Source organism: Coregonus lavaretus (assembly GCF_964263955.1).
Source record: "Coregonus lavaretus genome assembly, chromosome: 2".
Lineage (NCBI taxonomy): Eukaryota > Metazoa > Chordata > Actinopteri > Salmoniformes > Salmonidae > Coregonus > Coregonus lavaretus.
In genome coordinates, this window is record NC_139989.1 from 46,336,240 (window position 1) to 46,396,828 (window position 60,589).

The window sequence follows — 60,589 nt, forward strand, 5'->3', positions numbered from 1 at the left end:
CCTGAAGTGATGCTGAATTTTTCATAAATAAATACGGAGTATACCAACCATTAAGAAAACCTTCCTAATATTGAGTTGCACCCCCCTCCCTCCTTTAGGTGGTGGACCATTCTTGATTCACACAGGAAACTGTTGAGCGTGAAAAACCCAGCAGTGTTCCAGTTCTTGACACAAACTGGTGCACCTGGCACCCCGTTCAAAGGCACTTAAATATTTTGTCTTGCCCATTCACCCTCTGAATGGCACACGTACACAGTCAATGTCTCAGTGTGGATTTAACAAGCGACATCAATAAGGGATCATAGCTTTCACCTGGATTCCCCTGGTCAGTCTATGTCATGGAAAGAGTTATTCATGTTTTGTACACTCGGTGTATAAAACAGATTTATGACTAAGGTGCGGAGTTAAGTATAGAGTAATCTGTCTGACAGATACAGTGACTTCATGTAGTCTATGGATGTCGGCCAGATTGGTTGATTGGTCAGGTTGGTACTGCATCTTCCACAATTCAAAGGAAGGCCCCTGACCTTAGTGTCATCATCTGTTTTCGCGGGTGGCTGGATAGTCCTGTTGTTTACCCATCCTGTATCCACAGTACGTAGAACAATATTCCTGATTGTTGTTACACCCCCTCGCTGTTTTGGCTTCCTCTTTGTTTGGTTCAACCCATTCTATTCATTGCAGGGTTAGTGACCCTTTTATTTTCCTCTGAAACATCTCCAGTCCACATCCCATGGGTTCCATCTGTCAGAGTTTCACACTAACATCTGGTGGGAAACGCATCCCTCAACACAGGAATTTGAAAGGAAAGTTGACACGAGTGTCACCAAAAAATGGGAGCCTGAAGTAACAAAGCAATATTTAATGTAAACAAAAACCCAGTATGTATAAAAATGCTTTCCATCCGTCCCTATGTTTAGTTTTTCATGACTGAATTAATCTTGTCAAAATAATGACTCTATTAAGATGTTGGTATTATAAACACGGAAAACAATATGCCAACAATCTATCTAAGAGGCTGGGAGGGAAACCAGAGGGTTGAGATTTAAGTACTTGTTCACACACCCCAAAACATGGCCAATAGTAACCAACCATGGACAGTAGCTACAAGTTTGTGATCTCCACCACTTTCAGCACCTCTCTCCACTGTAACCCCAGCAGTTGATAGACATCTACTGTGTGATAATAATATAATATTATGCCATTTAGCAGACGCTTTTATCCAAAGCGATTTACAGTCATGTGTGCATACATTTTTCCATATGGGTGGTCCCGGGGATCGAACCCACTACCCTGGCGTTACAAGCGCCATGCTCTACCAATTGAGCTACAGAGGACCACAAAGTTATTCACCATATGAGGATCCACCTCTGCTAGGATTCCAGAAGGAGAAGTCAGAAACCAATAGAACCTACAGCAGGGTGTCAAACTCGTTCCATGGAGGGCCGAGTGTCTGCTGGTTTTTGGTTTCTACTTTTAATGTGTCCAATTAAGACGGATTTGCAGTCAAAGAAAATGTCAGTGCTTTCAACAATTGTACAGCCATTATGTAGCTAGCATTGACTAGCTAGCTACATTAACTCATTGACTTGAAGACATTGGGTCACAATGTAGGTTAATTGGAATTGATCTAGGAAGTGGCTCCCTGGGATTCAGGAAGCAAGAATGTTGTCTTTAAATACCTAATTCAACATTATTTTTTCCCCGATTGATTATGACAGTTGTGCAGAATCTCAGCATAATAAATTGGGTAGTCAAGCCTGATAAATGTGTCACAAATCATACATAACATTTTCTTTCTTGACCTATTTTATAATTTTTCCTATTTTCTATATTGGATGTGCCTTCTGTTCTCAGGAATACTTGTTGATCATGTATTGTAAAAGCAGCTTCTTGACATTCAACATAGAGAGCCTCTTCAGGATGACTATGGAGTCCATAACCTGTCATCTAGCTCCTCCTGCTGGCCCAATACATGTTAGTAAAGTGTACTCCAACATTCTTTCCCTCTGAAGCCTTTTTGTCGGAAAGACATTACATTAACATGATCAAGCATTTAAGAACACTAACTTCAAAAGTGGCTGAGTTTGAAATCACATTTAATGTTTGTTCAGGAGCTGATTCACATGAACCTCAACCCTTTGTGTACAGTACAATTCTTTAATCTTTTCATTATCATCATCAGATAATGGTCTTTGCTCTCCACAGACATTCATTCACACACACACACACCAACCCTCTGCAGCCAGTCATACCAGCTGAGGGGTATACACAGGCAATCTTAAAGGGGACTTAGTTGTAACACCAGCGGCAACTCATCTTACACGGTAACAGTCACAAACCTGCCAGAGGCTAACCCTATCACGATGTGAACACTCACTGGTGGAGAAAAATCTGAACGTGCAAAAGTGGTCCCCTTTAAAGACTGAAGTATTTAGAGTCCTGTGATCTTAGGACATGACAATCACTAATTTTCTCCTGTCTTCAGTCACTCCCCATCCTCACCATCCCATTCTCAAGAGCACCAATGTTCAGCTTAGAGAAACTAGCTAACAAAGAAACTAAAAAATACTAATCTAAGTTTCACCTTCCTGGACTGCAAATACAGAAATGCACAGAGCAATAAAAAATACATGGCATAGAAGGTTGAAACTAAATCACGATAAAAGGAATCAAGATAACATTTTTTGTAACTAGCTGTTAATAGAACTGTTAATAGCTCTAATAGCATCAACAGTTTCATAAGTACATGTAGTTATATATACGTATCTATACTCCATAAAAGGTATGGGGAACTGTTAGGGTCGAACAGTCATGTTTTCAACATAGTTTAATGCTGGACCAAACTTGAAAAGTTAATTTCACTATGGACTCTTCAGTTATTGCGTCACTCTGCAGGCAATATAAACCCTTATCTGAAACCACATGAAGACACACGCTGGAGCGACACCTTCATGACAGCGTCGCCCCAATTTAGAAGCTGTTCCACCAGAGGACATACGTAATGCGTCTGGATTTAAGGGCACCACTACTTCACAGAGCTCTGATAGAGAGCAACCTCTGTGGGCGTCAGTGTCCTGGGTGCAATAATGCAGTAGTGTAACAGTTCCATGAAGCCAACGCCGCTTATGTATGTCACTGCAACAGTCAGTCAACTCTGTGGTTCACATACTGGGAGACACTGGATCCAGATGTACACCGATACATGTCCCTCATCCAACGAGGAGCCTTGGTTGCTCCGTAGCTGTGCAGAGCTCCTCCCTATGAACAGGTCCCATGTAAACAGCTTACAGAGGCGAGACCAGGGAGTAAACACACTCTTTGGCACATCCTTAGGAGAATGGCGGATGCAGTCAAATCAGACTAAATAATAGACCAGGTCCCATGATTAGCTAGATTTTAGCTATGGAGAGGTCCTGTGTGTTAGCTACTGTTTACCTCTGTCTAGCATTTAAAAGTCCCTGACAGACATACATATGCACCTCTTGTGCAAAAAAACACACACAAACAAACACACATAGCTTATGCACTTAGATAAAAGTGTCACTGACCTAATTTCAAACATTCCAATGTTCTAATTGAGCCTAAAAACAACCTAGTTCACCACATTCAAATGTACAATAAATAACAATCAAGGTTTTGGGTTTCATTGACAAGGCAAGAAAGAAATGGCAACATTTGTCCTCATTGAAATAGTGACCTTCAACATTTCTATGGACCCTTTCATCGAAAGAATAGATGAGTATCATCAAGAGCTTAAATGCCGTTAGCTAAACAGTGTTGGGGACATCAAACCATGCAATAACATAATGACCAATCAAATTTAACATGGCACAGTCATCTCAAAGAAGAAGTTCATTAAAAGGGATAGTTCACCCAAATTACAAAATTACACATAGGTAATTATGTAACTTGGGGGAACTATCCCTTTAACTACATTCAGAAAACGTTCAGAGTTACTGTGTGACTGCACCTGTCAGCCTAACACTAAGGTGAATGGGACGTCCCTTCAAGATGCTGCTTCCTCTACAGGGTCCTTCCTTTTCTCGCAAAGGGGCCTTTTCCTCGTCATCACTGCCCTAATCAATGTGGCATTTACTTAAGTGCTCTGTGACATTGTCTACGTTAAAATTGCCTTAACAAAATAAAAGTGTAAATGGGTGTTTTAAGTCTGTATCATAGACTAAGCATAGACACTCCTTTTAAAATGTTGGTAAGGGGACTAAAGCAGGAGCCATGAGTGGGCTCCTCTTAAGTGCTTCAAATATAAATGGGGGGAGCCTCTCAGGTCTTTCTAAAGCACCATTTAGAGCAGGGAGAGAGGTCAAAGTTCAATAGGGTTTGAGTTAACCTCTCGGTTAACCACTGAGCGGCAGGAAGAGTAACTGACCACGTTACAAACTGAACATTCAGTTCAAACAAGTCAAAACAAAGAAGAAACAGCAGACCCGGAAGCCCTGGACAGTTGCATTCACCCACTCTGGTCAGGGGATCTTGGGTTCCCATGGCAATGGGGCTTTGTAACCATCTGCAGAGCTTCCTAGGAGGCTCGGGTTGAGAGAGCTTTTTTGGGGAAAGCTTCTCTTTAAAACACTTCAACAACAGGTTCCCAGTGTTGAGGCCAAAGGAACAAGTGGATGGAAAAAAGGCATGGCAAAGATGTGGCAGAACAAAAGGGTTAGAAGAATGTGTGGATTGTTATGGACCTGGGGGTTACAATGCCGGGGTGGGGATGGGGATCAGGATTGGGGTGAGGGTGGACACTGCTGAGGCTGTTGCCATTGGAGTGGCAGTGACAATTGGAGCAGACTCAACCATAGGGGGAGGAGAGGGGCTGCAAGGAGGGAGGACAGTAGGAGCTGTGGTGTGGGTGGAGGGTGGGGTTGAGGTGGGGGCAGGTGTTGTGGTGAACCTGGAGGTAGTGGCTGGGACTGAGGTTGAGGTTGGGGTTGGGTGGTGGTCTTGGGCTGGGGGGTCCATGGCAGAGGGAGCAGGCTTGTTGTAGTTGAGGTTGAGGATGTGCTGCTGGAGGTGGCGGATCCAGTCCTCCTGCACAGAGAGAGGACCCTGGAACTCCACCTCACAGAACCTGCCGGAGAGAGGCAGAGAGCACACTGTTCTCACACAGAGTCATCATACAACCACAGCAGCTAGACTGGAACGGTACATGGATAATTTTTTTAATTTTGCTTTAATAAACCAACAGATTATAATTATCATGAACGTTTTTTATGGCCCCTGGGCCGACAGACTAAATGCAGTCATTCACACAACTTCCAAATCTCAAATGCCTCTGACCAGGGCTATAAAGGAGTGCACTATATTGAGAATATGGCACACTTATTTATTTATTTATTTATTTCACCTTTATTTAACCAAGTAAGCCAGTTGAGAACAAGTTCTCATTTACAACTGCGACCTGGCCAAGATAAAGCAAACTAGTGTGACAAAAACAACAACAACACAGAGATACATATGGAATAAACAAAAACGTACAGTCAATAACACAATAGAAAATAGAAAATCTATATACAGTGTGTGCAAATGTAGTAAGTTATGGAGGTAAGGCAATAAATAGGCCATAGTGCAAAATAATTACAATTAAGTATTAACACTGGAGTGATAGAAGATGATGTGCAAATAGAGATACTGGGGTGTAAATGAGCAAAATAAATAACAATGTAAATAACAATATGGGGATGAGGTAGTTGGATGGGCTAATTACAGATGGGCTGTGTACAGGTACAGTGATCAGTAAGCTGCTCTAACAACTGATGCTTAAAGTTAATGAGAGAGATAAGTGTATCCAGCTTCAGAGATTTTTGTAGTTCGTTCCAGTCATTTGCAGCAGAGAATTGGAAGGAATGCGGCCAAAGGAGGTGTTGGCTTTGGGGATGACCAGTGAGATATACCTGCTGGAGCGCATACTACGGGTGGGTGTTGCTATGGTGACCAATGAGCTAAGATAAGGCGGGGATTTGCCTAGAAGTGATTTATAGATGACCTGGAGCCAGTGGGTTTGGCGACAAATATGTAGTGAGGGCCAGCCAACGAGAGAGTACAGGTCACAATGGTGGGTAGTATATGGGGCTTTGGTGACAAAACGGATGGCACTGTGATAGACTACATCCAATTTGCTGAGTAGAGTGTTGGAGGCTATTTTGTAAATGACATCGCCGAAGTCAAGGATCGGTAGGATAGTCCGTTTTACGAGGGCATGTTTAGCAGCATGAGTGAAGGAGGCTTTGTTGCGAAACAGGAAGCAGAATCTAGATTTAACTTTGGATTGGAGATGCTTAATGTGAGTCTGGAAGGACAGTTTACGGTCTAACCAGACACCTAGGCATTTGTAGATGTCCACATATTCTAAGTCAGAGCCGCCGAGAGTAGTGATTCTAGTCGGGTGGGCGGGTGCAAGCAGCGTTCGATTGAAGAGCATGCATTTAGTTTTACTAGCATTTAAGAGCAGTTGGAGGCCACAGAAGGAGTGTTGTATGGCATTGAAGCTCGTTTGGAGGTTTGTTAACACAGTGTCCAATGAAGGGCCACATGTATACAAAATGGTGTCGTCTGCATAGAGGTGGATCTGAGAGTAACCAGCAGCAATAGCGACATCATTGATATACACAGAGAATAGAGTCGGCCCGAGAATTGAACCCTGTGGCACCCCCATAGAGACTGCCAGAGGTCCAGACAACAGGCCCTCCGATTTCACACATTGAACTCTATCTGAACAGTAGCTGGTGAACCAGGCGAGGCAGTCAGTTGAGAAACCAAGGCTATTTAGTCTGCCAATAAGAATGCGGTGATTGACAGAGTCAAAAGCCTTGGCCAGGTCGATGAAGACGGCTGCACAGTACTGTCTTTTATCAATCGCGGTTATTATATCGTTTAGGACCTTGAGCGTGGCTGAGGTGCACCCATGACCAGCTCGGAAACCAGATTGCATAGCGGAGAAGGTACGGTGGGATTCGAAGTGGTCGGTGATCTGTTTGTTAACTTGGCCTTCAACAATTTCGGCAGCTAATTTTAGAAAGAAAGGGTCCAGATTGTCTAGCCCAGCTGATTTGTAGGGGTCCAGATTTTGCAGCTCTTTCAGGACATCAGCTATCTGAATTTGGGTGAAGGAGAAGCGGGGGCTGCAGAGCTGGTGGCTGGGGTAGGGGTAGCCAGGTGGAAAGCATGGCCAGCCGTAGCAAAATGCTTATTGAAATTCTCGATTATCGTAGATTTATCAGTGGTGACAGTGTTTCCTAGCCTCAGTGCAGTGGGTAGCTGGGAGGAGGTGCTTTTATTCTCCATGGACTTTACAGTGTCCCAAAACATTTTGGAGTTAGTGCTACAGGATGCAAATTTCTGTTTGAAAAAGCTAGCCTTTGCTTTCCTAACTGATTGTGTATATTGGTTCCTGACTTCCCTGAAAAGTTGCATATCGTGGGAGATGTTTTTCTGCTGGTCAAGGGCAGTCAAGTCTGGGGTGAACCAGCGGCTATATCTGTTCTTAGTTCTGAATTGTTTGAATGGGGCATGCTTATTTAAGATGGAGAAGAAAGCACTTTTGAAGAACATCCAGGCATCCTCTACTGACGGAATTAGGTCAATATCCATCCAGGATACCCGGGCCAGGTCAATTAGAAAGGCCTGCTCGCTGAAGTGATTTAGGGAGCGTTTGACAGTGATGAGGGGTGTTCATTTGACCGCGGACCCATTACAGACGCAGGCAATGAGGCAGTGATCGCTGAGATCCTGGTTGAAGACAGCGGAGGTGTATTTAGAGGGTAAATTAGTCAGGATGATATCTATGAGGGTGCCCATGTTTACGGATTTAGGGTTGTACCTGGTAGGTTCCTTGATAATTTGTGTGAGATTGAGGGCATCTAGTTTAGATTGTAGGACGGCCGGGGTGTTAAGCATATCTTAGTTTAGGTCACCAAGCAGTACGAACTCTGAGGATAGATGGGGGGCAAGCAATTCACATATGGTGTCCAGGGCACAACTGGGGGCTGAGGGGGGTCTGTAGCAAGCGGCAACAGTGAGAGACTTATTTCTGGAAAGGTGGATTTTTAGAAGTAGAAGCTCAAACTGTTTGGGCACAGACCTGGATAGTATGATAGAGCTCTGCAGGCTATCTCTACAGTAGATTGCAACTCCACCCCCTTGGCAGTTCTACCTAGACGGAAAATGTTGTAGTTGGGAATGGACATTTCTGAATTTTTGGTGGCCTTCCTAAGCCAGGATTCAGACACTGCTAGAACATCCGGGTTGGCAGAGTGTGCTAACGCAGTGAATAACTCAAACTTGGGGAGGAGGCTTCTGATGTTAACATGCAAGAAACCAAGGCTTTTACGGTTACAGAAGTCAACAAATGATAGCGCCTGGGGAGTAGGAGTGATACTGGGGGCTACGGGGCCTGGGTTAACCTCTACATCACCAGAGGAACAGAGGAGGAATAGAATAAGTATACGGTTAAAGGCTTTAAGAACTGGTCTTCTAGTGCGTTGGGTACAGATAATAAACGGGGCAGATTTCCGGGCGTTGTAGAATAGATTCAGGGCATTATGTACAAACAAGGATATGGAAGGATATGAGTACAGTGGAGATACACCTAAGCATTGGGTAACGATGAAAGAGATAGCATCACTGGAGGTACCGATTAAGCCGGTCTCCGCGTGTATGGGGGTGGGACAAAGAAGCTATCTGAGGCAGGTTGAGCGGGACTGGGGGCTTTACAGTGAAATAATACAATAACAACTAACCCAAACAGCAATAGGCTAGGCATATTGACATGGGAGAGAGGCATAACACAATCACAGGTCTTATTCGAGAGGGCTAAGACAACAACTGGTAATGGCGACGAAAGTTTGGGCTGAGGCTAAACAGATAAACAGGATGGGGTACCGTGTAAAGGAACAGTTCAGCGGGCATCCGATGTGTAGTTGAGTGATCATAAGGTCCAGTGAACAGCAATAGGTAAGTCCGGGAGCAGTTCGTAGGCTGCTACAGCACAGGCGAGCAGGAGGCATGGCTGTTGATTGCGCGTGCTAGCGGGCCGGTGCTTGCAGATGGATCTTCGTGGTCGTCGCAACGGGAAGCCTGTTGAAACCACATCAGATGATTACGTCGGCAGACCAGTCATGATGGATCGGCGGGGCTCCGTGTCGACACTAAGAGATCCCATCCGGTTGACAGAGAGGTGGATAGCCGGGAGATGGGCCTGGCTCGAGGCTAGCTCAAGGCTAACTGGTGCTAGCTTCGGGACAAGTGGTGATTAGTGGTGATTAGCCAACAACAACATCCATTCGGTTGCAGCTAGCTAGTTGTGATGATCCGATGTTAAGGTCCAGTGATTCAGTGATTCCGGCAGAAAATCTGAACAATTGGCAGATAATTGTCCAGGCTAGAGCTGGCTGGTAGGTAGTGCAGGCCTCGGACAGTGGTGTAGACCGCTAACGGTGGCTAATAGCAATAGCTAATAGCAAGTAGCTAGTTAGCTGGCTAGCTGGCTAGTTTCAGCCGTGGGTTCTTGATAAAAGGTATGAAGTATTAATAGAATCCGTTCCACATTGGGTGAGGCGGGTTGCAGGAAAGTATATTTAGTTAAGGATGGAAAGTGAGATAGAAAAATATATACGAAATAAAACAAAAAACAGGCTATTTACACGAGGACACAACATAATACACGACCGCACTGCTATGCCATCTTGGATAAGCACTTTGAGATTAGCCGATGAGTTCAGTACTGCACAGATCCCCAAAGAAACTCACCGGCACTTGAGGGAGTAGATCTTTCCCACCACTTTGACCAGGGGGGTGGAAGGGGGTTTGGGCACCAGGGCAGGAATAGTGCCGGTGCGAGGGGGCTTGGGGGTGCCACTGTCCCTCTCTCCTCCCTCTGAGTGAGAGGGGTGTTTAAGAGGTCGCCGCTCAAAGCCTGGACATGAGGAGGAGAGAACACCAGGAGGAAAGCGTGAGATGGACAGGTATGTGTGTATGGCGAATAGTTGTGTGTGTTTGTGTCACACTCACCTCTGGGCAGGCGCACGTTGAGCTCGCTGCGGGCCACCTGTGTGTGGGGAGGGAGGGTGTTGGAGAGTAGGGCGGGGCTGGGACTGTGACTGCTATGGCTGGGTCGGGAGGGGGGAGTGAGACCAGCATTACCCTCTGCTGCCCGGGGTGATGCCAGGGTGAGCTCCCGGCCTACCCGTCTGGCCTGGGCCAGCCCCAGAGCCACCCACTGGGAGGAGGAATGCTTCTGGGAGGGCATGGGGGGGAGGAGGTCAGAGTCGGACGATGGGGAGAGAGACGAGCTGCTTTTCTGCTACATAAAGGAGAGGAGAGGGATGAGTGCTTCTCATTAAAACAGCTGTCTCAATGTACTCTAATACAAGGACATTACAGAGTAATCTTCTAGTCTTTATGTGTGTCAACTCATAACAGAGGGAGTGACGCAAATACACAATGCTAATTCAGGAGGGATGGAAAAGTATATTTTCTAGAACAGCAAAATTCATCTGAAGATGAAGGATCTATGCCACCCGGCACTCTGGTTACTATAGCAACTATTAAGTCAATACCTAAGCCTGTTGTGTCCCCCACAGGGGAAATATGCTTATATGAGACTCTTTGTGTTGGAGCTACATGATAGCAGATCTGACTGAGACATTTAAATCACAAAATGGCTGGTGGTGGCTGAGGCCAATTCCATCTTTTTACGTTTAAAAGCTCATCTAGTGGCAGGTGTTGTTAGTTTGAGAGAGCTAAAGCCTTATGGTAAATCATACACTTGACTTTTAATGGTATGGGTTGTCATGGTAATGTTCTAAACAGCCCTCACAATGTGCCGACAGCCCTCATAGCTGTCCGAAACCTACAACTTAACACAACTTAAATGGGCAGGTCGGCACTAATAAAAAACAACTTTGCAATATTGCAGCTTGATTGTGCATTGTGTGCACGATGTCACACTGTTTACTCTAAATCAATATAAATAATTGCTGCCTTCGCATGGACATTGGAAAATATAACTTTTGAGATAAATCCCACTGCAAGTACTGTGAGTAATACAGTCCTTTTACTATCATCTATCACCATTAGATAAACTACAAAATAAATAAATTCCTCCCTGACCTTCTTCGAGGTGGAGCGGGTGGAGCCCTGCATGTAGCTACGGTGCATCTCCACCACCTTGTGGGGCCGGCTGCGCATCCAGGCACTCAGCGTCTCGATGGGCGAACCGTTCACACACCACTCTGTCACGCCAAACTGCCGCAGGTGGGCCCGCGCGTGGCTAGCCAGCGCCTTGCGGTTCTCAAAGTAGAACCCACACAGCTCACAGCTGGCATCTGGGGAGGGGGTCAGGTGGTGAGAGAAGGCAGAGGTGGGGTGTTGTCGGTCAGAGCTGGGCATAAGTTAGCGACATTTGATTAATGTTTCATAAAATAAAATTTATATAAGATAACATACAGTGGCTTGCGAAAGTATTCACCCCCCTTGGAATTTTTCCTATTTTGTTGCCTTACAACCTGGAATTAAAATGGAGTTTTGGGGGGTTTGTATCATTTGATTTACACAACATGCCTACCACTTTGAAGATGCAAAATATGTTTTATTGTGAAACAAACAAGATAGACAAAAAAACTGAAAACTTGAGCGTGCATAACTATTCACCCCCCCCAAAGTCAATATTTTGTAGAGCCACCTTTTGCAGCAATTACAGCTGCAAGTCTCTTGGGGTATGTCTCTATAAGCTTGGCACATCTAGCCACTGAGATTTTTGCCCAATCTTCAAGGCAAAACTGCTCCAGGTCCTTCAACTTGGATGGGTTCAGCTGGTGTACAGCAATCTTTAAGTCATACCACAGATTCTCAATTGGATTGAGGTCTGGGCTTTGACTAGGCCATTCCAAGACATTTAAATGCTTCCCCTTAAACCACTCGAGTGTTGCTTTAGCAGTATGCTTAGGGTCATTGTCCTGCTGGAAGGTGAACCTCCGTTCAAGTCTCAAATCTCTGGAAGACTGAAAAAGGATTCCCTCAAGAATTTCCCTGTATTTAGCGCCATCCATCATTCCTTCAATTCTGACCAGTTTCCCAGTCCCTGCCGATGAAAAACATCTCCACAGCATGATGCTGCCACCACCATGCTTCACTGTGGGGATGGTGTTCTCGGGGTGATGAGAGGTGTTGGGTTTGTGGCAGGCATAGCGTTTTCCTTGATGGCCAAAAAGCTCAATTTTAGTCTCATCTGACCAGAGTACCTTCTTCCATTTGTTTGGGCAGTCTCCCAAATGCCTTTTGGCGAACACCAAACGTGTTTGCTTATTTTTTTCTTTAAGCAATGGCTTTTATCTGGCCACTCTTCCGTAAAGCCCAGCTCTGTGGAGTGTCCGGCTTAAAGTGGTCCTATGGACAGATACTCCAATCTCCACTGTGGAGCTTTGCAGCTCCTTCAGGGTTATCTTTGGTCTCTTTGTTGCCTCTCTGATTAATGCCCTCCTTGCCTGGTTCGTGAGTTTTGGTGGGCGGCCCTCTCTTGGCAGGTTTGTTGTGGTGCCATATTCTTTCAATGTTTTAATAATGGATTGAAAGGGTGCTCCGTGGGATGTTCAAAGTTTCTGATATTTTTTTAGAACCCAACCCTGATCTGTACTTCTACACAACTTTGTCCCTGACCTGTTTGGAGAGCTCCTTGGACTTCATGGTGCCGCTTGCTTGGTGGTGCCCCTTGCTTAGTGGTGTTGCAGACTCTTGGGCCTTTCAGAAGAGGTGTATATACAGTGAGGGAAAAAAGTATTTTGATCCCCTGCTGACTTTGTACGTTTGCCCACTGACAAATAAATGATCAGTCTATAATTTTAATGGTAGGTTTATTTGAACAGTGAGAGACAGAATAACAACAAAAAAATCCAGAAAAACGCATATAAAAATTTTTATAAATTGATTTGCATTTTAATGAGGGAAATAAGTATTTGACCCCCTCTCAATCAGAAAGATTTCTGGCTCCCAGGTGTCTTTCATACAGGTAACAAGCTGAGATTAGGAGCACACTCTTAAAGGGAGTGCTCCTAATCTCAGTTTGTTACCTGTATAAAAGACACATGTCCACAGAAGCAATCAATCAATCAGATTCCAAACTCTCCACCATGGCCAAGACCAAAGAGCTCTCCAAGGATGTCATGGACAAGATTGTAGACCTACACAAGGCTGGAATGGGCTACAAGACCATCGCCAAGCAGCTTGGTGAGAAGGTGACAACAGTTGGTGCGATTATTCGCAAATGGAAGAAACACAAAATAACTGTCAATCTCCCTCGGCCTGGGGCTCCATGCAAGATCTCACCTCGTGGAGTTGCAATGATCATGATAACGGTGAGGAATCAGCCCAGAACTACACGGGAGGATCTTGTCAATGATCTCAAGGCAGCTGGGACCATAGTCACCAAGAAAACAATTGGTAACACACTACGACTTGAAGGACTGAAATCCTGCAGCGCCCGCAAGGTCCCCCTGCTCAAGAAAGCACATATACAGGCCCGTCTGAAGTTTGCCAATGAACATCTGAATGATTCAGAGGAGAACTGGGTGAAAGTGTTGTGGTCAGATGAGACCAAAATCGAGCTCTTTGGCATCAACTCAACTCGCCGTGTTTGGAGGAGGAGGAATGCTGTCTATGACCCCAAGAAGACCATCCCCACTGTCAAACATGGAGGTGGAAACATTATGCTTTGGGGGTGTTTTTCTTCTAAGGGGACAGGACAACTTCACCGCATTAAAGGGACGATGGACGGGGCCATGTACCGTCAAATCTTGGGTGAGAACATCCTTCCCTCAGCCAGGGCATTGAAAATGGGTCGTGGATGGGTATTCCAGCATGACAATGACCCAAAACACACGGCCAAGGCAACAAAGGAGTGGCTCAAGAAGAAGCACATTAAGGTCCTGGAGTGGCCTAGCCAGTCTCCAGACCTTAATCCCATAGAAAATCTGTGGAGGAAGCTGAAGGTTTGAGTTGCCAAACGTCAGCCTTGAAACCTTAATGACTTGGAGAAGATCTGCAAAGAGGAGTGGAACAAAATCCCTCCTGAGATGTGTGCAAACCTTGTGGCCAACTACAAGAAATGTCTGACCTCTGTGATTGCCAACAAGGGTTTTGCCACCAAGTACTAAGTCATGTTTTGCAGAGGGGTCAAATACTTATTTCCCTCATTAAAATGCAAATCAATTTATAACATTTTTGACATGCGTTTTTCTGGATTTTTTAAAATGTTATTCTGTCTCTCACTGTTCAAATAAACCTACCATTAAAAGTATAGACTGATCATGTCTTTGTCAGTGGGCAAACACCAAATCAGCAGGGGATCAAACACTTTTTTCCCTCACTGTATACTGAGATCATGTGACACTTAGATTACACACAGGTGGACTTTATTCAACTAATTATGTGACTTCTGAAGGTAATTGGTTGCACCAGATCTTATTTAGGCGCTTCATAGCAAAGGGGGTGAATACATATGCACGCACCACTTTTCCGTTATTTATTTTTTAGAATTATTTGAAACAAGTTATTTTTTTCATTTCACTTCACCAATTTGGACTATTTTGTATATGTCCATTACATTAAATCCAAATAAAAATCCATTTAAATTACAGGTTGTAATGCAACAAAATAGGAAAAACGCCAAGGGGGATGAATACTTTTACAAGGCACTGTATGTGTCATTATCTGCTAAATGCAATGAGTCTGCAAGTTAAAGGATGACTGCAACTCTTCTGAGGATCTTTAGTAAGGTCATGGCTTACCCAGGTGCCCTCCCACATGCTTGTCTGGAGAGGACTTCCCTTTGATGGAGAGGTCATGTGGCAGGGGCGAGAAGGACTGGGGGTGGGGTGGTGACCTCTCGACTGGACAGCCCTCCTCCGACAGGGGTCTCTTACCCAGCAGGGACACCGCAAAAAACTTCCCGGCGGGAGGGGTGGAGGAGAGGCCCACCGCCCCAAGGCCGTGCTTATGAAGCCGGGAGCCAGAATGCAGCAGGTTGAGGGCAGATTTGCGGGAGAACTTGGGCGACTGGTAACCCAGGCCCCCCACCAGGCCTTCCCAGGTGGGGCTGGACCCCTGGCTGGTCTCCTTCTGCCCCGGGGCCGGGGACGAGGTGCCCCCTTTCTTGTGCATGAGTTCTCTCAGGGTGTCTATGGGGGAGCCGTTGACTGACCACTCTGTGATGCCCATCTGGCGCAAGTGGGAACGGGCGTGGCTGGAGAGACCTTTACGGTTCTCAAAGTACTCCCCACAGAACTCACAGCGGATGTCCCGAGTGGGCTCTACCTCATGGGCTGTGACTGTGGGAGGAACAAAGGGAGGGGGGAGGAGACAGAGAGATGGAAAAAGAGATAGTAGAGAATAAAAACAAGGCATCACTTCTGTATGGGTATTATCTCAATAACTACAAGATGGTCTTTCAACTTGGACTCACCCAAGTTAAGAGGGAGCATATTGTCAGAGCTGCTCCAGCTGCAATTCAGTGGCTCAGAGGAGTATCCCGCTGCTCCCCCCACCGCTCCTGGCATGGTAACTTCCAGCTGCATAGGCTCAGGCTTCAGCTTGACTATCAGGCCAGGGGAGGCTGGTGGAGCTGAGCCCATCTTACGCACTGTGGACTGGTGGCTGGGTGGGTGGGCGAAGGCAAAAGGGAGGCGACTCAGGATGCTGGGCGAGGCAGAGGAGGACAAGGGGGAGCGAGGGGGTCTGGGGGATGGAGCGGGAGATTTTAGGGGCTTGAGGGGCAGGGCGCAGGGTAGACCTCGACGTGTGATCAGCTCTCGCAAAGTGTCTATGGGGGAGCCATTGACTGTCCACTCTGTGATGCCCATCTGGCGCAGGTGGGAACGCGCGTGACTGGAGAGGCCTTTACGGTTTTCAAAGTATTCCCCACAGAACTCACAGCCAATCTCCTTCACTGGTTCACCTGATGGAGAGATGGAGGGTAGAGATGAAGATCAACTTAAAATAAGCACCTCAAGAAACTGTACATCAACAAGTCACTGATGCTGTATTGCATTGAATGGAGTATGAATATAGTTTCCATCATATGACAAACACTCACTGTGGGGGACGGGCGTGAGTTCCCCACCACTCAAACGGAAGACCTGTAATTGGGAGGACTTGGGACGTTTGGAGGGCGGCCCAAACATTGAGGAAACTGAGGCAGAGGTAGCTTTGGACCTAGATCCGCCCCCCATCGTAGTGACCTTGTAGAGGAGGGGTGAGGAGGAGGTGGTGAGGAGGGAGCGTTTGGGGGAGGAGAGGCTGGCTGTGAGGCCCCTGAGCCCCTGGGGCCCCTCAGGCTGCAGGGCGCTGGCTCGGTGCTTGAAGTCATCCGTGTGGATGAGCTGGTTGAGGAGGTCTATGGGGGAACCCTTGGACTCAGAGTACTCCACCCCAAAGTGACGCAGGTGGGCTCGGGCATGGCTGGACAGGCCCTTCCGCGTCTCGAACCAGGCGCCACACAGCTGGCACACTATGTCCTTGTTGGGGTCCACCTCCAATGCTGCACAGATGAGGAAAAGGGGGTATGAGGAAATGTTTTACTTCAGACACCTTTACAACCTGTGCATGAATCAGTAGGAGATGAATGACCAGAGAGAGGGCACTGACACACTTACTGAGGTTGAGTGGGGCATCAGTCTCCTGTGGGGCCCAGAAGGGTTTGGCAGAGAGGTTAGAGGTGGTGCTCTTCATCCCTCCAGGATTATGGTCCAGACAGCGCAGGGGGGAGGACACAGGCAGCAGGGAGGAGATGGGGGCCTTCCTCACCACAGGAGAGGGGGAGCAGGCCCTGATGAGGGAGGATGGGGGAGGGGAGGCCACAGGGGAGGGGGTGGAGGAGGGTGGCACTTTCACTGCTTTGGCCAGGATGGAGAGAGGGATGGGTTTCTCGTCCATGTCTGTGTCTTCATATATCTCCTCTTTCCGTGGGATTGGCAGGACATGAGGAGGCTTCTTGGCGACGGGGGGCCAGGGGAGGGGAGGGGGGAAGTGCCCATCCAGACCGCGCTCCTTGGTGATCTGGTAGAGGAGGTCGATGGGCGCCCCGCTGCTCTCCGACATGCCAATGCCCAGCTGGCGCAGGTGGGAACGGGCGTGACTAGATAGGCCCCGCCTTGTCTCGAAGGGGGCACTGCACACCTCACACTTTAACAGGTTAGACACTACAATACAGAGGAGAACAGTGAGAGGGGAGAGGATGCAGCTGACCAGCAGACAGCAATACATACAGAATATGGAAAACTCATTTTATTTCAGTCATAGTTCAGCACTACTGTATGTATTATTACATCATTTATAGCACTTCAATTAAAGGATGGTGACAAAAAGAGCAGGAGGCTGTGTAGCTGAGAATTCTCCAATGAGTTTGCTGCAATCCGTAGTTTTTGATAAAAATAGCATTTTACGCGACCTACACCGTTGTTTGTTAATGAAGAACAGCCCCGTCATTGCATAGGCATTGTTTTTTTTTTGGCAGGGGATGCATAGAATGCAATTTTAATCAAAAACGATGGATTACAACTCCCTCTGACAGCTCTATAACAATCTGGACAAGCACAGGTACACAGTAAGTGTTAAAAATTTATATATTTTTAAGTACGAGTGGCAGTGCATGTTTGAAGTCGCTAACTTCATACTCCATTGGAAATAAGTGAATTAAGCGGTGCAATTTGACAGAGGTCACATTATAGCCCTATTCGGACGGGACTAGTATTACTAGAGACGTAGATGACAATTCACACGGTATGTTTTTACAAACTGCCCCCGTTAATTCTTCATTTGTTTTCATTCAATTGACTCTTATGATGGAAGCCTGGAGGGTTTTATTCTAAGCGTGAAGATATGTCAACATCATGTCTAGACGATAAAGTCTACACTGATAACTCCTGCTATGTGAGCTGTTGAACAGTGCACTTGAGATGCGTTTATGGATGAGAACGTGAATTTGCCAATTCCAAAAAAGTTTAGCCCAGTGGGGAATGGAGGATGCCCTGCTTTGCAATCTATTGCCTACATCAACAGCCACGGTTTCATTAAATAGGCCTAGGCACAATACTTTTTTATTGCACATTTAATTAAACTGACGTATTTGCCGATGTTCAACTTCAATTCATTGGCACAAAACATAGACTATAAACAAAGGTATTCACTGTGAAAGTTGATCAATTGAATCCATTCATATAAAATATATGCGCAGCACTTTGTTTAAGCATCAATTTATCAAATCAGTTCTTGTTTTCTTGCGCAGCACCCGTCAAACTCTGTAATGTCTCGAAAAACTCAGGGATGTCGTTATGCACAGGACTAGTATTATCAGAGGACCTTGGAGTTTGCCAAAAAACAGTAGATTATTCTGGCTGGAGTTGTTACTCTCCTGCCATGTAAAAATGACTGACATGGCAGATTCGGACAGGACTAAAATTACAGATGTGGTGTTTTGTGCTCTTGCACATCATTCCATTACCCGACCTCCCCTAGTAAAACTAATCCCGTCCGAATAAGGATATATAATTACGTTTTAATCATACACTACGGAATTCAGCACCCAAATAAAGAACACCTTTACACAGGACAAACATAGATACAAGGCACGCATTAAAGAATGGACATTTTTATAGTCCGTTATCGACTCGATGTAGTACACTCCGACAAAACTCATTGCCACTCAACTCCATTGAGACGTGATGTACATATCGTGGAGTTGAGAATTCTCAGCTAGGGGCTGTGGTAACCTCAGCCACATCTGTCTGCCATCTAACAAAGCCTCCAGATCCCAGGGGACCTTTATATCTCATCTCATCTTGTCCCATTTTGTTCAGTCTCACCCTTGATGTCAGCTTCATCCCTCGGGGAGGGGCTCTCTGGGTCCAGGGAAAACAGCCCCTTCCTCCCTGGGCTGGAGGTCAAGCTGTCCAGTGCTGGCATTTGCTCTTCCTCCTCCCCACCTGAAACACATTACACAACCAAATGATTGAGTCATTAATTAAAGAGTCATTAACCTGGTAGGATGTGATTAAACATGTAGCCTAATGTCGCCAGGAAAATGACATAAGTATTAACTTTGATAACTAGTAATGCAGGAAAATACACAACATGACGAAAAGTATGTGGACACCTGCTCGTCGAACATCTCATTCCAAAATCATGGGCATTCATATGGAGTTGGTCCCCCCTTTGCTGCTATAACAGCCTCCACTCTCCTGTGAAGGCTTTCCACTAGATGTTGGAACATTGCTGCAGGGACTTGCTTCCATTCAGCCACAAGAGCATTAGTGAGGTCGGGCACTGATGTTGGGCGATTAGGCCTGGCTCGCAGTCGGTGTTCCAATTCATCCTAAAGGTGTTCGATGGGGTTGAGTTCAGGGCTCTGTGCAGGCCAGTCAAGTTGTTCCACACCGATCTCGACAAACCATTTCTGTATTGACCTTGCTTTGTGCACGGGGGTATTGTCATGCTGAAACAGGAAAGGGCCTTCCCCAAACTGTTGCCACAAAGTTGGAAGCACAGAATAATCTAGAATGTCATTGTATGCTGTAGCATTAAGATTTCCCTTCACTGGAACTAAGGGGCCTGAACCATGAAAAACAGCCCCACACCATTATTCCTCCTCCACCAAACTTTACAGTTGGCACTATGCACTGGGGCAGGTAGCGTTCTCCTGGCATCCACCAAATCCAGATGGTGAAGCGTGACTCATCACTCCAGAGAATGCATTTCCACTGCTCCAGAGTCCAATTGCAGCGAGCTTTACACCACTCCAGCCGACGCTTGGCATTACGCATGGTGATCTTAGGCTTGTGTGCGGCTGCTCGGTCATGGAAACCCATTTCATGAAGCTCCCGACGAACAGTTATTGTGCTGATGTTGCTTCCAGAGGCAGTTTGGAACTAGGTAGTGAGTGTTGCAACCAAGGACAGACGGTTTTTATGCCCTACGCGCTTCAGAATTCGGCGGCCCCGTTCTGTGAGCTTGTGTGACCTACCACTGCGCGGCTGAGCCGTTGTTGCTCCAAGACGTTTCCACTTCACAATAACAGCACTTACAGTTGACCGGGGCACCTCTAGCAGGAAGAAATTTGACCAACTGACTTGTTGGAAAGGTGGCATCCTATGACAGTGCCTCGTTGAAAGTCACTGAGCTCTTCAGTACAACCATTCTACTGCCAATGTTTGTCTATGGAGATTGCATGGCAGTGTGCTCGATTTTATACACCTGTCAGCAATGGTTGTGGCTGTAATAGCTGAATCCACTAACTTGAAGGGTTGTCCGCATACTTTTGTATATATAGTGTATGCATAGGCAAATTAAATAGTTTTTAAATAATACAATGTATTCTGTTTCTGTATGAATAACAAAACATACATAAAACCTTTACAATGGAGTAGCTAATAATAATATGCTATTGATTAAAACAACTGCAATTTGCAGCGCTCATCAATTATTGGGGCTTCAGACATAGTCTGGCTAATAAATCACTTCTTCAAGTGTGTAGACCTGTGATAATGGCAAAACACTGTTCGTTTTCCTGCTGTTGTACATTTCGTAACAGACACATGCCTTTCATTGCGATGGTGTATTTCTGGGACAAAACTACCATTTTCTGCGACAAAGCGGTAAATCATAAGCGACGTGAGTAGACAATGCTTTTTGTCTGGAGGGCGGCTCTGCGCTTGTCAGTTGATCTCGTCTCAGGGTGCGTGCAGAGAGAATGACACCTTTGATTCTTCTCGCTTTGTTTGCAGCATCAAAAATGTGATCACTGCAGCAAAATGATACCTTGATTTGATAAAACTATGAAAAGTAACAAAGTTACAAAATCCGGACTTCAGTTTTCATTATATAGCAGTAGTATGCCTACAGTAACATCAAGTAACCTGACACTTAATAAAGTGACACTTCGATGTATTTTTAAGATCTAAATAAGTTTTGATATGATTACAGATTTGCAGTCCGTTATTCCTGTATTATAAGTATGAAGCAATGCATTCATAAAGAATGACACCAGAGCGACCACATTCAAGAAATCAAAGGAAAGTAAAATGGCGAGGATTTGGGAACTGTAGGTAATTTTAGAAATTCTGCAGTATTGGAAATAGTGAACGTCATCCGAGACGCACAAAATATATCACACAGAAATAAATATGACAGGCCGCATCAAATGTTGCAAACACACATTCCTGCGCGCGTAGCTACAGTGATACAAGTAACTCGAACAATGACAAGAATGACACATTTGTAGCCAATGCATTGACTTTGTCTATCGCACCCTTAGTGCGCGACAGTGATTTTAAATGGTCTCATATGATTTGAGTTTTTGATGGCTAATGTGTCTAGAGACAAATTTGACGTACCGCAAACAATACAGGCTACGACGCGACGTGCAACAATGAAGCCGATTAATGTTTAAAGGGCACGGGCGTTACGGTGCGTGGTACTCACCGGTCAGTAGTTGCGGTGCATCGGACTCCCGGCAGCTAAAGCCAGACAGTTTTTCCGCTATTGTTTGTGTCTGCAGGGAGGTGGAAGCAGCCATTTTGCCCCCATACACATGCACCGCTAAACTAAGGCGTGACCAATCGAGCAGAGGCTGGGACAAACGCACTGAGCACCACATCAACCAAGAGCATCAGTGTCTCCCTCTAATATGCTTGATTTACAGTAACACTTTGTCCCAAATACTGCAGTTCATCATAGACAAGAAATCTGCTGCATTACACAAGTCTCACAACCAGGGACTGATGTTACAACACCAACAGGCGAAGTGCCACATCAGGAGAGTAGTTCCATAATACAAAATAGTTGCAAAACTATTGCACAGAATCGTTTTCAACATTCAATATCCCTTGTGCATTGCATTGCCACTGTAGTTACCATTGAGTTATCACATTCAGCACTGAGACATTTCTTTGGGAGTCTTATTCACGCTGACCAACCATCATGTAATCTACCAACAACCTATCACAGCGTCACACCACAGTGTGTTGTATTCATAAACCACAATGCCAGCTCAAAAAGGCATCCTACAGTATACACACCAGGTACACACACACACACACACACACACACACACACACACACACACACACACACACACCTTCAGGCTCACCAACGCTGTGGTCTTTCTTCCAAGGCTGAGAAGGCGACGAAGGCAGTAGGTTGGAGACTGTAGCACCTGTTGCCTCTTCACTCCCCTCCCCTCCCCCTGGTTCTTCCTCCTCCGTCTCCAGGTCTTCCTCCTCCTCCTCGTCTGAGGCTGGGCTGCGTGGGGGGGCTGTGGGGAGGACCAGGTCTGGGCGGCTGGAGAAGAGCTCCCGGAGGATATGGATGGGCGAGACAGTCACCTCCCAGTTAGTAATCCCAAAGTCCCGCAGGTGCGCCCTGGCGTGGCTGGACAGGCCAGCCCGGGTGTCAAAGCCAGCATTGCAGAACTCACAGCGCATCACACTGAACGTATCCGGGTCAAAGTTGGCAACTGAAGAGAGAGAAGGGCATATAAAAGGTTAGCGGTTTACAGAGCGACGTGGAAGTTGTACATATCCTCTACCCTGACTGATACTTGTTGTTACTTTCTTACATTATAGTGATTTACAAACATACCGCATCATACACCAGACAAGGTCCTAACTATGTAATAACAAAGATTCAAGATACCTTTTTTCTTCTTCTTCTGGTAGGAGAACTTCTTCTCGATGGCATTGACCTCCTCAGGGGATATGAAGTGGCGTACGTTGTAGCTGACGCCCACTCGGTTGAGGTGGCCCCTCACGTGATTGGCCAACCCGATGCCGTTGTGGAAGCGATCAGGGCAGTAGGGGCATTTCCTCTCCACGCTCTTCAGGGTCCCCGTCTCCTCATCAATCTCCTTATAATCCTCATCTGATATGCCCTCCGCTAGGAAACGCCGGATCTTCTCCTCTTCCTCTTCTTCTTCTTCGTCATGATCATCGTTGTCATCATCATTGTCATTTTCAGCAGCAAAATTCTTGTTACTCTTCTTTTCAAAAGCAACCTTTGGATCACCGTCCTCTTCCTCTTCCTTCACGGGCTTCCCTTCTGAAGAGCATGAGGCTGTGAGGCTCTGTTGTTTTAGACAGGAGTCATCTAGAACAGGAAGGAAAGGTATATAGTATGAGGCTGAGCTGAGACAGCCATTTAGTACACTGTATTATAATAGAGAAGTGTTCAATCCCAGTCCTGGAGAGCCAATGTGTCGCTGGGTTTTTGCTGTGCCTGTAACTGGCTCAATCAATCTGCAACAGCAGATGAGATAACTTTATATCACATCAATGAACTATGTGCTGTAGTGGCACATCAAGAATAGGCATCATATACAGAGACCCTTCAGCACAGGGATAGAATAACACTACAGAGGCCAATTACACAGACGCAACATGAAGAACACAGTGATAAGATGCAATGGGGTGAAATTAGAAACAGACACCCCTAGCAACTGAGCCTTTATAATGATTAGGGGAGAGCGCAAGGAAGATAAGGCTGACTATATTGTATTTGGTGAGGGGAGCCATGCATCACTGTATGCCAGGTGGCTACTTTATAACTCAGCCTGTCACTCACTCACCCATCACCTTGCCTCCCTCCCAACGGCCAAGGTAAGAGAGGAGAGTTTGTGGGTCAAAGCGGATGGGCTCATTGAGGACAAGGGGCAGCGTGTGTCTTAGCTGGGCCTGCAAGCCCTGTCAGCCCCAGGCACTCTGCTGCCCCACGTAGGCTGGCTGAGAAAATGCCTTTCAGCTGATTGGCCGGGGCAGGCACCTCCACAGGGCATGGAGGGGAAGCAACGGGCGACCCAGGTTCAGTTATGGGCCAGGCAGGGACTGCTGGGCATTCTCAGTTATGGCCAAACCCAGTGACTGATCTGCAGGCTTGTGATGGTACTTGATAGCATCACAAGCCACATGCATGCAGCACAAGTTATGCATTCTAGGTAAAAATAATTTCAATATCGAAGGACAAATATCACAGGTTACCCAACTGTGCATGTCCAAGGTGAAAATAAAAAGAGAAAATATTGAATTGGAATTTGGAGTAGCCTCAGGAGTCCAAAATATTCTGGACAGTAGAATATTTTTGCTTATGGATATGCATTTAGTGTGGTCATTCTCTAGTGTAGTGGTTCTCAACTCCAGTCCTCGAGTAACCCCAAACAGTACACATTTTTATTGTAGCCCCGGACAAGCACACCTGATTCAACTTGTCAACTAATCATCAGGCTCTTAATGAGTTGAATAAGGTGTTTTTTGTCCAGAGCTACAACAAAAATGTGTGCTTTTGGGGGTACTCGAGGACTGGGGGTACTCGAGGACTGGAGTTGGAAACCACTGCTCTAGTGCATCAGACCATTAACGATGAAAGGTTTGTCTTAGAATTAGCATGAGATCAGTGCAATAGGTAAGACTCTAAAGAAAGTCTAAGGTATTGGCTTCTTTCAACTGTTTTCGAGATGGCTCGAGGGAGATACGTTCTGCATCTTAGTCTCACCTCGGAGGGATCGAGCCCTGGTGAGCGGTTTGGACCCAACAAGTGATTCAGTCTCTTTTTGGTTAATCTCAGTTGCCAGGTCAGGGCTCTGGCCCTGGCTTTGTGCATCGTCGGTCTCAGGTGGCCCGCTGTCCAGTCTGGGATTTGGCCGGAGGAGTTCTGTCCCCGCCTTCCCTCTCCTATTTGCTCTCTTGTTCCCGGTGGTCTTAAAGGCTATCTCTCTACGCTGGGGAGCTGTAGCAGTGTTTGATGGTTGGGGCTGTGTGTCGCTGTCCTCCATGGCAGAGATCCAGCTAGAGGAAGAAGACTTACTGGCCTTTGACTGGCTTTGGCCCTCTGGTGGAGAGACAGGCTTAGAAAGATTATCAGAACATGGTGGAGAGGAGGCATCAATTCTGGACCCTGGACGGTTCATCTCTTCAGGCCCTTCCCCACAGATGGAGGTCTGCGCGGGGTGAGCCACGTGTTGGTGCTCCTTCAGAGCAGTTTGACTGGAGGCCTGGAAGGCACACTGATCACAAGTGCGAGAGGTGGAGGCCAGGCCAGAGGCAGATTCAGGTGACTGGGGCGGCTCCACAGGAGTGAGCTTTGGTTGAAAACGCGGAGAGGCTCGCTGCAGACCAGTAGGTTTTCTGTTGTGGGTCTTGGCATGGTTGGCCAATGCCTGTGAGGTGCGTGTACTGAAGTCACACTTGAGGCAGAGATAGCGACGATTGGCTGGGCCTTTGACCTTTGCTTTGACTGGGGTTTTGGCTCGAGCTTTGACAGGGGCCCGGACTGGAACTGGGACTGGATCTGGGACTGGCTCTGTGAATGGGACTGGAGCTGGGACTGGCTCTGTGAATGGGACTGGATCTGGGACTGGCTCTGTGAATGGGACTGGAGCTGGGACTGGCTCTGTGAATGGGACTGGAGCTGGAGTTGTGACTGGAGCTACAAATGGTTCTAGGACTGGGCTGGCAGGTTTGGTCACCTTGCTCGGCTTACCCTGCATAGTCTCCCCTTTGCCACTGTCGCTCAGCTTCCCAATCTCCTCCAGGATCTTCTGACGAGATTCCTGGTGTCGTCTGTGGTGGTCTGCCAGAGCCAACCTGTTTGACAGGTTCCATCCACACTCCACACACCGAAATCGCCCGCCCTTCACTCCGCGCTCCCTCCTGCCAGCCCCCGGCCTGCTCTGACTGTGCTCTTGCATGTGATCCTGCAGGTAGACCTGCTTCTTGAAGTAAATGCTACATTCCACACAGGTGAAAATCTCTTCACCAAGCTCTCCCTCTCCTCGTTCTTCTTCACCACCTTTTTCCTCTTCCACTTTCTCCAGATCCTCTGTTGCCTTTTCCAAGTCCTCCTTAAAGTCATAGACCCCTCCACTCACCTTCACTGACCCCACGCTATTTGCTCTTGGGGAAGCACCCTGTGCCTTCCTCCCAGCTTCTGTTGATGTGCATTCCCAGGTGCCCTGGCCAGAGAAGGGCCTGAGCAGGGCCCTCTTCTTCTTCCGACGCTGGATGAAGGTGCAGTGTGCCCAGGGTGCTGGTGGGGGGCTCTCTGGGTCTGAGTCCCCAGGAAAGGTGTACACATCCCGCTCAGGCTCATTGTCCTTCCCTGTCAGGTCCTCTTCCTCTCCTTCCTCCTCAATTTGGTGCCCCTCCTTTGATGTCACTTTGGACTGAAACAGTCTAGCTTTCTCCGATACATTCCAGACTCTGTCATCTACCACTGTGGATGGTCAAGAGACAAAAGGATATTAGAAAAATAGTTATTTCGAAAAGAAACTAAGTTTTATCTCGTGTTTTCCCTTGCTCCCCATCATGCTTACATTCTTTTGAACTGGGCTGGGCCTTCTTTGGCTCCTCCCTGTGTGTGCTAGGCTTGTCTTGATCCCGCTCCTCCACAGGGCTGGGTAGGTTTGACTCAGTGGGTAAGAGCTGCAGTTGGTCAGGTGCTTGGTCGTCCTCACTGTCAGGTCTGGACAAAATGATATAGAAAGAGACAGTTGTATGAGTGGGTCAGAAAGAGCAATGAGTCCCTATCTGTCTATCTGAACATGTGTCTGCCTATCCTGTTAGTGTGTGTCACTTTATTTGACCACTCTGCTTTAATGTCTGTCTGCCTTGTGGTGTTGTGTCCTATCACACATAAATATCTTCCTGCTGGCTGCCCTTCTATTCCTCCATCTCACCTGAGTCCAGAGGAGGGGGATCCTGGGCTGTGGGCGGCCAGACCGTGAGGGTTAGAAAAGTGCTGTAGCTCCTCCTCTGACAGACAGCGCAACCCACAAAACAGACAACAACAGGAACATCACTTCACATGTCGGCCACTCACAGGTAAATTCACAGCCAAAGATATACAGTAGTCATTCCCAGTAAGAGACACAGTTCTGACTACAAGCAGACCGAGGAACATTAAAACATTCTGGAAGTGACAACAAATATAGCTGAGGGTGATAGCAAGAAGTTTAACTGAGAGCATCACATTTAGGAAGGCCCATAACTGCACTACTGACATAGACGGGATACACTTAAAAATTAAATAGTATGATTAATATTGTGTTCATACAAAGCTCAGTAATAAACCAGTGTGGTAGCTACCGTCTAGTGTCTCTTTCTCCGAGTCAGAGTCCCAGGTCAGGGAGGAGGGAAAGGCTGAGGGCCTGATGCTCCTCTGTGCACTCCTCCCTGGTTCCACCTGGGATAGGGGGCCTCCGGTCCTCGCAAAGTCCCCATTGCCACCACTGGACCATGGGCTCCCACTGAAGGTGAGTTCGTCTGAAACCTGTTGATGACATTGACACAATCTCACAGCTAGACAGCATTCTGAATACAACTGACATTGATTCTGAAGTCTGTGATTTTCACTTATGTAAAAGCCTATGTTTCAGCAAATGCAGCATGTGGTAGTCGACCATGATAAGATTCTCCTTACCTGTAAGGTGTGATTTAGGAATGTGTGGGTTGCGGTGTCCTGTGCTGAGAATGAGGGTGGGGGCCCATAGCTGCTCACAGAGGTGAAGGAATCCCTGGGGGAAAGAGAGTCCCCCTCCAGCTCCATGGTCCCCACAGCACAGTATGGCGTCCCACTACTGACCACTCAGTCTACATTGTGTGTGGTGTTCTCTCCCACTGTTTTCATATCCACAAACAGACACACACACACACACACATGGGGTACACTTCCGTAATACTGTCATTACATAGAGATAAGCAGCACTCCAGAAAAGGTGTTCTGATGCACACAAGACAAGTAATTTCAAGTAATTGGAAAAGCATGTCACTAATTTGGGGGTCTGGGTTGGCCACTTGTTTTTCTGCTTCAAATGCTGCATTGTCAGTGATTCACAATATCACACCGAGACCTTGATGAATATGACAAATCGTAAATGGAAGAGTTGGTAACAAGCATAGCGCAGTGGCGTCACAGGTTCAGCCTACTGCAATTCTGGGACTGTCTGACCCATTTTCACAATGTCTGGTGATATTGTGAGAATATAACAGATTTCCTAAATGGCCACGTACAAAAGTAGACTTTTATTCAGGCCCTGTCTCGCTTGTTAACTAAAAATAAACTCAAATGCAAGCAGCTAACCCATCAAGGTGGGAAAATGTGCAGTCTACCTGCAAGGACATTGTGAATGGATGTAGCAAGCATTATATGAATATGTGCACAAATGTTTATAATGTTATAACGCCCTTTATTAAGTACTCACGGAAAACGGCCTGGCTTGTGGTCCGACGAAAGGAGTTGTTTACGCACCGTTCTCCATGCTTTATATGGAACAAAGCTACGAATATCCTCAGTCCATGAATGCATGTAGAGCGTGTTGCTATATTTTTATCACATCAGTGCTACATTTTTCCATGAACCCGCTTGCAGAGACCACACACTCGACTCCATGTTATTTGCCTGAAGGCACGCCACCGCTACGTGTGTGACGTCGATTGAGAACTGCGTTCAGGCTATCCCACTCAAATCCATGTTCCAATTGACGTGCGCAACTACACTGAAGATACGGTATTTTGCTGATAGCTTTACCACGGATAGCGTGATCGCAGTAATGGACATTGGAAAAGAGTTTGGAGCTCAACCTCTGCGGTCAAATTGATTGCATTGCACTGGAAAAGTGTAGTGGTAAAATGTGTGTGTGAAGTAGGCTGAATATAATGATTAATTACGAATAGTTTAGATTATAATACCAATGTCTCAAATAAAGTCCAGAACTAAAATTATATTGAGGATTTTACGCACTAGCACAAATATAAGAACCCTATACCTGTAGCAAGTTTTTTTTAAACATTGTCTGGTCACCAAGGTGACCACGTGTACCCAATGAAAAAACGATAAATGCTGTCAATTGATTGATTGGTGCAGACGCAAAACTGATAACAGCATGATTTCCTAACCTAATCAGAGTAACTATCAGAAAGTCATATCTAACAGTTGTTGATAAAGAAAGGCAAACACTGGAGGCATTTTAGAAATTAAATATTTATTCTGTGATACTGGTCAAGATTAGTCCCTCCACGTTTCACCATATCTTCAGTTTTGAACCTCCTGGGGAAAATGGAAAGAAAGAAAGTTTGTGGAGACAAGACCATTACACATGAAATAACAAAAACACATAGGCCTATTCATTGTTAATAACTGCCTAATAACCCCCACATATACATTAATACATGTACACACAGATGTAGGATGTTAATTTGAGTCAGTTTGCTACAGCAGGAAAATAATCCTGCAGCAACAGGAAATTTGAATTATTATGTGGATTATAATTAATGGATATTTATGTAGGGGTTGATACATTTTTTGTAATGAAAAATCAAGCCAGAAATTTGAAAGTGGAAATTACAAACTTCAAAAGCATTTTAAAATCTCAAATACACAACAAGTTTTAAATGTGCTGCATTGCAGGAAAGTTATCCTGCAACAGGGTGATCAAATTAAGATCCTACATCTGTACATTCTGCACACACTCTCTTACCCCAAAGTGCTCCCAGCCTGTGATTTCTGAGTAGAAGGCATCTCCAGGACAGGAAGTGTTAACCAGCTGTCTGTGGCCATACAGGGTGAAGTTGCCGACCAGTCGCCTGCCTCCTACAGCACAGGATGCCAGACGATCTCTCACCAGCTTCATGGTCTGCTGCGATGGCAAGCTGGAGGTGTAGTCACCGATGAATGACACCCCGTAGCCCTTGGAGTTGTAGCCCTTAGTGTGAGCTCCTTGCCAGTGCCACCCACGTCCTTCATAGAGGTACCCGTCAGAGCCTGCCACAAAGCTGGAGGCAAACATTGGCAAGGGATGAGTGATTCATAATTTCATCATGAGTGATTCATCATCAAGTCACATTTTGCTTGGTAAACAACAATTCCCAGAAGCATTGGACAGTGGCTAATTTCTAACTCCTAATTATGAGAGCGACACAGACACACACACATTCTGTATACTCAAACTTGACACATACATAAGCGGGGAGGCTGTGTAGTGTACTTGCCTTCAGAAAGTATTCACACCCCTTGACTTTTTCATTTACATTACATTACATTTTAGTCATTTAGCAGACGCTCTTATCCAGAGCGACTTACAGTTAGTGAATACATATTTTTTTATACAGGCCCCCCGTGGGAATTGAACCCACAACCCTGGCATTGCAAACACCATGCTTTATCAACTGAGCTACATCCCTGCCGGCCATTCCCTCCCCTACCCTGGACGATGCTGGGCCAATTGTGCGCCGCCCATGAGTTTTCCACATTGTTGTGTTACAGCCTGAATTTTTCATGTATTAAATGTATATTTTGTGTCACCGGCCAACACACAATACCCTACAATGTCAAAGTGTAATTATGTTTTTTGACATTTTTTAAAATTCATTAATAATGAAAAGCTGAAATGTCTTGTCAATAAGTATTAAACCCCTTTATCATGGCAAGCCTAAATACATTCAGGAGTAAACATTTTGCATGGACTCACTCTGTGTGCAATAATAGTGTATAACATAATTTTTGAATGACTACCTCATCTCTGTACCCCGACCCACACATACAATTATCTACTGTATAAGGTCCCTCAGTTGAGCAGTGAATTTCAAAAACAGATTCAACCACAAAGATCAGAGAGGTTTTCCAATGCCTCGCAAAGAAGGGCACCTATTAGTAGATGGATAAAACAAAAATTAATGGAATAGAGCTAAACACAGGCAAAATCCTAGAGGAAAACCTGTTTCAAATTCACCTTTCAACAGGACAATAACCTAAAACACAAGGCCAAATATACACTGAAGTTGCATACCAAGACGACAATGATCAACAACCAACTTGACAGAGCTTGAAGAATTATAAAAATAATAATGTGCAAATATTAGAGACTTACCCAGAAAGACTCACAGCAGTAATCGCTGCCAAAGGTGATTCTAACATGTATTGACTCAAGGGTGCGAATACTTATGTAAATTATATATTTTTGTATTTAATTGTCAATACATTTGCAAACATAAAAAAAAAAATGCTTTGTCATTATGGGGTATTGTGTGTAGATGGGTGAGATTATTTTTTAAATGTAATTCATTTTGAATTCAGGCTGTAACACAACTAAATGTGGAATAAGTCAAGGGGTATGAATACTTTCTGAAGGCACTGTATATCCTAAGACCTGTGTATTACACATACCTGTATCCAATATCGTCCCAGCCCCGGTCATCCTGGTGAAAGCGTTGCATGGACCTCATGTCTGCAGAGCACTGCTGAAAGGTGAGACAAGGCTGGCCAGGCTGGTAGGTGTGATGGATGTACATGAACGAGAGGGGGAGGGACAGGGGGGTGGGAGTGCCCCGGTATGGTGCAGCCCCCCACTGACACTGCGGGATAATGGCTGGACAGTCTATAGGTAGGGAGATCCAGAGAGAGATTGAGTTTTAACATGTTTATCCACTCCTTTTTTCAACAATAAAACCATGTCTCAATTATTGTTACTATTTGTGCTTTCTTGGATCAAAGTCAAAATTATTCCAATAAATGTTGACCTATCCTTTTTAGCTTTCCCTGAACTACAGTAACCCTCTCTATCTCCACTGTCTCCCTCTGCAGTGGGGTTTACTTACCCATGTATCTGTGGACAAACTCGTTTATTCCTTCCCTCACCACAGCTGTCAGCTCTTCCTTTTCCTGTGCCAACATCGTAGAGTGGTCGATCAGTCTCCTCTGTAGGACCAGGGATCTCACCACCTGCCTCTGCAGGAGGGGGGGCCTGGCCAGTTCTCTGAATTTCTCCCTGCGTAGTCGGCTGATCAGACGAGCAGCAATGTCCAGTCCTTCCCCCTCAAGACAGTGACAGTAGTACCTCCTCAGTAGGCTGCTCAGCTTGAGAGGACGCTGGGACTGAGCTGAGACCTCCATTCCCAGAATCACACCATCCATACCGCCGTTAACCAGGGCATCGGTGGCGAGGGAGGGCTTGTCGGAGAGGGCGAAGACCTGAGGTGAGGTCACGTCATCCCAGCAGCCATCAGGGCCCAGGCGTTGGGAGAGGAGAGAGCTGTGGAAGCGCTGGAAGGACAGGCCCAAGTTCCTAGCCAGAGTGAGGGGGTACAGGCCACGGACACGACACCTCGTCTTAGACACTAGCCCAGCTTCGATACCCAGGAGGACTGGGCTCATAGCAACCGTGGTGCCATCAGCAGTAAGGACAACCCCTTCCTCTATACCTCTCTCTGTCACCTTGTGGCGCATAGCCCTGCCAATGAAATCTGAGAGATTGGAGTCCATGACTGGTGCCTCTGAGGTGCTGTCCTCCCAGATAGTGCCCAAGAAGTGCTGCATGAACTCATCTCTGAGACCGGCTGCCCTGCGCAGGCCTCTCAACACAGCTATGGGCTCCAGTCCAGGGTTACTGTCTTCTACCTGCTCCAACACTCTGATGAAGTCATCCATATGCTGGGAGGATGTGACTGAAATCAGAAAACACACTTGTTTACATTTGATAATATTCAGCATCGCTTTTCTATAAACAGAAAGTACATATTGTTCTGTAATGTGTATTAATAACTGCACCCTATATTGCCTAAAATAGTATTTTCTTGCAACTTCTTACTCTAAGTAGCTGTAATGCATTTCCTTGCGGACTTTCTTGTTCTCTCTTGTAAAGAGTTTGACTGGTCACTATCTTTACATAAAACTAAATAAATAGGAAAAAATTGAACACAAATAGATTTAGTTACCTTTGGTATCAGTGTGAGCGCTGACCACGACCACAAGAAGGGTCAGACACCATTTCCAGTGCGGTTCCATTGGGGAAATCATTGAGTCTTCAACACCCTGTGCTCCTTACATGTATTATCCATTGCCTCGGTTACCTTGAAACATTTATAGGAAGGCAAACACATGATAGAGTAATTTGCATGTGTAATGTAGAATAATGACTACAGTGTTCCACCCCGATAGTGTATAAATGTGTAAACTGTGTTAGAGTTATAAGAAAATAGAACCACTAACAGGGAAGATGTTAGAAACTGTTGGAGACGAGCATTCCATAGTAAGGGGACCTAGAAACTGCTGAAACATTCTATACTGTGGAAAGTTACAGGCCGCCTAAAGGTGGGCGGAGCAAAGACCTATGTGGGACGCATATAAAAAGGCTGTGTGTGTTTTTAGCACCAGAGCGCTCTCATGAATAAAAATGCTGATTTTACATGATTATATATGTTTTACATTTTAGTCATTTTAGCAGACGCTCTTATCCAGAGCGACTTACAGTTAGTGAGTGCATACATTTTTTCATATTGATCTCTTGCAGACTGGAGAATTTGTTTAATTCATTATTAAACCAGAGTCTTACACCCTCTGGGAATTATATAAAGCTTGATTAATGATTAGAGATATACATTATTGTGACAACACATCAAGTGAATTATGCAACCACTGTACAAACAGATAAGGTGCTGATTATTTTTAGCCATTTATTGAGGGACATGGTGTGGGAAATTGGCAACTGTTAGGTAAGTGTGTTTGGACATGTGTGTTTGTTCTTATGGCTCAAGGTCTTTCTGAATTTAAACGTTTCATTGTTTACGTTATTGCATTACACCAGTGTCACAATTACAACCTTTAGGTGGGCAATTTATTTTCCTCTTCTCTTCGAGTACTTTGCATAGACTGTTGTTTCATAATATCTCAATATTAAACAGTAGTCTGTTTAAAACTACTGTACAACAGCATCACATTATGTGTTGTGTTTAAGTAACAGTCTCTTTTTAATCATTGAAAGGTCTGTGACACATGAGAATGGCCCTGGAAATACACAGCAAGACCTCACAAAGGACATTTCCATGCATCCTTTTACAGGAATATTTTTTAAACCATGCAAGTGACTTCAGGACATCGTGCATTTTTCTGAAAATGTTCAATGCATGTAATTTAGATTACACTTGAGGCAATGGCTATATGTCAGATGAGCAACAAAGATGTGCACATGCACCGCTGGTCATAGAACAGTGCTTTACTAGGACAAGACATGTGACCAGAACAGGAAGTCACCAGCACAGCAGCAGGCTTAAAACATTGAAACAAGGTAAGGGGTTTAAGGTCCTTGTATAAGAATAATTAACGCACTAAATAAATAAATATGTTTAGCCTGTTAACATTGTGAGTGACTGCGTTTTGGTCTTTCTGTCGTGGAGTGAGTTCGCTAGTTTGCTTGCCAATTTTAGTAAGCTACATTAGCACTAGCTTGCAGCTACATTAGCTGGCTAGTTACGCTAGTATCCAATATACTGTATCTTCCCCTTTCATCTGCGCAAGCAGCCCCAGCTGCCACTTTGTTGTTTCTTCAATGCAATTAGCTCCTAATCTTTAGCTAATATATTTGCGTATGTACTGTAAGTAAAGAGTTTGGCAGCTGCCTGACTCCTAGCCGCGCATGCGCCGATGCTAGCCCTCTTGAGGCGCGGCTACCTGAATCGCAAATCAACCCCCATAGGTCCTACCCCTTAACCTGACTGACGCGCGAGCCACGTGACTACACAGCGAGCTGTGAAGAATTCGAGAGGTGTGAGTCAGACTACTACCCCCCTAGGCACTTGTTAAGATCTAAAATATATATATATATATACCTCATTATTTACAACCTTGTTACGCCTGATAGGTAAACATTGTTGTGGTTGAAGATCCTGCCCTCTAGGCCAGTTAGCTAGCTATAGCTAATCCTCTGAGATCTTCACGTGCTTAGGGTAGTGGTGAGGGGTTGATTTGGAATTCAGATGGCTAGCATATTATCACTTCAAGCTATTTTACTTCTATTTACAGATCACTCTCTTTCAGAAAATGGACACTCGTTTCACGAGAGGAAAGTCAAACATCCTGGAACGGCCTCTAACCCGTCCCAAGACTGAAGTCAGTGTGAGTGCCTTTGCACTGCTCTTCTCTGAGATGGTGCAGTACTGCCAGAGCCGCGTGTACTCTGTGTCCGAGCTGCAGCAACGCTTGGCAGACATGGGTCAGAGTGTTGGCGCCAGTATGCTGGATGTGCTGGTGCTGAGGGAGAAGAATGGGAAGAGGGAGACCAAGGTGCTTAACATACTGCTCTTCGTCAAGGTATGTGCTTGCATGGGCTCAAGGTAGATAACAGGTTCATATGTAACAGTCTCATAAGGTGTAAGACAACTTGTCATTATGCCAATGCATAAGTATAATATATAAATATATAATATGCCATTTAGCAGACGCTTTTATCCAAAGCAACTTACAGTCATGCGTGCATACATTTTTGTGTATGGGTGGTCCCGGGGATCGAACCACTACCTTGGTGTTACAAGAGCCATGCTCTACCAGCTGAGCTACAGAGGACCACAGATTGTCTATAATTTTCAATCTGCTTCATATAGGTGTCAGTATGGAAAGCCATGTTCGGTAAGGAGGCAGACAAGCTGGAGCAGGCCAACGATGACGACAAGACCTACTACATCATAGAGAAGGAGCCACTGATCAACGCTTACATCTCTGTGCCCAAGGAGAACAGCACACTAAACTGTGCTGCATTCACCGCTGGCATCGTAGAGGCCATTCTCACACATAGTGGCTTCCCTGCCAAGGTCACAGCCCACTGGCACAAGGGCACCACGCTCATGATCAAGTTTGATGAAGCTGTGATAGCCAGAGACAAGGCCCTGGACGGCAGATAGGGGAGACAGGAGTGAGTGTTGGTGTACACATGATAGAATAAGAGAATGATGATGCAGATGATCATCATTATCACTATTAGGTCTCAATTTGAGTGAACGAGCCTGTAATGTGAGATGTGGACTGAGTGAATGAGTGGTCTGTCTGTAGGCAAGTCTGCATATGAGTAGTTGAGTTGTGAATATACAATCTTGAGAAGTGAAACAGAATGTCTTTATATCACCACATGAGAGACTAAATATGAATGAATGATTACTCGTTAAGCCCAATTCGGAGCTATTATATTTATTTGGTCCAAGAAAAGTCCATATGAGACGACATTTATAAAGGTAAATGTTTCTTGTGAATCTCCTCAGTCAGTCAACCCTTATCTAATGACTGACATTCTCACTGACAGTGTATCTTAAACCAGCTCTCAAGACTGCATAGGACATATGTGAATGTCATCTCTTTTGTTTTTGATATCTCAAGACATTTCAGAATCACACAAAGGACCAACACATTGAAGATATGGGCTGCAGTATAATACACAAATATGTGCAATGGTTTACCCTCCAACTTTGAGTTTAACATGGTGCAATTAAAGACTGTCATTGTGTTCCCTAAACAAATATGACGTTTTAAGCTATTATTCAAAATATGTGAAAGTTATCAGTGGTCATATCCATAGAGCATTGTGTTGGCAAAAATTTCCTGAGTTAGGGGTTTGTAGGTGTAGTTTCATTCTTCACCTTTATTTGTATTGTTTCTATCTAGACACGTTTGAAATACTTGTACTGTTTATCACCGTGTGTAAGCATTTTAGCAATTAATTGATATTAAAAGACTTGAGTAATTCTAAAGATCAGGTGATCATGTGTAGAAAATCGATGAATCCAGGGGTGTGTTCAGTTCGTTTGAACGTTTGCTACGATCAACGATTTGTACTTAACATTTACATTTCAGTCATTTTGCAGACGCTATTATCTACACGTTTTCCCTAAACTTTCTTGTACGTTCTTGAATAGAGTTTGACGTACATTTGCTCCGTACGGTGGGTGTGCCGGAGTGTATCTTGAAGAAATAAGTGACATTTAAAGGGCAGCGGATGCATTTTGAACCCACAACCCCTCCCTCTTTTTCAACTGGTCGTTCAGTATGGCACCGTTTCCGTTCAATTGAACGTTCTATTACGTTTTTATGCCCTGAACGCAGCCTAGCTTTGATCATTTTACTATCAATGCAAGGGTGGGGCTAATGGGGGCTTACAAACGCTATAACGAATTAGATATTTTGAGACCAATTAATTTTCCAGACAACATGTCACATGGTGATTGTCATGTGACCATTGGACGCTGCGGCTTTATGATTGTCGGCAGAGCCCATATTCTCTTGTAATTTGTTTCCTCAATGTTTAGCTTTCGGACAGTCCTAAACAATAATTTATATTAATTTATTATTGTATTTATGCTTATGAATTAATGTCCTGCAAAGCATCGCCATGGCATCATCGAACTGTAACTGCATCCAAGACGGTACAGGTTGGTAATGTATTTCAATTTAAACTAAAGGTGTATAAAATAACTATTTTCAAAAGGATAATGTATTTGTTGTATAGTGTTAAAAGAGAAGGCTGCATGTCATCTGTGAGTGCTCAGCATTGCAATAGGATGATAATAGGCTAATTGTATGGCAATAATGCCTCCATTGCTGTATCATACCTAGCCCAAGAATATACTAAATGTTCTTTTCAGAAGCGAATTGACTCTGGCAGCCAAAACAGCCAAGTAATCCATCTAAACGTGAATCGATTCTTGCGGTACGGTTCTAGAAACATTAAGCCCTCTACTTTAATATCACATCAAAATAATTTCAAAAATGCAAAATATACACTTAACAGCCGATAGTATTTTTCAGTTACAACACGTTTGTGGCGTCCTTGTTCCCACACAGGTGTTGGGAGACGCAGATAGATAATTAGCACAGGTAGTCGCCTCTGTTTTCCGTAAACAAGCGCTGTAACTTGGAAATATGTCCGTGTGGGAACCCTAACCCTATAAAGGTGTATTAATTGATTTTTTTTTTTTATGGAAAAGTATTTGTTGATATGAAAGTGAAGTTCCATATGTTTCCAAAACTGTATCCCTTGCAAGGCCTATTTGCTTTTAGAAAGAGCTTCAGGGCTCTGTCAGAGCCTTGGACCGCCCCAGCTAACAGACGTTCCCACAACTTTAGAGAATGTTCCCTTAATGGTCTCTTTAGGTCATTAACTAACTTTTTCATTGGGATGTGCAAGGAATGTTTCCAAGAGACCATCCCCTTAATGTCAAATAGAACTTGGTTGCCATGTTCTCCAGAATTTAAGATATTAATGTTCTAGACACGTTTCATAAACATTCATGTGTCCAGTTTTCTGAGGGTTAGGAGAATATTCCATCAATGTCCCACCAAACATACACAGAACCTGGTTCTCAGAACATAAGTTAATGTTCTAGATGCGTTTCATGGGAACGTTGCAACAACATTTCTGTGTATCAGTTGTCAGGACATCGACTGATAGGCCAATAGTTTTCTGGAAAGGGCCTAACTATATTGGCCCATTAAGCACATTACATTTACATTTACATAATTTAGCAGATGCTCTTATCCAGAGCGACTTACAAATTGGTGCATTCAACTTATGATAGCCAGTGGGACAACCACCTTTATTTTTTGTTTTTATGGGGGGGTGGGGGAAGAAGGATTACTTTATACTATTCCAGGTATTCCTTAAAGAGGTAGGGTTTCAAGTGTCTCTGGAAGGTGGTCAGTGACTCCGCTGTCCTGGCGTTGTGGGGGAGCTTGTTCCACCATTGGGGTGCCAGAGCAGCGAATAGCTTTGACTGGGCTGAGCGGGAACTGTGCTTCCGTAGAGGTAGGGTAGCTAGCAGGCCAGAGGTGGATGAACGTAGTGCCCTTGTTTGGGTGTAGGGTCTGATCAGAGCCTGAAGGTAAGGAGGTGCCGTTCCCCTCACAGCTCCATAGGCAAGCACCATGGTATTGTAGTAGATGCGAGCCTCAACTGGAAGCCAGTGGAGTGTGCGGAGGAGCGGGGTGACATGAGAGAACTTGGGAAGGTTGAACACCAGACGGGCTGCAGCGTTCTGGATAAGTTGAAGGGGTTTAATGGCACAGGCAGAGAGCCCAGCCAACAGCGAGTTGCAGTAATCCAGACGGGAGATGACAAGTGCCTGGTTTAGGACCTGTGCCGCTTTCTGTGTAAGGTAGGGTCGTACTCTGAGAATGTTGTAGAGCATGAACCTGCAGGATCGGGTCACTGCTTTGATGTTAGCGGAGAACGAAAGGGTATTGTCCAGGGTCACGCCAATGTTCTTTGCACTCTGGGAGGAGGACACAATGGAGTTGTCAACCGTGATGGCGAGATCATGGAGCGGGCAGTCCTTCCCCGGGAGGAAGAGCAGCTCCGTCTTGCCGAGGTTCAGCTTGAGGTGGTGATCCGATATCCACACTGATATGTCTGCCAGACATGCAGAGATGCGATTCACCACCTGGTTATCAGAAGGGGGAAAGGAGAAAATTAATTGTGTGTCGTCTGCATAGCAATGATAGGAGAGACCATGTGAGGATATGACAGAGCCAAGTGACTTGGTGTATAGAGAGAATAGGAGAGGGCCTAGAACTGAGCCCTGGGGGACACCAGTGGTGAGAGCACGTGGTGCGGAGACAGATTCTCGCCACGCCACCTGGTAGGAGCGACCTGTCAGGTAGGACGCAATCCAAGAGTGAGCAGCGCCGGAGATGCCCAACTCGGAGAGGAGGATCTGATGGTTCACAGTATCAAAGGCAGCGGATAGGTCTAGAAGGATAAGAGCAGAGGAGAGAGAGTTAGCTTTAGCAGTGCGGAGAGCCTCCGTGACACAGAGAAGAGCAGTCTCAGTTGAATGACCAGTCTTGAAACCTGACTGGTTTGGATCAAGAAGGTCATTCTGAGAGAGATAGCAGGAGAGTTGGCTAGAGACGGTACGCTCAAGAGTTTTGGAGAGAAAAGAAAGAAGGGATACTGGTCTGTAGTTGTTGACATCGGAGGGATCGAGTGTAGGTTTTTTGAGGAGGGGTGCAACTCTCGCTCTCTTGAAGACGGTAGGGACATGGCCAGTGGTCAAGGATGAGTTGATGAGTGAGGTGAGGTAAGGGAGAAGGTCTCCGGAAATGGTCTGGAGAAGAGAGGAGGGGATAGGGTCAAGCGGGCAGGTTGTTGGGCGGCCAGCCGTCACAAGTTACAAGATTTCATCTGGAGAGAGAGGGGAGAAAGAAGTCAAAGCATAGGGTAGGGCAGTGTTAGCAGGACCAGCGGTGTCATTTGACTTAATAACATTTAGATTTACGTCATTTAGCAGACGCTCTTATCCAGAGCGACTTACAAATTGGTGCATTCACCTTATGATAGCCAGTGGGACAACCACTTTACTATTATAATTATAATTATTTATTGTTTATTTTTTTTATATCTATAATTTTTTTTTCATTTTAGAAATGTCTTTCAAATTTGTATATCTGTTTTTTTTAAAATATTTTTTTTATTATTTTTTTATATATATATATATATATATATATATATATATATATATATATATATATATATAGTTTATTTTTATTTTTGTTTATTTATTTTTGTGTTTTTTTGTAAATATTATTATTATTGAATGTTTTATTTTATTTTTTGTGTGTGTGTGTGTTGAAAATGGTTGATGAAGTCATCCACAGAGAGGGATGAGGGAGGGGGAGGAGGAGGGGGATTCAGCAGGGAGGAGAAGGTGGCAAAGAGCTTCCTAGGGTTAGAGGCAGATGCTTGGAATTTAGAGTGGTAGAAAGTGGACTTAGCAGCGGAAACAGAGGAAGAGAATCCAGAGAGGAGGGAGTGAAAAGATGACAGGATCGCAGGGAGTCTAGTTTTCCTCCATTTCCGCTCGGCTGCCCGGAGCCCTCTTCTGTGAGCTCGCAATGAGTCGTCAAGCCACGGAGCAGGAGGGGAGGACCGAGCCGGCCGGGAGGATAGGGGACATAGAGAGTCAAAAGATGCAGAAAGGGAGGAGAGGAGGGTTGAGGAGGAAGAATCAGGAGATCGGAGGGAGAAGGATTTAGCAGAGGGAAGAGATGATAGGATGGAAGAGAAGAGAGTAGCGGGAGAGAGAGAGCGACGGTTGCGACGGCACATTACCATCGGAGTAGGGGCAGAGTGAGTAGTGTTGGAGGAGAGAGAAAAGGATACAAAGTAGTGGTCGGAGACTTGGAGGGGAGTTGCAGTGATATTATTATTGGGACAGTGGTTGGGGCATTTGTCATTGGTAATGGAGGCCTGGGTTCAAGAACTGCTAGGAGAGTCACCCTACTCTCTCATTCTTAGCAATATACACTGAGTGTACAAAACATTAGGAACACCTTCCTAATATTCAGTTGCACCCCCTTTTGCCCTCAGAGCAGCCTCAATTCGTTGGGACATGGACTCTACAAGGTGTCAATTGTTCCACAGGGATGCTGGCACATGTTGACTCCAATGCTTACCACAGTTGTGTCAAGTTGACTGGATGTCCTTTGGGTGGTGGACCATTCTTGATACACACGGGAAACTGTTGAGCGTGGAAAAACCCAGCAGTGTTGCAGTTCTTGACACACTCAAACCGGTGCACCTGGCACCTACTACCATACCCCATTCAAAGGCACCCTCTGAATGGCACACATATACAATCCATGTCTCAATTATCTCAAGGCTTAAAGATCCTTCTTTATCCAGTCTCCTCCCCTACATCTACAGTAATTTGAAGTGGATTTAACAGGTGACATCAACAAGGGATCCTAACTTTCACCTGGTCAGTCTGTCATGGAAAGAGCAGGTGTTCCTAATGTTTTTCATGCTCAGTGTATGTTAATGTCATTATTTGGCAACAGTTACAACACACCTACAGTATAGTTGGGCCCTGTTCTGTCCAGAAGAAACCCCTCCTCCCCAGGCACTTGTGTAGATCTGAAACAACTTGATAGGTGTAAGGCTGTAAGCAATTGGGTGAATGCACTTTGAGGTCAATCTCAGCTCTGTTTAAAAGTACACTCAGGAAAAACATTGATTGATCATAGAGAGTCAGGAGTATCATTGAAACAGGTTAACACGCCTCACCAATATTAGACAACTATACTGAAAGCCCTTAAAATGGCAAAATAAGTAAGCCTAAATCAAATCAATGATGAGAATAGTCAGATTTAACCGATACATGACACAGACATGGTGAGTACTGTGAACCAAGAGGTTGTGAGTTCAAATCCCAGGTGAGGAGATGTTGAATAATAATGACTGTATAAATGAACATGCACAATGTAATCATGTATGTCAAAGTGTGTAAAATATGTAAGTTGAAAACACTATGTTAAAAGCACTGTGTGAGTATCCCTAACCTTGCCAACAGACAAAGAGCTATGAATTGATCAGTGGTTCACCAATCAGGGCCTTGATTGACTAGGCAACAGTAACAAGGCGTGATATGTAATGAAGCTTTTTTTTCTGGGGACCATTAGGCGACGTCTTGCCAACTGATACACAGAGATGTTCTTTCAACATTCTCATGAAATGTGTATAGAACATTAATTTATATTCTGAGAACATTGCAAACATGTTCTGTGTATGTTTGGTGGGACGTTAATGGAATATCCTCCTAACCCCTCAAACTGGACACATGAAGGTTCCTGCAATGTTCTCATGAAATGTGTCTAGAACATTAAGATCTTATTTTCTGAGAACATGGCAACCATGTTCTGTGTATGTTTGGTGGGACGTTGATAGACTATTCTCCCACCAAAACATGCTAAAAATGTTCTCAGAAGGTTTTTGCTAACATAGAATGTTCCCCTAACTAATGGAAAACTGGACACTCAAACATTAGGGGAACATTACGGATAACATTACAAAAACGTTCTCTCCCTAGAATTGTTAGCTGGGGCCGTCCTCAGCAGGCAAACATCTTCATGAATAGACGTGTGTGTGTGTACAGTGCATTCGGAAAGTATTCAGACCCCTTGACTTTTTCTACATTTTGTTACGTTACAGCCTTACTCTAAAATTGATTTAAGGCACAGACATGTCTATCTAAGGTCCCACAGTTGACAGTGCATGTCAGAGCAAAAACCAAGCCATGAGGTCGAAGGAATCCTCTGTAGAGCTCCGAGACAGGATTGTGTCTAGGCACAGATCTGGGGAAGGGTACCAAAACAGTTCTGCAGCATTGAAGGTCCCCATAAACACAGTGGCCTCCATCATTCTTAAATCGAAGAAGTTTGGAACCACCAAGATTCTTCCTAGAGCTGGCCGTCCCGGCCAAACTGAGCAATTGGGGTAGAAGGGCCTTGGTCAGGGAGGTGACCAAGAACTTGATGGTCACTCTGACAGAGCTCCAGAGTTACTGTGTGGAGATGGGAGAACCTTCCAGAAGGACAACCATCTCTGCAGCACTCCACCAATTAGGCCTTTATGGTAGAGTGGCCAGACGGAAGCCACTCCTCAGTAAAAGGCACATGACAGTCCGCTTGGAGTTTTCCAAAAGGCACCTAAAGGACTCTCAGACCATGAGAAACAAGATTCTCTGATCTGATGAAACCAAGATTAAACTCTTCGGCCTGAATGCCAAGCGTCACGTCTGGAGGAAACCTGGCACCATCCCTACCGTGAAGCATGGTGGTGGCAGCATCATGCTGTGGGGAAGTTGTTTAGTGGCAGGGACTGGGAGACTAGTCATAATCGAGGGAAAGATGAACGGAGCAAAGTACAGAGAGATCCTTGATGAAAACCTGCTCCAGAGCGCTCTGGACCTCAGACTGGGGCCAAGGTTCACCTTCCAACTGGACAACAACCCTAAGCACACAGCCAAGACATTGCAGGAGTGGCTTCGGAACAAGTCTCTGAATGTCCTTGAGTGGCCCAGCCAGAGCCCGGACTTGAACCCGATCGAACGTCTCTGGAGAGACCTGAAAATAGATTTGCAGCGACGCTCCCCATCCAACCTGACAGCGCTTGAGAGGATCTGCAGAGAAGAATGGGAGAAACTCCCCAAATACAGGTGTGCCACGCTTGTAGCGTCGTACCAAAGAAGACTCGAGGCTGTAATCGCTGCCAAAGGTGCTTCAACAAAGTACTGAGTAAAGGGTCTGAATACTTATGTAAATGTGATATTTCAGTTGTTTATTTTTAATACATTTGCAAAAATGTCTAAAAACCTGATTTTGCTTTGTCATAGTGGGTTATTGTATGTAGATTGAGGGGGAAAAAACAATTTAATCAATTTTAGAATAAGACTGTAACGTAACAATGTGGAAATAGTCAAGGGGTCTAAATACTTTTCTATTGAATGGGCTATATCATACCTACTGATCCAATGCATGCTTGAATTATGTCGTTTATAGTAAAATTATAATACCACATCACTTTCCCACTTACTATTTTTCAGCAGCAATATCAAGCTGATGAATGCCCTTTTCAGATATACCTTCCCTATGTTGTATGTAGGAACCCATGTCTGTCATTAATTCTCTCTCAGAGAAGGATGAGCTGTTCTCACCTGTGAGCAGCTACAGCTCCCATGACCTCAGTGGCGGGAACCCCCGGCTCACCAGTCTGGTAGGCTCAGAGCTCCGGCAACAGCAGGAGGAGGAGGCACTGCGGAGGAAGCTCAAGTACTTCTTCATGAGCCCCTGTGACAAGTACCACGCCAAGGGCCGCAAGCCCTTTAAACTGGTCCTGCAGCTGCTCAAGATCCTCATCGTCACTGTACAGGTGGGTCTTTACTGAACTGAAGAGTTGGTATTCATGATGGGGCTTCTCAGTTGATTTTGATGATTGTTTTAACCTTTAATCCCCTGTCACTCCCTTCTCTAGTTAGTCCTGTTTGGCTTGAGTAACCAGATGGTGGTGACATTCAAGGAAGAGAACACAGCATCCTTCAAACACCTTTTCCTTAAAGACTACCGGGATGGCTCTTCAATGGCAATCCACACACAGAGTGAACTCTATAGCCATATTTATTATGCTATAGATCAGGTACTAGTATCTCAGTACTTCTCAACCCTCTCATTTTGCTCTCTGTAATGCCTTATGTTATTGTTGTGTTTTTACATTGTTTTTTGTCTTCATTGTCTGTCTATATTATGTTTTGCTATTAGTATAACTGTATGTTACCTATTCCATTCATATTTTATTTTCCTCAGTACCTGGCTCTACCACAGACATCAGTGGGGCGGTATGCATATGTGTGGGGTGAGGGTGTGAATGGGAGCGCCCTCTCTCTATGCCAGCGGTACTACAAGAGGGGCATCATCGACCCCATCAAAGACACCTTTGACATCGACCCCCAAGTTATCACCGGTACCCTGGCCGCATTCTCCTTTTTTTCCCCCTTCTGTTTATTAAGTTGTCTATCAAATTCCCCCTCCATATATTTCACATCAAAATCTGTCAGTCTTGGTGCAACTCAATATTAGAAAGGTCTTCCTAATGTTTGGTGTACTCAGTGTATATGGTTCTGGAAATGAAAATCTTCTGGGTTTTTGTTCCTCTCTCGCAACTTCCTCTTACTCCATCCTTCTGTCCTTTTCAGATTGCGTTGGTGTTGACCCACTACCAAACCCTCCTTCTCCTCCTGATTACAGTGACTACAAGAACTTCACTCTCCAGTTTCACAAGTGAGACACCCACACAATGGTCTCCCTCGCTCCCTCTCCCCCTTTTATTCTTGCATGCAATTCCTCATGGGGTTTTGAATCCCATTTTTGTAATTTTGTCAGTCCTTTCTTATGCTAATGTCACTCGAGTCATTTCAGCATTGCATATCAAACATAGATAGAACATTACTAGGTAACATCACTTCTCTATTGAGATTACATGCATACATTCCTCTTACTGGATCTTGTCTCTCTTCTTCTTCTTCTTCTTCTTGGTCTCCAGGCTAATCAATGTGACCATTCAGTTCCAGCTGAAGGCCATAAACATCCAGACCATCATCAACAATGAAATCCCAGACTGCTACACCTTTGCTATCATGGTGAGATGACCTACCAATTTCCCCTGAACAGTCCAGTCTTTCCCCTATATGCATTTAAATTGTGGTTGCCACTGCAAAAAAGATTAAATGATAAAAACAACAAATTAAATACAAAAATGTGGGATAGTAAAGCGTTTTCAGTGTAAACTTAAGCGACTAAATACAGATATAACGTATGTAAAAAATATATATTGGCACAATATATTTTAAAATAAGATCATCTTTGAGAACTAACAAACACCAAAATAAAAGTCATGGCATGGGGCCCCCATTGATTTTGTTATAATTTTTGAGTCATTCAGATAGCATAAGAACACGGCATAAGCCATGACATAATGTGTAGAATTGCAGGAAATTAGCTTTAAAACAGCAACATTGTCTCAGCGGCCAAGAGCAGGGCCAATAAAACCGTGCCATTGGCTATGCCCACTAGCACGCCACAACCCCTCGCCCAACTTTGCCACCGCTGCTGAAAAAATCCTAGGGGATCACTGCAGCCCCATACAGTCCACTGTATCTTAGACAGCTGTTATAAAGCCAGGATTTGTGTAGCTACGTTTACAGTGTGTATTGTGGCTGCTGTCAGGTTGTCCTGGATAACAAGGCTCACAGCGGCAGAGTGAAGATCAGTCTGCTCAACCATGCTTCCATCAAGAAGTGCAAAGACCCCAACGTGTGGGGACATGGTGAGAGAGGGAGGGATGGGGGGTACTGACGTTTTGATTGGGAGGTAAAGCTTGAGATTGATTCACTTCTTTCCTGCTGTTCCTTACTAGCCGTTTGCCTCTTCCTTCCTTTCACTCCCTGACTTAATTCATTCAAACACCCCTCCTCTCTTCTTCCTCCCATAGCAGAGAACTATGCACGGGAGGCTTTTGACGTGCTGGTGGCCATAGTGTGTCTGCTGTCCCTGCTGCTGTGTGGTCGCTCCATCCTCAGAGGCGTCATCCTACAACATGTAAGACCAAGGCTGAGCCCCAAAAGTCAAAAATGTTGTTACATTGTAATTATACTGAACAAAAATATAAATGCAACAATTTCAAAGATTTTAGTGAGTTATAGTTCATAGAAGTAAATCAGTCAATTGAAATAAATTCATTCATTCATAGGCCCACCCACTTGGGAGCCAGGCACACCCTCTGGGGAGCCAGGCCCAGCCAATCGGAATGAGTATTTCCCCCACAAAAGGGCTTTATTACAGACAGAAATACTTCTCAGCACTTCCTCTCTGTTTATTCCACGGGTTCCCAAACATTTTTGGCCCACGAACCCATTTTGACATCTGAAAATTCTCGCGACCCCAACTACAGTGAGGGAAAAAAGTATTTGATCCCCTGCTGATTTTGTACGTTTGCCCACTGACAAAGAAATGATCAGTCTATAATTTTAATGGTTGGTTTATTTGAACAGTGAGAGACAGCATAACAACAAAAAAATCCAGAAAAAATGTTATAAATTGATTTGCATTTTAATGAGGGAAATAAGTATTTCACCCCTCTGCAAAACATGACTTAGTACTTGGTCAGACGTTTCTTGTAGTTGGCCACCAGGTTTGCACACATCTCAGGAGGGATTGTGTCCCACTCCTCTTTGCAGATCTTCTCCAAGTCATTAAGGTTTCAAGGCTGACGTTTGGCAACTCAAACCTTCAGCTTCCTCCACAGATTTTCTTGAGCCACTCCTTTGTTGCCTTGGCCGTGTGTTTTGGGTCATTGTCATGCTGGAATACCCATGCACGACCCATTTTCAATGCCCTGGCTGAGGGAAGGAGGTTCTCACCCAAGATTTGACGGTACATGGCCCCGTCCATCGTCCCTTTGATGCGGTGAAGTTGTCCTGTCCCCTTAGCAGAAAAACACCCCCAAAGCATAATGTTTCCACCTCCATGTTTGATGGTGGGGATGGTGTTCTTAGGGTCATAGGCAGCATTCCTCCTCCTCCAAACACGGCGAGTTGAGTTGATGCCAAAGAGCTCGATTTTGGTCTCATCTGACCACAACACTTTCACCCAGTTCTCCTCTGAATCATTCAGATGTTCATTGGCAAACTTCAGACGGGCATGTATATGTGCTTTCTTGAGCAGGGGGACCTTGCGGGCGCTGCAGGATTTCAGTCCTTCACGGCGTAGTGTGTTACCAATTGTTTTCTTGGTGACTATGGTCCCAGCTGCCTTGAGATCATTGACAAGATCCTCCCGTGTAGTTCTGGGTTGATTCCTCACCATTCTCATGATCATTGCAACTCCACGAGGTGAGATCTTGCATGGAGCTCTGGCCGAGGGAGATTGACAGTTATTTTGTGTTTCTTCCATTTGCGAATAATCGCACCAACTGTTGTCACCTTCTCACCAAACTGCTTGGCGATGGTCTTGTAGCCCATTCCAGCCTTGTGTAGGTCTACAATCTTGTCCCTGACATCCTTGGAGAGCTCTTTGGTCTTGGCCATGGTGGAGAGTTTGGAATCTGATTGATTGATTGCTTCTGTGGACAGGTGTTTTTTTTAATTATTTTTTTTATTTCACCTTTATTTAACCAGGTAAGCCAGTTGAGAACAAGTTCTCATTTACAACTGCGACCTGGCCAAGATTGTCAAGGGGTGCTGAAGGTGGGTGTGGTGCATGAATCAAGCGCAGGACGCAGAAGCTCAGTCCAAAAGACTTTAGTGCAATATTCACGTAGAAAATAAGCACAATAAGCCCGAAGGCGAAATAACGGTGCACACAGGCGTCAAACAAATGGCGCACTAACATGTGCGAAAAACCTCTCCAAAACACTGGAGGGAAGTACGTAGCTCCAACACAAAACAGAAGAGCAATCACACACAAAGACAAACACACACAACGAGAACTAAATAGGACACTAACGAGGACTAACAAGACACAGGTGTACAACATCAAGACAAAACCAAACGAACATGAAACATAGATCGGTGGCAGCTAGTACTCCGGGGACGACGACCGCCGAAGCCTGCCCGAACCAGGAGGAGGAGCAGCCTCGGCCGAAACCGTGACAAAGATAAAGCAAAGCAGTGCGATAAAAACAACACAGAGTTACATATGGGGTAAAAAACATAAAGTCAAGAATACAACAGAAAATATATATACAGTGTGTGCAAATGTAGCAAGTTATGGAGGTAAGGCAATAAATAGGCTATAGTGCAAAATAATTACAATAGTATTAACACTGGAATGCTAGATGTGCAAGAGATTATGTGCAAATAGAGATACTGGGGTGCAAAAGAGCAAAATAAATAACAATATAGGGATGAGGTAGTTGGGTGGGCTAATTTCAGATGGGCTGTGTACAGGTGCAGTGATCGGTAAGGTGCTCTGACAACTGATGCTTAAAGTTAGTGAGGGAGATAAGAGTCTCCAGCTTCAGAGATTTTTGCAATTCGTTCCAGTCATTGGCAGCAGAGAACTGGAAGGAATGGCGGCCAAAGGAGGTGTTGGCTTTGGGAATGACCAGTGAGATATACCTGCTGGAGCGCAGACTACGGGTGGGTGCTGCTATGGTGACCAATGAGCTAAGATAAGGCGGGGATTTGCCTAGCAGTGATTTATAGATGGCCTGGAGCCAGTGGGTTTGACGACGAACATGTAGTGAGGACCAGCCAACAAGAGCGTACAGGTCACAGTGGTGGGTAGCGTATGGGGCTTTGGAGACAAAACGGATGGCACTGTGATAGACTACATCCAATTTGCTGAGTAGAGTGTTGGAGGCTATTTTGTAAATGACATCGCCGAAGTCAAGGATCGGTAGGATAGTCAGTTTTACGAGGGCATGTTTGGCAGCATGAGTGAAGGAGGCTTTGTTGTGAAATAGGAAGCCGATTCTAGATTTAACTTTGGATTGGAGATTCTTTATGTGAGTCTGGAAGGAGAGTTTACAGTCTAACCAGACACCTAGGTATTTGTAGTTGTCCACATACTCTAGGTCAGACCCGTCAAGAGTGGTGATTCTAGTCGGGTGGGCGGGTGCCAGCAGCGTTCGATTGAAAAGCATGCATTTAGTTTTACTAGTGTTTAAGAGCAGTTGGAGGCTACTGAAGGAGTGTTGTATGGCATTTTATACAGGTAACAAACTGAGATTAGAAGCACTCCCTTTAAGAGTGTGCTCCTAATCTCAGCTCATTACCTGTATAAAAGACACCTGGGAGCCAGAAATCATTCTGATTGAGAGGGGGTCAAATACTTATTTCCCTCATTAAAATGCAAATCAATTTATAACGTTTTTGACATGCGTTTTTCTGGATTTTTTTGTTGTTATTCTGTCTCTCACTGTTCAAATAAACCTACCATTAAAATTATAGACTGATCATTTATTTGTCAGTGGGCAAACGTACAAAATCAGCAGGGGATCAAATACTTTTTTCCCTCACTGTATGTGGGAAATAAAGTATGTAATTAACAGCCAACCTTTAGTTTTTTAATTGGGGCTATGGCAGTCAATTGCAAAAAATTCTAACAGTATTTCTGATTGTATTCTCAACTCACCATCTTATACTTTTAAGGTGGGGCTATGAGAGTCAATTGCAAATTAGTCTGACATATTTTCTCTTATCTCACCACCGCTAATGAGATGGGTGTGCTTGATGCATGTTGAGTCGGACCTTCTCAAAGTCAGGGGGCGTGGTCGACAGTGCACACCTCATCTCTCCTGTTACATCCAACCTGGATCGATATTTATTTTTAATGCAGACGAGAGCACTGAATCAGCGTACCATGAGTCCCTTTGAGTTAGTACCCAAAACTCCTCCATAGTGACCCATGAATTAGTTGTCTGCAGCATTCGATCACATGACCGCTCGATCAGCTGTTCGATTTCACTTACCGGCATGTCAACTGAGCCAGGATCACAGTCAAACGGATTTCGCTGATTCGGTCACTCATCTGTAGATTTTTGGGGGGGTATTTCCCCTGCATGCTTGCGTCCAGATTGTTCAGTTTCCCAAATATGTATGTTACATAGGCAAGGAGACACATTTTCTTTTCATTACACAAATTCAACAAAGTCTGTTTTTTACATCCATTACGAATGACAACAGTTCCTTTCTCAATTAAAAAAATATTTACAACACTCCCCCTCGATAACCACCAAGCCTTGGTGTGAAATAGAACATTGCTCTGATCCCATATCTCCACATAGTTTTGCGAACGGGCGTGCGCGATATAGTTTACAATCGAAGTTACCTGCTGCATATATCCGAGTTCTGCGCTCAGCTCTTTTGCCGCCAGTTGCTCTTGGTGTATCCATTATAGCTCAGTGGGTGTATCATACAATGCAGCCATATGGCAGAGGGAGACACATTCATAACTAAAGTGCAGAGGCCTGCCCGCCATCCTGCCATAGATGGAGCCTCATCTGTGGCAAAAGCCCACCATTCGATCCCATGGGATCTCTTTTTCGTCAGTATAGCCAGCACACATAAGGTGGAGTTTTTTAGTCATTGTCAGTTTACTCTTGACTGCTAGCTATAACATCAAGTCTTAATTTCAGTGTTATCAGACAAAGGTATTGATGTGTGTTTCTGTGCCTCTGTCGCCCCACATTTTGTTTTCACCTCATCAATTGCGGCTGGTAATATCAGTCTCTGCAATAGTGTGTTGTTTCATAGCGTAGCGGGCTTAGCCGTTCACCGTGGGAATGATTCAAGTGCAACGGTCAAGTGCAGCCTTTTCCCACAACCTAAGGTCGCTCTCTGGTCAAATTTTAACTTTTAGATTTGAATAATTTTCATTTAGATTTTTTATGTTAACCACCTTATAATGATTTTGAGAGACAAAGATGGTAATATACAGTGCTATGAAAAAATGTATTTACCCCCTTTCTAATTTTCTCTACTTTTGCATATTTGTGATACTGAATGTTATCAGATCTTCAACCAAAACCTAATATTAGATAAAGGGAACATAAGTGAACAAATAACACAACAATTACATATTTATTTCATTTATTTCATAAACAAAGTTATGCAACACCCAATTCCCCTGTGTGAAAAAGCATCCCCAAACCATCACACCACCACCACCATGCTTGTCAGAGCACCTTACCGATCACTGCACCTGTACACAGCCCATCTGAAATTAGCCCGCCCAACTACCTCATCCCTATATTGTTATTTATTTTGCTCATTTGTACCCCAGTATCTCTATTTGCACATCATCTCTTGCACATCATTCCAGTGTTAATACTAAATTGTAATTATTTTGCACTATAGCCTATTTTATTGCCTTACCTCCATAACTTGCTAAATTTGCACACTGTATATTATATGTATTTCTGTTGTATTTTTGACTTTGTTTTGTTTTACCCCATATGTAACTCTGTGTTGTTGTTTTTTATCGCACTGCTTTGCTTTATCTTGGCCAGGTCGCAGTTGTAAATGAGAACTTGTTCTCAACTGGTTTACCTGGTTAAATAAAGGTGAAATAAAAAAAATAAAAAATGCTTGACCTTTGATATGATGTTCTTACTGTGGAATGCAGTGTTTGGTTTTCGCCAGGCATAATTGGACCCATCTCGTCCAGAAAGTTGACTCAAGTTTGCCAAAAAGCACCTGGATGATCATCAAGACTCTTGGAAGAACGTTCTATGGACAGAACCTTTTGGACGACATGGTTCCAGTAATGCCTGGCGAAAACCAAACTCTGCATTCCACAGTAAGAACATCATACCAAAGGTCAAGCATGGTGGTGGTGGTGTAATGGTTTGGGGATGCTTTACTGCCTCAGGACCTGGACGACTTGCCTTAATAGAAGGAACCATGAATTCTGCTCTGTATCAGAGAATTCTAATGGAGAATGTCAGACCATCCGTCTGTGAAGCTGAAGCGCAGCTGGGTCATGCAGCAAGACAATGATCCAAAACACACAATCAAGTCTACATGAAAATTGCTAAAAAGCAACAAATTGGAAGTTTTGGAATAGCCTAGTAAAAGTCCGCACCTAATCCCAATTGAGATGTTGTGGCAGGACTTGAAACGAGCAGTTCTGCGTGGAAGAGTGGGCCAAAATTCCTCCACAGCGACATGAGAGACTGATCAACAACTACAGGAAGCATTTGGTTGGAGTCATTGCAGCTAAAGGTGACACAACCAGCTATTGAGTGTAAGGGGGCAATTACTTTTTCACACAGGGGAATTGGGTGTTGCATAACTTTGTTTATGAAATAAATATGTAATTGTTGTGTTATTTGTTCACTTATGTTCCCTTTATCTAATATTAGGTTTTGGTTGAAGATCTGATAACATTCAGTATCACAAATATGCAAAAGTAGAGAAAATTAGAAAGGGGGCAAATACTTTTTCATAGCACTGTATACCTACTCATTCAAGGGTTTTTCTTTATTTTTACTATTTTCTACATTGTAGAATAATAGTGAAGACATCAAAACTATGAAATAACACATATGAAATCATGTAGTAATCCAAAAAGTGTTAAACAAAGTAGCCACCCTTTGCCTTGATGACAGCTTTGCACACTCTTGGCATTCTCTCAACCAGCATCACCTGGAATGCTTTTCCAGCAGTCTTGAAGGAGTTCCCACATATGCTGAGCACTTGTTGGCTGCTTTTCCTTCACTCTGCAGTACAACTCATCCCAAACCATCTCAATTGGGTTGAGGTCGGGTGATTGTGGAGGCCAGGTCATCTGATGCAGCACTCCATCACTCCTTCTTGGTAAAATAGCCCTTACACAGCCTGGTGGTGTGTTTTGGGTCATTGTCCTGTTGAAAAACAAATGATAGTCCCACTAAGCGCAAACCAGATGGGATGGCGTATCGCTGCAGAATGCTGTGGTAGCCATGCTGGTTAAGTGTGCCTTGAATTCTAAATGAATCACAGACAGTGTCACCAGCGAAGCACCATCACACCTCCTCCATGCTTCACGGTTGGAACTACACATGCGGAAATCATACGTTCACCTACTCTGCGTCTCACAAAGACACAGCGGTTGGAACCAAAACCTCAAATTTGGACTCATCAGACCAAAGGACAGATTTCCACCGGTCTAATGTCCATTGCTTGTGTTTCTTGGCCCAAGCAGGTCTCTTCTTCTTATTGGTGTCCTTTTAGTAGTGGTTTCTTTGCAGCAATTCGACCATGAAGGCCTGATTCATGCAGTCTCCTGTGAACAGTTGATGTTGAGATGTGTCTGAGGTGCAGTTAACTCTAATGAACTTATCCTCTGCAGCAGAAGTAACTCTGGGTCTTCCTTTCCTGTGTCGGTCCTCATGAGAGCTAGTTTCATCATTGCGCTTGATGTCTTAAAGTAATGATGGACTGTCGTTTCTCTTTGCTGTTCTTGCCATAATATGGACTTGGTCTTTTACCAAATAGGGCTATCTTCTGTATACCCCCCCCCCCCCCCCACCACCTTGTCACAACACAACTGATTGGCTCAAACGCATTAAGAAGGAAATAAATTCCGCATGTGAACTTTTAACAAGGTACACCGGTTAATTGAAATGCATTCTAGGTGACTACCTCATGAAGCCGGTTGAGAATGCCAAATCTAAAATATATTTTGATTTGGTTAACACTTATTTGGTTACTACATGATTCCATATGTGTTATTTCATAGTTTTGATGTCTTCACTATTATTCTACAATGTATAAAATAGTAAAAATAAAGAAAAAAAATTTACCAGGATTTTGGAAATTCTCCCGAGACCCCATTTTCATATCAGGCAACCCCACATAGGGTTGCGACCCCTAGTTTGGGAACCGCTGGTTTATTCTGTTCATTTGTCTGATCTGTCTCTTTGTGTTTGTCTGACAGGAGTATGTCCAGTTTTTCAGACACAGGCTGAATCACAGTGTGTGCTGGGCAGACAGGATGGAGTTCATTAATGGCTGGTTCATCCTGCTCATCATCAGTGACCTGCTCACCATCACCGGCAGCTTCATCAAGATTGGCATAGAGTCCAAGGTAATACAGAACAATGCAGTGCTTTTAGTTTTATATCTTTCCAGGCCTGCGCCAGTCCCCCCCACCCTTAGAATTAGACAGAGAGCAAATAATGTAATTATTAATACAAATAATTACTTTGACTCTGTCCTTCAGAACATGTCGTTGTATGATGTGTGTGGGATTCTGCTTGGTACCTCCACTCTGCTGGTGTGGGTGGGAGTCCTCCGCTACCTCAGTTTCTTCCAGAAGTACAACGTGAGTGACGCACATAATCTGTCACACAAAAATGCACACATTGACATTTAAGTTGAATGGCTTTCTGAGGAGGTTTTGCATCACTTCCCACCTCTTTTTCTTTTTCCATGTGTAATTTAGTCTTACGTTTTCTCTTTCCCTCACTCTCAGATCCTGATTGTGACGCTGCGGGCTGCCTTCCCTAATGTAATCCGCTTCTGCCTCTGTGTAGCTGCCATATACCTGGGTTACTGCTTCTGTGGCTGGATCGTGCTGGGGCCCTACCATACCAAGGTATTTGGTCATGGACAGGACATTCACATATATATTTGTGTATTGTTAATGAATAATACAAATATATCACAAATAAACTTGTTCTAATATACCAACTCATCCTCCTCTCTGTCCCCGCAGTTCCGCTCTCTGTCCATGGTGTCAGAGTGCCTGTTTTCTCTGATCAACGGGGACGATATGTTTGTGACGTTTGCTGAAATGCAGAAGAGCAGCACGCTGGTGTGGGTGTTCAGCCAGGTCTACCTCTACACCTTCATCTCCCTCTTCATCTACATGGTGCTCTCCCTCTTCATCGCCCTCATCACCGGAGCCTACGATGCCATCATGGTACTGTGGAAGGGAGGGGAGCGGGAGGGATAAAGGATGAGGGGGGTGATAGAAGGGGAGGATGTGTGATGGTGGGTGGAATGAGTGAATGGAGAAATGCAGGAGACATGATTTTAGGGACATTGAAATAAAAGATGGAGTGTTGATAAGTGCCATATGGAGAAAATGGTGCAATGTACAGAAAGTAGGATGGAAGAAGATTCTTTACAGTAGTTTCATCGAAGCACTCTGTTTGTCTCTCTACAGGCCCAAACCCAGGAGCCGATGCACATCACAGACCTGCATGCATTCATAGCAGAGTGTACTGATACACCTTGCTCTGGAAAGTTCCGTGGCCCAGAGGCATCCTCTTGTTCATTCTTCTGCTACTGTGACTGATGAGGAGGAGAGAAAAGAGGAGAGATGGACTATGTTCATGTGTGTGTCATTCAGGGTTTGATGTTTTTGTCTTTGAAGTAATCTCCATTCCATTGATATAGATTGGTAATTTGTCTCTATATTTCAGATCCACCAGTGGGAGGATGTCTTCCGGGTGATCTGACCTTGGACTACACTGTCCTCTGTAGGATGTGGCGCGCCAGTGCATTTAAATTCACATAGACTGGTACAGTACAACCTACATGTTACTAACTGCTGTAGATCGCACATGAATATTTAAAATGCCAGTTCATTGGGTTTTTATAGTTAACAAGTTACATTCTGCTAGCTAATTCATGACTGTAATACAGCTGTCCTTTCAGAGAGGAAACTGATTTTGCACAACGTATATCTGAATATGTCTTACTAAATATGAGTTTTTTTTTGTTTATTTATGGTGCAATTGTTTTGATTTAAATTGTTGATAAGCCTTTGTTGAATTGGGTCTGCATGACCCTATGACTGAGGGACGGCAATGGTTTAATTGTTATTTACTGTGCCTGGGGGCCCTGAACGTTATGATTGTCCTCTGAATCAAGTTTATGACAGATACACACTAACAGACAGGCTGAAACATGCACACCATTATGTACTGAAGGCTACTCCCTATTTTCCTCTTTGGTCCTTTGTTCCCTTCTCCTCCTCTGGATGGGATGACTACATGTTCAAGGACAGGACCTGCAGCCATAGTTAGTCATCAATACGTATGAAGCCTTTGGTGTAAAGAGCCAGGTGACCCTGGCCTGTACACCAATGCACTGCGAGACAGAGCCATAGTGGGTTTTATATTATTTATTTTTTTAACAATGCTAAATGTTGTTTTAAAACCACCCTTATGAATTATTTTGTTGGATGACTGTTGCACCAAAATACAAGGCCAGTAAGGGAGGTTCAGTCTTTATTTTATGAGATATGTCTGACATTGTGATATTGAATTCAGTGCTAATTTATTGAATATCTGTCTGGGCAAATTAATTCTGCAAACCAGTATGTGGTCCAAATCATGATTCACTGAAGGAAAGGGACTGAATTATCATATTTTATCTGTTTTGTTGTGATAATGTAATTTCATAGTATGAAAGCTCATAGTGACGTTCATTAGGAGAAAAAAGGACTCTCAATGTACAAGATTCATAAGGGATCAAAAGGAAGGGAAGAGTTGTCAGGATAGGACAAATAGAGAAATCATTGATGCCTACCCAGAATGCACTGTTTCTGGTGAAGGTGTGTTTTTCCATGACATGTTTACTTGAATAAATAATCTTTGTATGTGTTGACGACCAGAAAATATGTACATTTTTCAATTCTTTGAATGTTTTTACTTAGTACATTTATCTTGCTTGAGATTGTTATCAGGGACCCATATACGATGAGTCGTGATGACAGAGCTTGAAGCGGTGCTAAATGTCTCATGGCATGCAGCACAGTGGAGCAGCAGAATACTTGTAAGGGGTGTAGTAGTACTGTATTTCTTAACTACATGTGTTTTATACTCTGCTAATGTGATAATTTCTGATGTATTTAATTGGTTTACTTCTTTTTTTCAAAATGTTGTGGGTTGGTTAGACTGATACTAATAATTTTAGTATGGCCAAATTGCTCGACATCTACATTTTGGATGAGCATCTCGCTTGTACAGATTTGTTTTACTTTTTTTAAAGCCGTTCTCGTCTCATGCACTTTTTGTTCAGTACATTGCATTTCTGTGCCACCTCTCTATCGAATACCAGTAAACCTCCTCCAATTAAAACGATTGAAAAGTGTACTGTTTATTTCTACCAAGCAGAGTCCTATTTTCTGGTGATGTGGTCCATGTTATTACATGTAGCTTTTCTGCTCTCTCGTGTCAAGGACATTTACATTTAGTCCTCTTCATAGTCACTGAGGCAGAACAACCATTTCCTTTTGTCAATTATATCGGTTGAGTGGTTGAGTGCTCGACCTGTTATTAACTTTTAAAGGGTAATGTGACAAACTTGCTTTAAGACAGTTTTCTATGTTGGTGGATTCTATGTATATGGATTGATGGTGAATTGTGCTTGTTCAGATGATCATTGGTTCTCATCCTCATGCCAGGGCCTGCCCAGTACAGTGCCCCCGTGACTGTGGTGGTATGATAGCACCACTAGAGGGAGACAGGTGCCTTTTGTCTGACTCTACACAACCTCTACCAGCCAGCCAGTCAGAGGAAATCAATATCTGTCTAAGAGGCCATAAAGAAAGAAGAGGAAACAGAAACAAAGGGGATGAGAGAGGGAAATAGTTTAGAGTAGCTTGTTTTAAAGGGCCAAAATGTACCACACGCCAGTACACTTGCACATCTCAAAACAAAAGATAAGTGAAAGGAGATAACATGGCCTATGTGAGCTTAGATAAATGCACATAATTGAAAAAGTACACAAATATATCAAGATCAGTGCAGAGATCTGCACTGTCAGTGCTCTTAATGTAGCTTAGTCTGAGTGGTATAGAGGAGAGGGGCCCCTGTCCGATACCCTTAGTAGCAGCATGCATTATTAACGGCAGGATACAGCCAGCCAGGGCTGGGAAGCACTCCCACTAACCCATCAACCAGAAACTGGCCTGCCTGGACATCATCAGGTTTCAGGGTAACAATACCAATTAAAAAGAAAGTCCTCTAAAGCTAGCCACATGAGACACAAGGCCTCCTCTATTTTAGTGTTTAGAGTGAAACTAGGTGATAACGTGAGCTGTGTGTGGATTTTACTAGGCTGTGTGCATAATGCAGATGTAAGATAAAGATTGCTGTATCTGAAATGTTCTATTATGACATTTTGTTTTAACATAAGAAACGTTCAAGTCAGCATGTCGCAATGAGATTAGGTTATTATTGACTGTAGTCGAAGTATGTAAGTATATAGCCAGTGTTGTATGTGTGTTACATGTGTTCTTCAAGTGGGTTAGTATGCAGCGTGTCAATGATATGCTGTGTTTACATTTACATTCTGTTCTCCTGGGAGCCCATGCTCACACAACAGAAGCCGGTGCACTGCTGGCGTGTGCCAACTTGTGAACATGGTATTCAGAGGCATGTAATGAAGATCAGGCTACCATGGACTGTGTGTCGTGTTGTAATGTTTACATCCTAGGTATTCGAAATCCATTTCTCGACTAGAAACACGTCTGTGAATCTCCTTTGAGGATATTGACTATGTCTGATAAGATGGGTGTGTCTCCATCTTTTGTTTTTTGTTTTTGCACAACACCTGCTTCCTCCTTTGTGTGATTTGACTGATATGAGAACAGCCTGTGTTACAGCACTCAAGCTTGTATGTGTGTCACTCTGTGTGTCTGTGCGCAAGTGTTAGTATGTTTGTGTGTATTCCTTGTCAAAGTTAACACAACAACATCCAGAGGCTTGGCTTTGCTTGACTGAGTGTGCGCCAGTCCTTTTGTGCTGCGTTGCCCCATCTGGGCTGCTGGCCAGGGGGAAACAACAATGAGATAAATAACAGGGGAACTGGGTGGCGAGTACACTGCCCTGCCCCTTCCTGTCTCCACTGCAGCGCACCACAGCCTGTGTGGAAAAAACTTCCTCTCTTTGTTGTGCCTGTTTCACCAAGCCAATACGTCCATCACTGGCAGGCCGACACTAGTATAGCACCCCCAAACTCCCACCCTCTTTTCCTTGCCTTTCTGTTTTTCCTCTCCCTCTCTTTACTGTGTGTGGTAAAGATGTGTGTGGTAGTTCTTGTGTGTGTGGGCTACCTCTGTTTAGTGTTTTTGCTATGTTCCTAGTTCTCTGCTTCCCCCACAATACATTTCCTTCACTACATTTCTAGTCTGTTTTGGTCTGTTTGACAGCAGGGTTATATATGAGAGTCATGTTAGTGAAGCCTGTGTAACTAATTGTGTGGGCCAGAGCGTGTACCTTCGCTGATCATTTTGAGAGAGAGAGAAGTGCGAGGAGAGCTGTAGGGAGTTGGGGTTATTGCATGATAGAGTACAAAACAAGCAATATCAATCTCAGCATATCAATAAAGGCGTAGCAGCACCAGGCTACTTTACATTGCCTACTGACAGTGTAGCCATGACACAACCACACAGGTCAGCGCACCATTGAGCAACTGTTCACCGAGTTAAACATCCTGGGGAAATGAAATGTGTGTGTGTGTGTGTGTGTGTGTGTGTGTGTTATGATGAATTCCACAGGGCTAGAGCTGAAGGGGACACAATGTGAAGCACAATTGCTCCCTAGCCAGTGCAGACCCCGGCACAAAAGCCTGGCTCATGTAGACAGCTCTGGCTGCCACTGGGAGAGCTGAACAGCAGCAGTGCAGACGGATAGGCAGCATGCCCACCGAGACTGTCTCAGAAGTCTGGTGTGAAGACAGGAGCGGCACACACAGACAAAGCCTATGAAAAAACGCCCACAATCAGTAGAGGGAGACAACAATTGTGTCTGGGGGAAAAACACTGTACAGACAGCGGCAGCTCCTTCAGCCTTCCTCTGTTTCTATTCCCTCTTCATCTTGTTTCTGTCTCCTTCGATTCCACCATGTCTCTGACTGTCACAATCTGACATAAAATTGTGTATCTTTATGCACTGGTGATTCTCCTGGCAGCCTCCTCTTTGACAGGTCAAACATGTTTGATCTAGTCTGTGTGGGCG

General features: G+C 44.6%; 4 protein-coding genes across 5 annotated transcripts; 2 read left to right on the forward strand and 2 right to left on the reverse strand.

The window, feature by feature from the left end:
* Nucleotides 1-2,089: 2,089 nt before the first annotated feature.
* Nucleotides 2,090-27,594, reverse strand: LOC311100535 (uncharacterized protein; the record flags this gene model as incomplete). The annotated part of the gene is made up of 16 exons (XM_084141448.1): nt 2,090-5,089; nt 9,766-9,931; nt 10,027-10,315; nt 11,128-11,342; nt 14,799-15,338; nt 15,473-15,964; nt 16,103-16,546; nt 16,662-17,207; nt 18,870-18,989; nt 22,139-22,516; nt 22,696-23,145; nt 24,544-26,262; nt 26,363-26,511; nt 26,726-26,801; nt 27,135-27,318; nt 27,469-27,594. The coding sequence occupies 16 exons, from the start codon at nt 27,592-27,594 to the stop codon at nt 4,714-4,716; spliced, it is 6,270 nt and encodes a 2,089-aa protein (XP_083997574.1). The 3' UTR covers nt 2,090-4,713.
* Nucleotides 27,595-29,015: 1,421 nt separating this feature from the next.
* LOC311100658 (N-acetylmuramoyl-L-alanine amidase-like) lies at nt 29,016-32,480 on the reverse strand. The gene is made up of 4 exons (XM_084141591.1): nt 31,641-32,480; nt 31,210-31,420; nt 29,525-29,819; nt 29,016-29,094 (listed from the first exon to the last, which is right to left on the reverse strand). The coding sequence occupies exons 1-4, from the start codon at nt 32,467-32,469 to the stop codon at nt 29,080-29,082; spliced, it is 1,350 nt and encodes a 449-aa protein (XP_083997717.1). The 5' UTR covers nt 32,470-32,480; the 3' UTR covers nt 29,016-29,079.
* A 1,560-nt stretch (nt 32,481-34,040) lies between these two features.
* LOC311100750 (trafficking protein particle complex subunit 5-like) lies at nt 34,041-36,554 on the forward strand. Of its 2 annotated transcripts, none has more exons than XM_084141713.1 (3): nt 34,041-34,105; nt 34,855-35,127; nt 35,418-36,554. In XM_084141713.1, exons 2-3 carry the CDS (start codon nt 34,858-34,860, stop codon nt 35,712-35,714), a joined length of 567 nt encoding a protein of 188 aa, XP_083997839.1. In that variant the 5' UTR covers nt 34,041-34,105; nt 34,855-34,857; the 3' UTR covers nt 35,715-36,554. The 2 variants fall into 2 exon arrangements, with proteins under 2 accessions (XP_083997839.1, XP_083997840.1); XM_084141714.1 differs by having other exon boundaries at nt 34,049-34,105; nt 34,840-35,127.
* Nucleotides 36,555-37,103: 549 nt separating this feature from the next.
* Nucleotides 37,104-57,711, forward strand: LOC311100640 (mucolipin-1-like). Its single transcript, XM_084141569.1, has 14 exons — nt 37,104-37,232; nt 44,271-44,506; nt 44,609-44,770; nt 44,938-45,094; nt 45,327-45,411; nt 45,674-45,770; nt 46,357-46,456; nt 46,622-46,728; nt 54,553-54,702; nt 54,838-54,939; nt 55,090-55,212; nt 55,333-55,539; nt 55,786-55,956; nt 56,045-57,711. Exons 1-13 carry the CDS (start codon nt 37,193-37,195, stop codon nt 55,915-55,917), a joined length of 1,698 nt encoding a protein of 565 aa, XP_083997695.1. The 5' UTR covers nt 37,104-37,192; the 3' UTR covers nt 55,918-55,956; nt 56,045-57,711.
* The last annotated feature ends 2,878 nt before the right edge of the window (nt 57,712-60,589 follow it).

Bases quoted from the DNA above. Each gene is read 5' to 3' on its own strand.
- LOC311100750 (XM_084141713.1), top strand. From the start codon at position 34,858: ATGGACACTCGTTTCACGAGAGGAAAGTCAAACATCCTGGAACGGCCT. The intron at 35,128-35,417 runs GTATGTGCTTGC...TGCTTCATATAG, and splicing joins ACATACTGCTCTTCGTCAAG to GTGTCAGTATGGAAAGCCAT.
- LOC311100640 (XM_084141569.1), top strand. From the start codon at position 37,193: ATGGCATCATCGAACTGTAACTGCATCCAAGACGGTACAG. The intron at 44,507-44,608 runs GTGGGTCTTTAC...TCCCTTCTCTAG, and splicing joins TCCTCATCGTCACTGTACAG to TTAGTCCTGTTTGGCTTGAG. The intron at 44,771-44,937 runs GTACTAGTATCT...TATTTTCCTCAG, and splicing joins TTTATTATGCTATAGATCAG to TACCTGGCTCTACCACAGAC.
- LOC311100658 (XM_084141591.1), bottom strand. From the start codon at position 32,469: ATGGATGACTTCATCAGAGTGTTGGAGCAGGTAGAAGACAGTAACCCT. The intron at 31,421-31,640 runs GTAAGTAAACCC...CCCTACCTATAG, and splicing joins GTTTGTCCACAGATACATGG to ACTGTCCAGCCATTATCCCG. The intron at 29,820-31,209 runs GTATGTGTAATA...GTTTGCCTCCAG, and splicing joins TGGGACGATATTGGATACAG to CTTTGTGGCAGGCTCTGACG.